We start from the raw sequence: 66677 nt of genomic DNA, 5'->3' as shown, positions 1-66677 counted from the left end.
AGAACTCACCATAATGTAATCAGCCCACATGTCCCGGGCCGACTTCAGGGCCGCTTGTCGCAACTTCATGACGTGCTCGTAGCGGGAGTCCGACCAGTGTTTGGGGCCCTCCTCATCTGGGTAGGCGCTGTGGGAGAGCAGCTGTGATGTAGGGATTGTGGGGCGCCCACCACACCTGGGAGGGGATCACAGGAGGCTCCACAGAGGAAGAGGCCTACGGCGGATCTGAAGGCAGAGCTTGGGGAGACAGGTGCAGGGGTCCAGGGCCACAGAGGCTGCTGGCAAGCTGGGGACCAGGAAAGCTCTGCGCGGCGAGGGAGGTCCTGGGGCCTTCGAGGTGCCTCTGGGCACGGAAGGAACAGGAGAGCCCACGAAGATGACTGGCTACAAACCCACAGGCCGGTGTGGGGGGAGGACATCTGTGATTCCAGCACTCAGGAGACTGAGGCAGGAGGATGGCAAGTCCCAGGCCAGCCTGGGCTACAGTGAGGCAGGCTCATCACGGAGGTAGAAGAGGCTGGGACACCCTGAGGCAGGAACGCAGCAGCAAGTGGCCAGCAGACACAAAGGAATTCCGCCACGGAGGCGTGGCAGGTTTGTGGCCAAGGCTGGACAATGGGGTGAGGGACGGTGGGGACAAAGGTCTGCCGGAGGATCGCAGTCTGCTGGTGACGCCCGGGGTGGGGGCAGGCGCGCGTGCTGGCTCTTAGCTTGGGCTTGGGTACCCCGGTGAGGGCTGGAGGCTCACCTCGGTTCCTCGGCCGGTCGCCACTCCACGGAGTGGTACAGGCCCTTCACGGCCACCAGCCACTCTCGAAGTATGGCCGAGGTGTTGTCCGAGTTATGGTCGGTGGCCACCCTGTGAACACGAGGGGAGCATGGGTCAGAGCGGCTGGGGAAACAAAGGCAAGACGCAACAACAGGATGGCACTGGGGGCTTCCCATGCTGGCCCGGTCCCCACCAGCTACAAAGCCCTGGATGAGCACCCTCCGGCTCAGTGCCTACTGCCCGGCACAGCTCACTGCTACAGATGAATGAAGTCTGCTAATCTGGAAAGCCCTGTCACAAAGAAAAACTGTGTAAAAGGAAACTGAGTCAGGATGTCAAGTTCCCGGGCCAGGGTCTCTGTGTGTGAAGAGTCCATTTCTCCCCACAGCCTTCAGGTCCCTTCCTCCATTCCCGGGTCACACAGGAGTCTGACTGGGGCTGGGAACCTGTTAAGTTCATTGATTTTATCTCAGCGTGGAAGGCCGGCCCGAGCCTGGGGCGCCTGATCTGGAAGCTGCTGCTGGCCTTGCACAGTGCGCTGGAAGGGTCTGGAAGCAACAGCCTGGCCCGTTCTGAGGGAGTCTGGGGTCCTGTAGGGTCGCAGCTCGCTGCGAAGGCTCAGAATCTGTCGCAAGGGGGCAGTAACTCCGGGTCCCAAGCTGCAATGGGGACGGAACCCGGTACTTCGGGTACACAGCCGAGTTCCCTGGGTGCATAACCCAAGTAAGTCCCCAGGTGGAAAACCAAGTCCCTCGGGTGCATCAACAAGAGTCTCGGCAGGGCAGAGCCGAGTCCGCCAAGTGCATAACCGCGTCCCTCGGGTGCAAAACCGGGTCCCCCGGGGGCACAGCCTAATCCCCCGAGTGCACAGCCGAGGCCCCGCGCACGCAGCCCAGGTCCGCCGCTCACCACAACGCCGTGCGCTCCCGTGGGTGGCGCAGCCGCTCCAGGGCGCCCAGCGTGGCCGGCAGCGCGGGCGCCGCGTTCCGCGCCAGCAGCGCGATGAGCACGCGCGGCGCCTGCAGCGGGGACTCGGGGCTCCAGCGCTCCTCGGGGAAGTAGCCGTCCGCGCCGCCCAGCAGCAGCGGCAGCAGCAGCGGCGGCAGCAGCGGCAGCAGCGGCCGCAGCGCGCGGGACCCGCCGGGGAACGCCGCCATGGCGCCACGCGTCGCCTTTAAGCCGCTTTTCTGCCGGCGGACCAGGGCCGCTCCTTAAAGGGGTCTGGGGGAGGGGCTACCCAAGTCCCTCCCTCGACGCGCTCCTTAAAGGGAAGGGGCGCTGCGGCCGTCCTGTGAGTCGTCGGGAGGGGCAGCGACGAGGCCTCTCCTTTAAACGTTAACTCCGCTTTCCCGCCGACCGCCCCGTGCCCCCTCGCATGACGTCACCTTGTAGGCTGGTTCCCGAGCCCCGCCCCCAGCTCACACCTTAAAGGCGCAGAGCCGCCCTGTGACCGCGCCCTGGGAGTGTCGCTTGTCGTGCGCCCTCCACATTGACTCTGCGCTTCAACACAGAGGCGCCTAGTTAGAACCACGACAGCCTCGGTTTCCTCGGTTGCTACATGGTTGTTTCCGAATTACATATTAAGGGGCCAGCGAAAGGGCTCAGTGGGTAAAAGCGCTTTCTGCCTCGCGCCCTGAGCTCTGGAAGGAGCCAACCAACCCCAAAACTGTTGCCCTCTGACCTCCGGAGAGTGCCGCGGCTTGTGTGTTCCCCCGTTTACGAATGTTTTGCCCACGTGTGTGTCTGTACACCATGTGCATGCATGGAGGTCAGAAGAGGGCGTCAGGTCGCTTAGAATTGGAGTCACAGCTGCTGCGAACCCCATGTGGGGCTGGGAATCGAACTCTGGCCCCTGGAAGAGCAGCAAGTGGTCTTAACTGACGATGTCTCCAGCTCCCTAAATGTATTTTGTCCCTTTTAATTTTATTCATTTGTGTGTCGGGGAGGGGATGTGGAAGTCAGGACGGTGTCTGTGTCTGTCTATGTGTGTGTCTGTGTATGTGTGTGTCTGTGTGTCTGTCTATGTGTGTGTCTGTGTATGTGTGTGTCTGTGTGTCTGTGTATGTGTGTGTCTGTGTATGTGTGTGTGTGTCTGTGTGTGTGTGTCTGTGTGTGTGTGTCTGTGTGTGTGTGTCTGTGTGTGTGTCTGTGTGTGTGTGTGTCTGTGTGTGTGTCTGTGTGTGAGTGTCTGTGTGTGTGTGTGTCTGTGTGTGAGTGTGTCTGTGTGTGAGTGTGTCTGTGTGTGAGTGTGTCTGTGTGTGTGTCTGTCTGTCTGTGTCTGTGTGTGTGTGTGTCTGTGTGTGTGTGTGTCTGTGTGTGTGTCTGTGTGTCTGTGTGTGTGTGTCTGTGTGTGTGTGTGTCTGTGTGTCTGTCTGTCTGTCTATGTGTGTGTGTGGGGGGGGGGGTTCTTTTCATTCCTTCCACCAAGTGAGTCCAAGAGACAAACAAAGGGTCAGGCTCAGCGCCTTTACCGGCTGAACCATCTCACCAGCCCATTTTTTCTGGTGTTTGAAACAGCCTCACACTTACTCTAACGTCACAGTGACGCTTGTGTGTCAGCCTCCTGTGTTTGGGGGTGACAGGCGACTCTGGTCCCTAGCCTCCCCAGGAGCTGCTGAATTTGAAGGTCCTGGGATCAACCAGCTGCCTCCAAGTCCAGCCCCTCCCTCGATGGCATTCTGTGAAATGAGTGACTTCAGAGGCCTCCACAGGACGTGCGGTTGGAGCCAGAACCCAGAGGCTCCTGTTGGTTGAATAGGTTCTCTGGAGACACTGCCCATTTTTCCACAGAAACCCTTACAGGGTTTTTGTTTGTTTGTTTGTTTTTCAAGACAGGGTTTCTCTGTGTAGCTCTGGCTGTCCTGGATCTCACTCTGTAGCCCAGGCTGGCCTCGAACTCCCGGAGATCCCCCTGCCTCTGCCTCCCAAGTGCTGGGATTAGAGGCGTGCACCACCACTGACCAGTTCTTGCAAGTTTTTTTTTTTTTTCTTTTAACCCACATCCTAATGAGGAATATTCTCATTAATCGTGTTAACATCATTTCTAAAGAGTAATCAGCCAGTGATGGCCAAGCTGTCTCTCTGGTCAAGGCATCCTCAGTTGCACAGACAGGTCCAGGGAAGCCCGGGCTACATAAGACTCCATTTAAAATAAATAAACAAACACACAAAACAATTAACTTTTCACCAGGCGTGGGGTTACACACCTAAAATCCCAACATTTGGGAAGCCGAGGCAGGAGGACCTCTGGGAGCTTGAGGCCAGCCCTGGTTACAGCATTTCCAGACCTATTATCAAAGAAACGCATGATACATGTTGGGGTATTTCTGGGAAAAGCACTCGTTCTAAGGGGATGGCAGGACAGGCTAACTTGCTCGATGCTGGATGTTATGAAATCTCATACCACGGAAGGGAACCAGCAGGGTCGCTTCCTCTGGGAAGGACTTGGCGCTGGTAGCCAACAGCTGCTCTCAAAGGTGTCTCCGCATCCGCCCTGATTCCAGAATTAGCTTTTGCGTTCCGAGCTTGGGTCTCGGTGAACGTCTGCAGCAGCCAGAAGAGATGCAAGATGAGTAAGTGAAATTTAAAAACTAAACGTCCGGTGCTGAGGCCGGGGATTGGCACAGCTGGACTTTGTGGGTCTCAGGTTTCCTCGGGCCCAGAAGAGAGCGGCAGGCAGGGAAAACCCCCTGGAAACCGCCCAGAAGCAGCTGGGGAGGCGGTGACCCGGGAGGGGGAAGAAGGGAGGTCACAGCCGTGCTGGCCCGGAAGCCAGGACCGCGGATCCCGCGGGCTGGGCGGAGGGCGGGGCTTCGCCGCGCGGCTGGCCAATCAAGCACCCGGCTCTTGGCATTTTAAAGCTCAATTTATTCATCCAAACAGTTAGAAATCAAATGATGGTAAAAGTGAAAAAGAGAGGTGCTGGAGAGATGGCTCAGAGGTTAAGAGAGCACCGGCTGCTCTTCCAGAGGTCCCGAGTTCAATTCCCAGCACCCACATGGTGGCTCACAACCATCTGTAATGAGATCTGTCGCCCTCTTTCCTATACATAATAAATAAATCTTAAGAAAAAAAAAGTGAAAATGAGGACCAGCGAGGTGGCTTCGCGGGTAAAGATGCTCGCCGCCAAACTTGGTGCCCCGGGTTTGATCCTTAAGACCCACTTGATGGAAAGAGAAAACCTCACTTCTGAAAGTTGTCCTCTGGCCACCACGTGCCCACTCACGTGCGCGCGCGCGTGCGCGCGCACACTCACACACACACACACACACACACACACACACCAAAATTTCAAAGAAACTTTTAAAATTGTACGGGTTTTTAAAGTAAAAAGTAATGAAAAGTGAAATTAATGGGATACATGTGTCAAATCAACAGATGGATTTTTTATTTTTATTATACAATGTCTTATTATGGTAGCCCAGGCTAGCTCAGAACTTGAGTGTACAAATTCTAGCAGGAACATACAATCTATGATGCTTTGTTGGATGTGCCACAGTTGAAAGGCCAGAAGCATTTCACACACTTGGGTCTTTATCCATTGTCCACCAGGATGGGCATGGGTGAAGACCAGCTCTGGAATGTTCTTGGAAACAAAGATGGGTGGAGGGGCCTCAGCTCCCTCGTCTGCGGAAATGATAACTGTCACCTGAATGTCCCATGTCCCAAGCCAGGGGTCACGCCTGGGGGATGGACAGCCAAGGAGGCCGGAGCAGGGATAAGGCCCACAAAGCCAGAGGAACTGATATGCCATGTGGGAGAGCACACTGCAGAGCCCTGTGGAAACCAGCCTGCCTCTCCACACCCGAGATTCCACGGGATTTCACCCATAAGGCTGTGTGTGCAGGTTCACCCCGTATATGTGGCAGGTGGAGGGACACTCAAGTTCCTTGTATAAAAATATCTGACCGTACAAGGGCCTTTCTATTACTCCCTTTATGTGACTTCATGTGAATACAAGGCTGTGGAAACTAAAGAGTGTCTCAGTCAGCCACGGCTGTGTAACAAGTGAGCCCAGGTCACCTTGCCTCACAGTGCCTTTGCTGACCACCACCATTTCCCCTCCCAGTGTTGATAACAGGAAATAACTGACAAGACCCCTCCCCCCACTGTGTCTGGGTGGCAGGAACTGAGACACAAGCCTGCTACATCTCTGCCCATGTGTGCTGTGGAATAATCTTTCTGTACACTGTGTGAATATATGTCACTGTGATTGGTTTAATAAACAAGCTGAACAGTCAACAGCTAAACAGAATGAAGTTAGGCAGGAGAATGATGGGATGAGGAAGGGCAGAGTCAGAGGAGGCGCCAGCCAGATGCAGAGGGAGCAAGGGATGAACTGCCATGCTAATAAAGGTACCGACACATGGCAGAGTATAAATAAGGAAAATGTAGGCACTAGTTAGTAACAAGCCTGAGCTATTGGCCGAGCATTTACGATTAATATAAGTCTCTTGTGTGGTGATTTGGAAGTGGCTCCTAGGACCAAAAACTCTGCCAAAAACAAACACACATACGTGTCAGAGCCAATGGCTTCTCCACCTGTTCACCACATCTTTGGCCAGCCTGGCCACTTCAGGAGATGAAGTTCATTCTGTTCCATCCACTCTACCCTTGCCACATTCCTACACATCCTATGGGCCCCCATGGCACATTCCTTGCCATGGCCTAGAACCTGTGAGCTACTCACTTGCTCCTTCCTGGTTCACAGGGATACCGAGCAGCCAGCTGGAGAGCACACTCTGTCACTGGCACCAAGACTCTTTTTCAACTCTAGAACAAGAGAGAGCACCCGGCCCATCTGAGGAAGGCCAGCTGTAGCCTCCCCAATCCTCTTTCCATGCTTCACCAATGCAGACATTACTAATCAATGGCAGGTGGAATTCCCCTGAGGGTGTACACAAGCTCTGGGGTCCGAAGCTCATCCAGGTCCCCATTTCTGGACTTAGTTTGCAGCCATTAAAAACTTCTACTCTCAGAAGTAGACAGCTCAGCAGTGGAGAGCACAGTCTGCTCTTCTAGGGGACCCGGGTTTCGGTTCCCAGCACCCACGTGGCAGCTCATACCATCTGTGACTCCAGTTCCAGGGGAACTGATGCCCTTACAGACAGACATGCAGGCAAAACACCAATGCACATAAAACAAAATTAAATCACTAAAAAAACCTCTATTCTCCTGGCCATGTGGGTTCAGGCACCCAGGATGCTGAGGCAGGAGGATTGCTTGGATGGCGAGCCTGCATCACTATCTCAGCTCCATTTTTCTTGTTTGGCCCACACACCAAGGACACAGTCCCACTCTGCTCCTGGGACGGCATCGTCTCTGGGTCTCCACCACCCATCTAGCCTCCTGAGACCCTCTGCACTCTGCTGTCTTCAAAGGCTTTGTGAGCGTCCAGGAGCTCCTGAGTGGACTGCAGACCAGCTCTCCGGCACCAGAGACAGCTGCCTCTCTCTCCTCTTCCCAAGAACCCCACTCCAGTGCCCCCTTCAGGGAGCCCCATCCCTGTCCACTTAGGACCCCCCCCCCCCCCCCGTTCTGTGCGCGCGTCCGCAGGAAATGACAGGGACTGAGCAAGGCTCCACTGAGCCACAGCTGGGGAGCTCACCTCTGTCGATCCTCTGCAGAAGGAGGCCCTGGATGACGTCCCTGCAGACACCCTCGGTGGTCAGAACCTGGCAGCCCATGGCCAGGATGTCCCCATCCACCTCAGGCTGTTCCTAGGACCACAGTGAGGAGCTTGGCTGGATGCAGGGCCCGTGTGCTCCCCCAGCCCTGGCCAGATCTGCGGGGGTGCTCTAGCTTCCCCGTCTGTAACAGGGACTTGCTCACCCATGGTCCCACATGCCATAGCATGGGTTACAGTGTCAGAAATGGACTAAGGCCACACAGCCATCCCACCTCCCAAGTGTCTCAGCTGGGACCTAGCCACAGCTGCTTCCTCTGAAGAGTCCTGTTAGCATCTAGTCACCCTCAGGCAGCTGGAAGGCTGCGACCTCCCCATCCGTACCCTTCCTCTGTTTCTTCCCTCAGCTGACGCCTCTCTGGCCCAGTCCTGCCCCAGGACCTTTGCACAGGCGGTTCTCCCCTATAAACCCAGACCCATGGAGCCCGCGCAGGCTCAGCACCGCTGGGGTGGAACTCTGGGAGTGTGTGTGGTCAGCAGGCATTAGGGATGAGCCAATGCACAGGGCACTGTGGAAGCCCAGAGGAGCCCCCACCCAGCCTGGGCGCAGAGGTGGGGTCTTGGGCTCCAGTGGCTTCAGGCAAGAGTGGGCACACTGTCCCCTCCAGACGGATGTCTCAGGTGTCCACTCACCGAGTCAGAGCTCACCCCAAGCTGGCTCCACACAAAGGGCCAGAGGATTCCCAGCAGCCAGTCCCGGGTGAACCTCCACCGAGCGGTCTCGCTGTCTGAGGTGAACTTCTGCAGGGGACACAGCCAGCCTGTAAACGGCCCCCAGCACTTTGGGGCTCAGGTCCCTCCCCAACCTCACCTTCAGCACAAGACCCCTGACTTTCTCCAGCTGCTCAGCTGCCTGGCCGCAGTCCAGAGCCGACGTCAGACACTGGTCAGCCAGTTCTAAGAAGGTGGTGACGGCGGCCGCCATGAGCTGTGAAGGAGACGCCTGGATGACCCCGCACCCCAGGATGACCCCACACCCCAGGATGACCCCACACCCCAGGTGACCCCACACCCCAGGACCTCCGCTCTGGCTCCAGTCTGAGGAAAGATGTCCAGTCTCCCTGGGGAGGACTCCTGTGCAGCGTACAAACTGAGCATGTATGCTGAGCACCAACCTCTTCCCCTCAGGCTGTTCCTCCTTCACGCCTGCGTCCACGGCAGGGCCCTATCCCTGCCTTCAAAACATGCTGTGGAATAATCTTTTTGTACACTGTGAAGTTTTGTCACCCAGATTGGTTTAATAAAAAACTGACTGGCCGGTAGCTAGGCAGGATTTTTGAGGCAGAGAGAATGTTGGGAAGAAGAAGGGTGGAGTCTGAAGGCCATGAGGAGACTAGAGAGAAGCAAGATGAATGTGCTGTGTTGAAAGAAAGTACCGCCATGTGGCAGAGGGTAGATAAGAAACATGGGTTAATTTAAAATGTAAGAGCTAGCTAGTAACCAGCCTGAGCTATCGACCGAGCATCTATAATTAATAATAAGTCTCTGGGTGGTTATTCGGGACACAGAGAAACTCTGCCCGTAAAAACATGTCTTTCTTCTTGTTTTAGACAGGCGGGGCCTCACACTGTCCTCAAACTCACTGTGAGGCTGAGTTCGACCCTGGCACCCTGGTCTTCCTGCCTCAGCCTCCCAAGTGCTGGGCCAGGCCTGCACGCCACACCTCCATCTGGACCAGGGCTTCCCGCCTCCTCCACTCTTGCCTTTACAGACAGAACTCCTAACAGCAGACAGAGCGGTCCACACCTGAGTGCGGCCATGCCCCTGCCCTTGCTCACACACCTCTGAGGCTCCCACTGCCCTCCACAGACTCATCCTCTCTCCAGGCTCTGCCTGCCTACCAGCTGGACTCATTCCTTGCCCATAAATGCTCCCTCCCTCCCTCTGCTAGGGGCCCCAATGCATCCTTCTCATTCACTCTTCTCACCTGTTGTGCAAGATCTTGGGCCCCAAACACCAGGCTCCGCATCCCCAGGAAGCCAAATGGTTCTGCCAGCTGGGCCAGGTGGCTGCGGTTTCTCTCTGCCTCCCGATAGCAGGCCTGCATCAGCTCCGGGTCCCAAGGGATCTCCCCAAATTCATAAACCTGTGTACATATGAACAGCAGTCGGACGAGGAAACACCATTGGCTTATGATGCAGACGGCCAAGGCGGACGTGCCACTGACGGCCCCCATGCTAACCTCCCTGCGGAGCCGAGTGCCCGAAGGGTTCTTGCGCAGGTGGTGAGACAGCCGGTCCATGCCCCGGATGAGGAGAGTCCGAACGGTTTGGAGCGTGGCTTCCACCGGGCTCAGCAGCGAAAGGGTAAGCTGGGGCAGTTGAGGATCCACCATGCTGCACAGGCATGCCTCCAGGGGGTCCCGGATCTCGGCTGAGGGGATATGTGGACCTGGATTTTCCTCCACCAGGCACTCAGTGGATGCACAGGAGCAGGGACCTCAGCCTGGCCAGCCGGGTACCCATTTTACAGATGAGGAAACTGAGACTAGGAGCAGTGAGACCTGGCGCAAGGGCACAGGCCGAGGAAGCAGAAGCTGATTCAAACCCGGGTCTTAATAACTGGGCTGCAGAGCAGACCCTGCAAGGCCACCGCCACCTCGTGTCTCCTACCTGGCCACGACTTAACTGGCCAGGGTCTCTCCAGGCTCCAGGCCACGCCCTCTCGCACCATCCCCTTCTCAGGCTGTCTCCAAGCTGGGCTCCAGACTCCCACTCTAATCCTCTCCAGCTAACGCCTATTCCCCAGGCCCCGCCCCGCCCCGGTTAGGCCCCGCCTTCCACCCGCGAGGCCCCGCCCCCTCAGGCAAATACCATGCATCCCGCTAGCCCCGCCCTGACCCCGCCTCCAGTCCCCCCTCCCCGGCTAGCAGGCCCAGCTCCCGAGCTCGACGCCCACTCCCGGCTGGCACCGCCCCTACGTTCCCTGACCCCGCCCCCCAGCCCCCTGCGGCGTTCCTGCCCAGGCCCCGCCCCTCGCTCTGGGGCCCCGCCTTCGCTCTCCCGGACCCACCCTCGTTCCTCGCTCCACCTCTCGCCCTCCCACACCTCTCACCGGGGCCCCGCGCCTTACCCGGTCTCGCTCACCTTCCAGTTTCTGCGCGCACTGGGCCCGCTGCTGCATAATCTGCTCGAACTCTGCGCGCACTGTCCTCTCCAGCTTCGCCAGCAGCGCGTCTTTTTCGGGCTGGAATGCGCGCAGCCCTGCGGATACCCGGGCCAGGACGGTCGCGTGCACAGCGTCGAGGAACTGCAGCGTCGAGGGTGGTGTGGGCGAAGGCGTGGGGCTCGGGGCGGCTCCCTTCCCTCCCTTTCGCTCGCCTCGTCCCCCCCGCCGCGTCCGGCTCCGCACCTCGGCGCAGGCCCGGGCCCGGGCGCGCCCCGCACCGCGCAGGCCCCGCAGCGTCTGTGCACGCAGCGCCGGCAACAGTTCCCGCATCAGCTCGGCGCTCAGCACCTGCAGGGGAGGCGTGAGAGTGTAGTGCGTGGCGGGTGGCGGAACCTGCCCGGGCCTGCGGGACACCGGGACACCGCTCACCTCCGCATCGGAGCCCAGTGTCGCGTCGTCGCCACCGGCAAAGCCCCGGCGTCGTCGAAAGAGCTGCACGGCGTCCAGGAAGGCGCAGGCCGCGGGCACCCGGCTGCGCTGCAGGACTGAGGGTGCCGTCAACCACGCGCTATGCCCCGGCCCTCCCCAGGGAGCCCCACACCTACGCCCATCGCCCTCCCGCTCCCCACCTGCGCCCCACCCTGGGACGCACCGGTGGCTCTCAGCCGGATGGCACCCTGCAGGCCGAGCCTCCAGGCACGCTGCGCTCCTCGCGTGCCCGCACAGAAGCAAAGGTGAGCCCGGAAAGGGTGCACGAGGAAGAGCGGGAAGCTCACCGGCTCCTCCAGCACTCTCAGCGGCTCCTCCTGAGCGAGGTCTCCTGAAAGCAGGACAGCGGCCTGAAAGCTGGTGTAACTTCCGGACCAGCCTGGGCTTCAGAGCAAAAACTCTCAGAGATTAAACACAGCCGGAGCCCTAGTACTACGTGGGTCCGGCGAGATGAACTCTGCATCGTTTTGGAGCAAGTGAACAGCGACAGAGTGTGAGAAACTCGAAGCCCAGGACCCCAGCTGGCCTGTGCACCCTGGCCAGGCTTGCACACTGTTTCCCACCATGTCTGTCTCCCTGCATGCTTTCTGACACTGGGTTTATGGTTTTTTTTTTATTATTTTGAACCATCTGTATGTTTATGCATCTGTATGTAGGTGCCTGAGGTAAGAGGCATCGGATGCCCTGGAGCCGGAGTTCTAGGCAGTTGTGAGCAGCCGGATGTGGGTGCTGGGAATCGAACTCTGATCCACTGAGCCATTTTCCAGCCCTAATTTTTATTGTATTGTTTTGTTACTTTATTTGTTTGTTTGTTTGTTCTCCAAGACAAGGTTTCTGTGTAGCCCTGGCTGTCCGAAACATATTCTGTAGTCCACACTGGCCCCAAACCCAGAGATCTGCCTGCCTCTGCCTCCAGGTGCTGGGAGGAAAGGTGTGCATTGCTTTTGTTTTGTTCTTCAGACTCCTTGCTATTTGGGTTTTGCTCCATTGGCTTTACTGATGTCCTCCCAGGGACGGTGGGTACTTCATTTCCTTCCCAAAGCAAGAGTACTCAAGGATCGATACCGTCCTCCAAGGGACAGCTGAGTCACTGTGGGTGGGAAGTTTATCTACTGGTAATAGATAAAGGAGGATCCAGTCAGCTTCACCAAGAGCACAGGCAGGGTGGGATGGCCACCGGGCTCGGAGGAAGCGACACTAAAGGGACGCAGGGATCCTTACCAGAGGAACTCGGGCAGAGGTCATCCAAAAGGCAGAGGTATTCACGCTGGGAGGTGAGCAGCGTGTACCCGGTCAGGGCTGTGGAGCCCAGGGGACGGCCCCCAGACTCATACTCCTGTGACCAACCAAAGACATGAGGCCAAACTGAGGTTGCCGAGCACAGGAGGCCATCGGCAAGCTTCCCAATCACTCCTCCACACCTCTGTCGGCCGTCTACAGCTCAGGACCGTGTCTGGTATTGGCCAGAACTCTGCCCTGAGCCACGCCCCCAGCCCCTCACTGGGGATCCTAGGCGGGGCTCCACCCTGACCACGCCCCCAGCCCCTCACTGGGGATTCTAGGCGGGGGCTCCACCCTGACCACGCCCCCAGCCCCTCACTGGGGATCCTAGGCGGGGCTCCACCCTGACCACGCCCCCAGCCCCTCACTGGGGATTCTAGGCGGGGGCTCCACCACTGACCACGCCCCCAGCCCCTCACTGGGGATTCTAGGCGGGGCTCCACCCCTGACCACGCCCCCAGCCCCTCACTGGGGATCCTAGGCGGGGCTCCACCCCTGACCACGCCCCCAGCCCCTCACTGGGGATTCTAGGCGGGGCTCCACCCCTGACCACGCCCCCAGCCCCTCACTGGGGATTCTAGGCGGGGCTCCACCCCTGAGCCACGCCCCCAGCCCCACACTGGGGATTCTAGGCGGGGCTCCACCCTGACCACGCCCCCAGCCCCTCACTGGGGATTCTAGGCAGCAGCTCTGGTCATCCACCCACCTCCTTTTGGCTGAACCATTCCAGACGTCCATCCCCACGCAGGACACAGAAGGTGGGTTGCCACTGTGGTGGGTGGCCCCACAGCAGGGTCAAGGGTCCTTGGTGCTCCCGGACTCGAGGCAGCTTCTGCAAGGGGATGCCTGCTGTTGTCGGGTCTAGAACAGGTTTTAGGGTCCCCTGAACTCTGCCCGAGTCTCAGTTGCTACCAAAAGCAGGGACGCAGATTTTTTTAAAAAAACATTTAATTGATTGATGGGGCAGGATCGAATTGTGGTAGCCTGGGTAGGCCACCAACTGCCGGGTCCCAGGGACCCTCCTTCCTCAGTTGCTCAGGTAGTCCGTAGGGAGCCTGGGCTACAGAGACCCAAAGGAAAACCAGTGTCACATGGTTTGATCACACGTACCCACCATACGCCCAAGGCTCAAAGGCAGCAGCTGCCACCCAGAGCCTGCCAGCCTGGCACCGGGAAGGCTGAGGCAGGAGGGTCAGGAATTCAAGGCCAGCCTCAGCTGCACTGCCAGGCTGGCCCAGCTACGTGAGACTCTGTCTCAAATAAAACAAAGCAAAATTGTAGCAGGTATGGGGGATGCCTGCGTGGGACAAGGAGAGTCCCCAGATGTGACCTCTGCCCACAGAGCTTCCCCTCGGCAGGGAGGGAGCGAGTGAAGAACCCCGGGTCCCAGCCCCCTGTGTGGTGTGGCCCTCGGGTGGCTCGCTCCACCTCGCTGGTCCTGAGTTAGTCCAGGACTGTCCCCCCGGGTAGGGGCGGATGGAGGCCATGGGAGCCGATTCGCGGCTACATCTCCAGGCTGTTTGACCTCACTAACAAACCCTGAGCAGGGTCAGAGGGCAAGGGGGCAGGAAACAAACACAGGCACTCGGTCCTCTCAAGGCGTGCTTCCCGGGGCTGCCCTGCAGGCAGAAGCTGACCCCATCTACCCCTTTGCCAACCTCGGGGCCTTTACGCACGCTGTGCCCCCGCAGGGACACACTTCCCCGGCCTCTGCCTGCCTCCACCCCCGAGCGTCCTGGTCCACCTGTGCGGGGAAGGCCCTGGGGCCCGCACATCCTCCATGTCCTCAGTCGCGTGTCAGCACCGCTGAGAACGTGGAGGGGGGTCGCTCCGCTGGGTCCCCGGGCCACGCACCTTGGTGTGGGACAGCTGGCGTCCGCCCGTCTCCCGGGGCTCTAGCTCCCTGGAGATCTGCCTCAGCACGGCTGCTGCCAGCTGCCTGCGGTAACAGGGCAAGAAGGCCCTCAGCAGGCCGTCCACTTGACCTGTGGGGGAGAAGGGGCCAGCACTGTGGCCAGGGGACCGGCCTGCCTTCTCGGGCCGAGCCGGCCAGCCGGATGAGCCCCGGCAGAGGCGAGGGACCCTGCCTCCATGTCTAAGAGGGCAGCCAATGGTAATCGCTGGCCTACACACGCACACAAAGGTCTTTTCATCCAAGTATATTGTCGCACCTCGGGAGAGTGAGGCCCAGAGAGGGGGACTCACTCACCCGATGGCACACAGCAAATCCAGGGAGCAGTCAACCCTGAGACTTGGAGAGATGGTTTGGAGCACATGCAGGGCTTTGCATGGGCTGTTCCCCTTCCCAATGCTGTCCCCACGCTCACTGCCAACCAGACACCCTCTTCCAGCCTGGCCTGCCCACCTCCCCTTGGGGGAGAGTCACCAAGTCCAGCCCCACTCTCCCAGGCCCAGCACAGGACAGACAGTGCAGGGAGCCTCAGCCCCAGGGTCCATGCAGCCACCCAGGCAGGAGGACCACCTGGGGTCAGGTGGGGACCCCACCCCTTCCATCAGGGCCCTTGAGTCCCCTAACAAAAAATGCCACATTTCACTTTTCATTTTGTTTTGAGACAGGGCCACATGTAGCCCAGGCTATCCTGGAACTCACTCTGTAGTCCAGGCTGGCCTCTAATTCAGGGGTCTGTCTGTCTCTTGAGTGGGGTGACAGGTGTGACATGCTCAGCTCCTTGAGTTTCATTTGAATCTGGAATCTTCCAAAGCCAAGCAGTGGTGGCGCAGGCCTTTAATCCCAGTCAGCGGGAGGCAGAGGCAGGCGGATCTCTGAGTTCGAGGTCAGCCTGGGCTACAGAGTGAGTTTCAGGCCAGCCAGGGCTACACAGAGAAACCCTGTCTCAAAACATTACACAAAAAATCTGGGACCTCCAAGCCAAGCCCACTCCTGGCAGCACAAGAGAATTACAGAGAACTACAGATCGGGTGCTGGGGGCCCAGGCCAGTGTGGCCTCCTGGGCAGCACGACCTGACGCCTGACCCCCGACCCCTGACCCCTCTGCTCACCCCTCAGCTGCTGCTGCTGCCGTTTGTCCAAAGGGCTGGAGGGCCGCACCCCCATCCTGTCACTGTGCAGAGCCGTCCTGGCCACCTCTGCTCAGGGTGCTGGGTGGCAGGCAAGTGGCCCAGGTTCCAGGAGGGCGCTGCCCCGCTGGGTCAACCCTCTACCCCCCCCCCGTCTGCACCTGCCTCCCCCCGTCCCCTGGGGGCATCCCGGACCAAGACTGGGGTTTCTGTGGGGGACAGTGGGGGCCGCCCCAGGGGAGACCAAGGCAGTGTGGGAAAACAATGTCCTGGGACAGGTGGGTGGCACATCTCTGCCATGCCCGCACTCAGAAAGCAGAGGCAGGGGTCACGAGTTTAGGAGGCCAGCCTGGGCTACGTGAACTCCTGTCTCAACAGAAGGAGCAGATAGCTGACTGAAGAAATGGATGGCCTGGGCCGTGGGCACACAACCCCCCACGCGCCCGTGAGCGAAGATGCGCCCTCAAGCAGTCTCCTTCTGCCTTCCCTCCCCAGGCTGGAGCATCAGCAGCGCCCTGCAGCACCAGGCGGATCCCAGGCGCAGTGGCCCCTTGAGGCCGGGCACAGGCGCCTGACTGACGTGCCCCATGCGGAAGTGCTCACACGGGGTCCTCACTGCCCCTGGCTGCTGGAAGTCCCCGGCAGGGCGGCTGCTTCCCACTGTGTCCTCACTGGCTCGTGTCCCTGCCTGTCCCACTTCCTCATTGTCGCAGCCCAAGGGTCCTCGGGGACCAGACACCAGAAGCAACTTCCCACCTGCGGTTCCGGACCCCACCCTTCCGTGCCACGCTGGCTCAGGGAGGTTTCAATTCCCACTCGCGCCGGGCTCGTGTGACCTTCCTGGGGATGCCCCTGACTCCCACACTGCGCCGGGCCCGCCACCCTCTCCCACCAGGTCCACTTCGTGCTCCAAGGCAGCGGCTGCTCGAGCTCTAGCCACTGCGCCCACATTTCAGCCTCTGCAAGAGGAGGTGGGGGAGCAAACCGTCTAAGGGAACACCCGAGAGTCACCTCGGACACTTCTGCCATCGTTATGCGACCCAAGGCATCATCAGGGGAAGCTCACCGGAGTTCGCCTTGCTCAAGCCTGAGCAGGCACGCAGGGAGCCGGAGGGGCAGAGCGCAGGGAGCCTGAGGTGCCAGGTGAGCCCTGGCATGTTCCCAGCGGCAGGGATGCGGCCACACGGCCGGAACACAGCAGCTACACGGTACCCGAGCCGGTTCTGGGACCTGGGGGCTCACATCGCCCCCCCAGTGCGCAGTCCGCGGCCCCCGAGCTCGCCGCCCGGCCCACCCTCGGCCACCAAGAACCACAGTGCCAGAGTTCCAGAACGCTCCGTTTAATCCCCAGTGGGTCCCTCCGCGGCCCGAGGCCCGCCCCGATGCCCGCCCGGCCGCTACAGCGTGGAGTGCTTCTCGAAGGGCACCGACAGCAGCCGCGCGGCCGCCTCGTCCAGGAACCAGCAGAGGGCGCCCGTGCGCGGCTGCACCATGGCGGCGGGCAGCGCGCCGTCCTTGTCCTCCAGGATGCGCTGTGGAGACCGGACACCCGCCTCAGATCCCGCGCCCTCAGACCCGGCCGGGACCCGGGATCTGCTCGGACCGGGGCAGGCGCCCGTGGGGTCCTGCTGTGCGCTCTGCCCCGCACACCACGGGCTCTAAAGCTCCCTGGTTGGAGCAGGCGGACCCATGCGGCCCAGGCTGGCCTTGAACTTGGTCCTCCCAGTGTGGGGACAGAGGTGGTGCCGGGAGAGCTCAGGCTGTCGGAACTCCAGCCCGGTAACACGCCCCTTACCCACTAAGCCATCTTGCCTTTAAAAAAATGACAAACTTGTTTTCTTTATTTCTAGTGTGTGTGTGTGTTCCCGGCATGTGTCTGTGGACGGCGTGCATGCCTCGTGCCCACAGAGGCCGGAGGACGGCGTCTGAACCCTGGGACTGGAGCTACAGATGGCTGTGGCCTACCACGGTGGTGCTGGGTCGAACCTGGATCCTCTGGAAGGCCAGCGGCACTCAGACAGTTAGTGAGCCGCATCTGCAGCCCAGCCTTATTATTATTTTTCCTTTCAGTGTGTGAGGTGTCCCGCTCCATCACCTGCACCCTGTCCCTTGACACAGGGTCTCTAACTAAGTCTGGAACCAGGCCAGCGGCCATCAACCCAGCAATCCTGTCCTGACAAGGGGTGAGAGACACATGGCCACACCCAACACTCACTCGGGGCCGGTGATCTCTGCACTTTCCTCACTTCCCCAACCCATGACCACCATCTGACCTTCCGTGACCACCGTCTGACCTTCCGTGACCACCGTCTGACCTTCCATGACCACCCACCCGTGACCACCCACCCGTCTGACCTTCCGTGACCACCCACCCGTGACCACCGTCTGACCTTCCGTGACCACCCACCCGTCTGACCACCCACCCGTGACCACCCACCCGTCTGACCACCCACCCGTGACCACCCACCCGTGACCACCCACCCGTGACCACCCTGCCGCCTGTCACCTTCAGCACAGCTGCCTTGCCTTCCCCCGTGGCCACGAAGATGACGCTCTGGGCTGCATTCAGCACGGGGAGTGTCAGGGTCACTCTCTGCGGTGGTGGCTTTGGGGAGTCACTGATGGGAGCCACAATCCTCTCCTGCTCCTGGAAGAAGGCCAGGTGGACGGGCCACGCTGTGGGTGTTGTTTCTGCGGCAGGGGACGGACGCGCCCCTGCCGGGCCCCACCGAGCGCCACGTGTACAGGTTTCCTGACCATCTGGTGGGCTTTTGAGACAGGCTCTCCATCTGTGACCGAGGGGCCCTCAACCTCCCTCGCCCTCTGCGCCCTTCCCAAGAGCTGGGACACAGGCATTCGCCACCAAGCCCGAGGGATCCGAGGCTGGGCAGGGCTGGGCTGGGAGGGCGTGGGCACCAGACGCCCAGGAGATGGACACAGGCGAAGACGGGTCCCCGTGCGCACCTGCAGGAGGGGGTGACCAGGGAAGAGCGAGCAGGTGTGGCCATCGGGGCCCACTCCCAGGATCAGCAGGTCGAACACAGGCACAGCATCTCCTTGGAAGGCCTGATGGGGAGGGTGGGGGGTCAGAGGTCACACAGAGAGAGGCTGGAGCCAGGTCTCCATGTCCGGGTTCCTCAGCCTTAGTGAAGAGCACGCCCATCATGTTCTCTATACAACATGGTGGCCACCCCAGCACCGGGCAGCTTCGGCATGGGATGCAGTCTGCAGTAGTTTCTGAGGCTAAGTGTCACCCTCAGGCCGGCCTGAGCTTGGACAGGTCTCCTGCCGCAATCTCCCAGGTGCCGGGGCCGCAGGCACGCTACCACACCAGACTGATCCAGTCTGGGGGCTCGGTTTCCCCCGCAGTGACCTTGGGTCTGAAGATGAGTGTCCCTGAGATGTGAGGCCCCAGCCTGGGCCTCTCTCTGCAAAAGGCCACCCCCTCAGAGTGACAGCCTGCGTCCCCAAGTCTTCCGCAGCTTCTCTGCCAGTTCCCACTGGCTCAGTTCCGCTGGGACCCACCTGGCTCAGTTTCCTGGCATAATCCTCTGCGGCGTCCTCCACGGGCAGGGCAGGGTCGATGGTGAGGACCTGGCTGTCTGGGATGGGCAGCTTTGAGAGCAGGTGCGTCTGTGGAGGGGGAAGGGACAGGTCATCGAGTCATGTGACCGTGTAAGCAGAGGCCCGGCACAGCTCTGTCCAAACAGGAACTTGCCTAACGCCAGGAGCCCTGTGTCGCTCAGACGGGCTCTGCCCTGTGGCCTGACTCCTCAGGCTGCCCTTCTTCCAGAGCCAGATCTGCCTGGGGCTCCCACCTTAGGGACCCAGGCTGGCTGCGTCCAGCGTGCAGCTGGCCCCTGGTGGCCCTGGGAAGAGGGTACTCGTTGAATTCCAGGCCCTTTGATCTGCTCCGAGACCTGGGCAGCCAGCTGGCCTGTGTCTCCATGTCCCGCCTAGTGGAGCAGGTACAAGCTTGGAGCAAACGGCAAAGCGTAAGGCGCCGGTGCCCTGGGCGGGGATAGCGGGGCCGCTGCGCCCGTCAGCGCTCAGGACGCTGCGGACCCTGCCTGGGGAACAGATGAGCACAAGGCTCCAGCACAAGGCCGCGGGAAGGTGTGTGAGCCAGGAAGGCAGAGCTGGGCTTGTTTCAGCCCACTGGGGCCCTAAGACACCTACGGCTCGGGTGTCAGGCCACCTAGGGGACCCCTAACATCACATCCTCAACAGACTCCACCTGGTGGCAAAATCCGGCCTCCCTGGGTCACCTGGGTCGAAGACAGAGCTTTAACTGTGTCCCTGAGAGGGGCCTAGTTATCGATCCTTGCTTTATTTCTCTTAGGTGGGTAGCATGGGCATGGTCTCAGGTGGCACTGACTGGCCTCCGACTGGGTAGCTGGTGGTGACCTTGAACTCATGACCCTCCATCCTCCAGCTCCTCGGTGATGACAAGTATGCTCCACCTGGTTTACAGGGTGCTCGAATGGAACCCCGGACCTTGTGCATTCTAGGCACTCGCTCTACCACCTGAGCTACAATCGCCAGCCGAGGTACAAGCACTACACCAACTTTGTGCTAGTACCCACGCTTGAGTGCAGTTTGGGGGGCAGGCACCCCATTCACAGTGGTGCGGTTTCAAAACTGAGGTCCCTAGATGAGGGCCACGGGGACCTCCTGAATCTTTGGGCCTCGGTTTCCCCACCTTGAGGCGAGTGTGGTGGTCCCTGCCTCGGGGTCCATGTCACGGGGCCGGCCTCCCCAAGGGGGCCGTGGCAGACACCCGGGGGTGCTCTGAGCTCAGTCCTCCATGCCTCAGTTTCCCTGTGTGTGAAGCAGGGCGCTCCGGACCCAATGGGGCGGCTCGTGATGGAGGTGAGGGATGGGGGCCGACACACCCCGGGGCGGGCCGAGCCCACCAACAGCCATGGCCCTCGGGGCCTGGCGGCCGGGCCGTGGCCTCAGGAAGACGCGGTTCCTGCTCGGGCCAGGCCTGGTGGACGTCGCTGCACCTTCGGCGAGACCCAGGCGGCCCGGGGCCCCCGCGCGCGCGCGCGCGCGCGCAGGCGTGGACGCAGCTCCTGGGCGTTCCCGCGGCGGCCGGGCCGGCTCGGCGTGGCCCGCGGCGGCCGCCGTAGCCGGCTGCACGCGCCCCCGCAGCGCTCACCCGGTAGAGGCCGTACGTGCTCTCGGCGTGCTCGAAGGGCACGAGACGCTCGTCGCAGAAGCCGAGCGTCCAGCGCGCCAGGCTGGCGGGCCCGGCGGGGGCGGCGGCGGCGGGCAGGTCTCGGGCCAGCATGGAGACCAGGCTGCCGCCCGACAGGCCGAGCGCGAAGCGGCCACGGCTCCCCTCCAGGCAGCTCGCAGCCCGCTGCGCCACCAGCTGCGCCAGCGACGCGCCCAGCTCCTGCGGGCTGGAGAAGACCGAGATGAGACCCGGCGCGGGTGCGGCCATGGCTGCGGCGGGGAGGCGGCGGCGCGCCCGGCGGACGCCAGTGCGCCTGCGCCGTCGCGTCGGGCCCGAGCGCTGGACGCGTGCGCAGTGGCGCAGGTGACGCCTCGCCGAGGCCGGGCGGGTTGTTCCCGGAACCCCGTGCACGCTGTGCTCCAGGGTGGTGGGCGGGGAGTCCACGGTGCTTCCTGGTGCGGGGCGCACCTTGGTGGCACAGATCGTCCTTCCTGAGGGTGCAGCGGTTGTCTGCGGAGCCGGACGCACAGAGTGAGCCAACTACAGCACCATCAAGTCCGTAAGCCGAGCGCGCTGGGCCACACTCTCGCCTGCACTCGGGTGGCAAGGGCTGGAGGCTGAGTTTGAGACCAGGTTGGGCTAAGGAGTGGGGCGCTGTCACATATACCCATGACACCCCCGTGCCTGCACGACTCTCCCTGCATTCGCCTGTCCCGGCCAGACTCTGCGTTTCCCGTTAGCCGAGCAGGTGCTGTGGTTTGTGAGGCCCTCAGCCCACCGCTGTCTGCGGCAGAAGAGAAAACTCCGCGGGACAACCGCTGCGCGACAGTTGAACATCCTGTTGCTTTTGGATGTGAAACTGCCCCCACGCGTGCGCGTGAACAGGTGGCTGTAAGGCTCCCAGCTGCCCCGTCTATTTTGGGAGAATACCGAAACCTTTGGGACTTAAGATCGTCGACCCAAATAGATCAGCCAGTGTGGGCCTTGGAGGTGACAGCTGCGTCCGCCATGAAGACCCACATAGCCCCCCTCTGGTTCCTCCCCCTTAACTTCCCCCTCTATTTTTGCTTAATTTATTTTTTATGTGTGCACGGGTGTTTCGCCTCTGTAGCACGCGCTTGCGTGGTGCCTGAAGAGGCCAGGAGAGGGCGCGGGATACCCTAGGACTGAGTTAGCAGACTTGTGTTCCTCAGTATGGGTGGTGGGAAGCTAACTCTCCTCCAGAAGCCCACCGAGTCATAGCAGCCAGATGAGTGACTGATACTGTGAGCCTGACCCTGCTGAACTCGGGAAAGCTCCAAAAGCCAAGCACTTAGTCACTTGTGCTGGGACTCAGTCCTGGGCCTTGTGTGTGCTGAGCCCAGGCTGAGCCACTTGGCCGTACCCCAGCCCCAAACCCACGAGAGGAGAATTCCCGCAGAGTTACACCCGGCCTGGCTCCAGAGTGCCGCACCTAGCCTGAACTCATCTTCTGTTTCTCTTGTTGCCCTCCATGCGAATCTTGTCTGAGAGTTTCCCAAGGGCACAAAGCCTCTGCAAAGCTTGTTTGGAAAAATCAGCAAACTGTGACAGTCCTTGATCTGGCATTGTCCCTTTGGAGACCCCGTCAGGTTGTTCTGAGGCTATGACAATCAACTGGAAGGCGTCTGAGTCCCCCAGTGAAAGGCTAGAGACATCCCAAAGGTGTGTGTGCTGTGCCTTCTTCCCAGGGACCCGTGAGAACCCACGCCCACACACCACCCACAGCTTTCTAAGCGCCACTGTGAGGCCGTAAGTGGCGAGTTACACTCCGCGGAACATTGCACGTAAATGCTTTGGTTTTGGTTTTCTGAGACAAGGTTTCTGTGTGGCCCAGTTTAACACGAATCCCAAATTGTCTTATAATAAAAACCCAGAGTCAGATATTGGGGTCAATGCTGAAAGATCAGAGGAAACAAGCCACGGCCACTTCTCACCTCGCCAGCTCCTCAGCCGATCCTCCAACTGAATGCCTCTGAGTCCTCAGCCCAAAAGAAGCTCTCTAGTTCCTGTCTCCTCACGCCTTACATGCCTTTCTCCGCCCGGCCATTTCACTTCTTATCCCCACCTTCCTAGTGCTGGGATTAAAGTCATGTGTGCTTCCCAAACACTGGTGTTAAAGGTGTGTACACCACCGTCTGACTCTGTTTCTCCCCTAAACTGGATCAATCTCAGGTGGCCCAGTGTGTCCTTGAACTCACAGAAATCCAGCTCTCTGCCTCCCAAGTGCTAGGATTAAAGGTGTGTGCCACCACTACCTGGCCTCTATGTTTAATCCAGTGGCTTGTTCTGTCCTCTATTCAGGCAAATTTAATTTTTTAGCAAGTAAAACAAAAATATCACCACAGCCCTGGCTGTCCTAGAACTCCCTATATAGACTGGCCTCCAACTCACAGAGTCCACCTGCCTCTGCCTCCCAAGTGCTAGGACTAAAGCCATGAATTCCACTCCTGGCTTGTGAGTACATTTTAAGACTATTTAGGTCAGGTGTGGTGGTACACACCTCTAATCCCAGCACTGAGGAAGCAGAGGCTGTTGGGTCTCTGAGTTTGAGGCTAGCCTGGTCTACATAGCGAGTTCCAGGCCAGCCAAGGCTACATAATGAGACCCTGCCTCCTGATGGGAGTTGAGGGGGTTTTAGAATGTTCAAGGTGACCCAGTAAGTAAAGGCACTCCAGAGCCTGATGGCCTGAGTTCAGTTATTCACAGAAATGAAATAAATGAAACAAATTTCAGTACCTACATTTACTTTCAAGCTGCATGTGTAAGGCATGAATGACATCAATTGACTGGGCAGGAGTTTGTACCAATATTCTGAAATTTTTGAAATCCCCAATCTAAAGTGTTTTTGGTCCCATAGATTCTGGAGAAGAAGAAAAATCTCCCAGCAGCATATCATGGTGACATCGTGTGATACCCATGTTACAGCATAAAAAATTATAAAATGAACCCTATCTTCCAGCATCACCATAGTGCCTGTGAAGCCAACTCACTGAGAGGCTGAGGCAGGAGAATTGCCTAGCAGTTCAACATCAGCCTAGATGAATACCCAAGCATGGCTCAGAAGTAAGGTGAGGGGGCTTGAGCCCCGCCTAGAATCCCCCAGGGATGGCCTGTGAAGCATGACCCTGATTAGTCGTAATAATAAAAACCCAGAGTCAGGCATTAGGGTGAAAGCTGGACGACCAGAGAAGCTAAGCAGCAGCCACTAGAGATCTCTTACTTCTAGGAAATCTCAGACCAAATGGGGGGCAGGGATCCTATCTCTACGAAACCTCAGATTGAATGGGTGGGATCCTGTCTCCTCCTGAGTGCTGTGATCAAAGTCTTGTGCCAACCAAGTGCTGGGATCAAAGGCAGGAGCCGTCACTGCCTGCCTGTTTCTCTTTTAAACTGGTTCAATCTTGTGTGGCCTTGAACTCCTGATTTTCCTGCTTCCTCCTCCCAAGTGCTGGGATAAAAGTGTGTGCCACCACTGCCTGGCCTCGATGGCTAACTAGTAGTTTAGCTCCACCCTCTGATCTCCAGGCAAGTTTTATTTGTCAGAACACAAACAAAATATCATATAACAGGCCTGGGAGCGTAGCTTAGCCAGAGTACTGCTGTGTGATAACACGCCCCAAGGTTCCGTCCTGGGAGACATAAAAGCCGAGGGGGAAGGAGAGACGAGATAGCAAGCCCAAGAAGCCATAGCGTAAGTAACGTGGACAGCTACGGCTGTCCCCTTCATGAGAGTTAATGATGGACACCACTCTGGGGTAGGAAGAGCAATTAGCATTTTTATTTATTTAAAATTGAGGCTTCAAAAAATAATTGGTGTTCATGTTTTCTTCTGGCTGCTTTGAAGTGGGATGTTACTGTGCGGCCAGGGTTGACCTGGGACTCAGCATCCCAGTGCCTCAGTCTCCCAGGGGCTGTGGCGACAGGTGTCTGCTCCCAGCTGGCTAGCCCTTTTTATTTTGTTTGTTTTCTTTTGAGAAAGCATCTCCCTGTGCAGCCTGGCTGGCTGGAACTGGCTGTTCCTTCTAGAACACAGGTCCAAACAGTGTCATGCATCGAGATAACAAACTCATCCTGGGGCCTGGTGTCAACTCACGGCTGCCTTGTCAGGTGTTGAGTGGGGACAGCACACATCCCAGGGCTGGGGTCATTGTCAGCAGGACACTTTGCCTGCATGCCAGGCCCGCCACCACTTGGGGACTTGTTGGTACCCACAGGCAGATGCATCATCCTGCCCTGGGGCACCAAAGTCCAGGCAGGGACTAGGGCATCCTTGAAGGCTGGAGGGAAGCAAGCTGAAGCCTGCTGGGTGCCCCTGCCTGGAGCTCCCTGGGTCTGTAGAGGCTGGCCTGGAGGCCAGGGTCCTGTTGCTGTCATGGCTTCCTCTAATTCACAAAGTTTAACTCACAAAGCCTTGAATACTGTTAAGCAAAGGCAAAAATAAAAGAAGGTAGAGACGGTGTCTTCCAGATGCCTCAGCCAGTAAACACGCTCTTCACTAAGCCTGACCACCTAAGTTCCATCCTCAGGAGCCACACGGGGGAAGGAGAGAATATTGTCCCTGACCTCCACATGGGCTCTGTAACACACACACACACACACACACACACACACACACACACACACACACACACAGAAAAGTCAGTCCCATTACAGTGTTTAAAGATGGGGCATCTGGGAACTAATTAAAATGTGGTAATGGTATTTGGACTTCCAATCTCTAAAACTAAGCTACATAAACCTTTGCTTTTTGTACAATTCCAGCCAAAGAACCAGGCCATCAAGGTCGTGATGCTCTTTTTTGTTTTGTTTTGAGTCAGGGTCTCTCTGCATAACAGCCCTGGCTGGCCTCGAACTCAAAGACCCACCAGCCTCTGCCTTTAGACTGCTGGGATTAATAGCATGCACCACCACGCCCTGCTTGTTATAACTTTCCAGGGACAGGATTGTGTTTGCTGGTTTTGTCAACTTGACACAAGCCACAGTCATTTGTGTGTGTGTGTGTGTTAATTGAGAAATTGCCCCCAGAGATTGGAAAGACTATGAAGCATTTTCTTGATGGATAATTGATGGGACAGCTCACTGTGGGAGGTGCCACCCCCTGGGCAGGTGGTCTTGGAGATTCTATAAGAAAGCAGGCTCGTGGCCAGCTCAGAGAGTACACACTATGGGGAGCAAGCCTGTAAGCAGCACCCTCCATGGCCTCTGCATCAGCTCCTCCTCCAAGTGCGTGCTCCGTTTAAGATCCTGCCATGGTAGCAGTTAACTCTGCAGCTCACACACGATTGAGCCTGTATGATAAGGAGTATTCAAAGACAGGTAATGCCTGGGGGCGCTCACCAACCTAAGACAGAGCGCCTGTGTGGTCTGGGCAGGCGTCTCCATGACGGGTAAGGTGACCTGCTGACGTCCCACGCAACTCAAGTCAGAAGCTCATTTACTAGTAAAAGGGGGACCTGTAGGTCCCTGGCCCCCGTTTTGGGTAACTGTTGCCTTGCTTGCCGACCTTGACCTTGATATCCTCCCTATGCTAATTCCCTACCAGGTTCCACCTTCCTGAATGCTTAAGGGAAGTTCCTTGTCTGTGTATCCTGAATAATGGGCATTAACAGCTTAGATGCAAGATTGTAAAACATCAGTAGCCAACTTCTGCCCTCCGGGGTCCTCCCATTGTGCTGTAAGCCTGTATTTAAGACCTCCTCCCTCCTTCAATAAACAGCATTCGGCATTAAAATAATAATAAAAAGATCCTGCCATGGATCCCTCAATGGACTGTGATGCAGGATGTGTTTCCGCCCCAAGCTGCTTTCCTGTTTCATCACAGTAGCCCTAACTAGGACCAAGACCGTGGTGTCCTGTTGCAGCTTGCTCAGGTGTGACCTGCAGAAATTCTGCCCTAGGCCTCAAGACGACCAGAGACCCTGCTGTGCTCTGGCAAGTGTCAAGGCTCAGCACGTTTATTTCTTAACACCAACAAGGAAAGCACGTTGTGTGTGGAGGGCTGCGGCAGCCTGTGGATGCTGTGCCGTTCACACCCTTCATGGGGCTGGGCCCCTGAAGATGAGGAGGGCAGATGCCGGACTTGGTGACCGACCCAGTGGGGAGCATGGGAGCCCGGAGCGTCACAAGCCTCAGGGTCTGGGCTAGGGAAGTGCTTCCAGGACGTCCCCAGGGGGCACCACAGCAGCCTTCTCGGGTCCCTCCAGCTGTGCTATGAGACACCCAAGCTTTGCTAGGGTCAGGGTCCCGAGAGGGGGTGCCTGGTGACCCAACAGGCACGTGGGTGAGGCCACCATTAGCCACGTCCAAGTGGTCAATCAATTCCGGAAGCGTCCAGGATATGAGGGGAAAGTGGGGGCCCAGGGGCAACAGTGCATGGATGTCATTGGTCTGGCACTGCAGGGCAGTGCCCTCCAACAGGCAGGGCGGTAGGATGGCGGGTTTGAGGCCGGCCTGGCCTCTACAGTGAGACACTGTCTCAAAACAAAAATACAAAACTTCCAGTTGACTGGGGGTCGGTGGGGACTGCTGATGTCACCCAGCTAACATCAGAGTGGCTACAGACCCTCAGCAGGGAGGGCAGCCGAGGACAGGTTGCTAAGGCACAGTGGTGATGGAGGTGGGCGCCACAGCCCGGACCCCTGGACACTGGACCCAGTGCAGGGCCCAGCAGCCAAGCTGTGTTTGTGGGGCTCCTGGAGGGTCGGGAGAGAAGAGATGGAGAGAAAGAGAAAGGCAGAGCAGGATGGATGCACAGTGAGATGTAGGAGGGAGACACCTGGCCCTCAGGCTCCAGTTTCTCACGCCCACCAGTGCTGCTGGCCAGGTGGCCAGGCAGGGAGGCACCTGAGCAGGGTCGTCAGGTGCCCAGGGCTCAGGAGTCCAGGCCCATCCCACGCGCCAGGTTCATCAGAGCGAGAAGTCCCCGGCACAGATGCGGGCGTGGACTGCCTCGTCCAGGGGCAGGTAGCGGCCCTGTTTCATGTCCAGGAAGAAGAGCTGGTCTGAGGTCTGGCGTGGGTCGAAGCCTTCACGTTGCAGCCGGGTCTTCTGGATCTTGAAGGTGCCTGGCGGGGAGGAGAGGAGAGGTGGGTACCCAGAAGCAGCTCTGCACAGGGCTCCCTTCGGCGGCGGCAGACACTCTCCCTGACCGCTGCCCGCTGGACACCGCCACGGCTTCCCACCCTCCACTTCTGAGACAGGAAGAGCATGTCAGCTCAGGCAAGAGGCAGGCCTGGCGTGAACCCAGCTGTGCTTGCTAATGAAGTCTGGTCCAGACCCCTGGAGACCCACGCTTCACACTGTTGTGTCAGAGCTGAAGTCCCCCAAAGTCCAAGCTGGCCTCAAACTCAAGGTGATCACCCAGCCTCAGCCTCCTGAGCACTGGAGTATGTGAAGGAGCAACCGCCCATCTGAAAACAGATTATCTTGTCTACTAAGAAATGGCGACCTCAGGGCTGGGACTCAGTTCTCCCAGTCTGACAGCTCGGCCGGAGGGCGCTTGCCTAGCAGGGAGAAGCCCCGAGCTCTATCCCAGCACCACACAATGCTTGTGGTGAGAGCACACATCCGCCATCCTAGAACCTGAGAGGCTGAGGTCAGAGAACAGCAAGTTTTTGGTTTTGTTTGTTTGTTTGTTTTGGTTTTCCAAGACAGGGTTTCTCTGTGTAGCTTTGGTGCCTGTCCTGGATCTCACTGTGTAGACCAGGCTGGCCTCGAACTCACAGAGATCCGCCTGCCTCTGCCTCCCGCGTGCTGGGATTAAAGGCGTGCGCCACCACCCGGTGAGAACAGCAAGTTTAAGAACAGCCTGGGCTGTCTCAAAAATGATTTAAGAACCCGGCATGTGGTCAGTGGTGGAGCATGCGTGGGCCCTGGGTTTAATGCTCAGCACCGCAGACAAAGCGTAGACGAAGAAGAAGAAGTACTGTCCAGCTGGTACAGAGGGGCAAAAGACGAGACAATTCACAGACAAAGAACCCAAGATGTGGGGCCCCACATCCCCCTCCGGCTTCCTCACAATACGAAGTTGAAACAAGGATCCCAGCTGAGGTCCCTTGATGGGCGTGGGATGACCAGACAGCAGGTAAATCCATCGAGAAAACAAGAAACGCCCAGGCTCGTGGCTGTGGACCTCCGTTCACACGGGGGACAGGGAATCTAAATTAGGACAGAGTCAATGGCTCCCAGGCAGGGGCTGTACCTGTGGTGTCCATCTGGGGCAGAAGACGCAGGAAGATGGGCCGGGCGTAGGAGGCCAGAACCTTCTGCAATTCCTGGTACATGGAGTTAGGGTCCAGCTGGCCGTGGGGATCCGCAATGGCAGCCATGCCGGCTCTGCCCTCCACTCCTGCAGGGGGAGGCTCGGCTGAGGACACCGGTGGCCACCCCACAAAGTCCTGGTCTCTACTCTGTGACCTCCCAACTGGGACAACATCGGTCCTGGCAATGCCCACTTCATAAAGGGCCGTTTCTCTCCTTCCGACCCTAAGCGCCCCAACTGCGGCTCAACGTTGGGAACGTGACCGGACTCCCGGTCCAGTGCCCCGCCCGGTCAGCATCTGCTTCTCCAGGCCGTGTGTGACCCGGGGGTACTACACCCGCAGGCCCCTCCTGGGAGGGCTCCTGCACCCCACAACCACTTGTGTCCCCAGCTTGCCTGGCACGGCCACCCCGTACACGGCCACGTCCGTCTGGCCCAGCAGGCGGCTCAGCACGGCTTCCACCTCCGTGGTGGACACATTCTCCCCGCGCCAGCGGAAGGTGTCCCCGCTGCGGTCGCGGAAATACATGTAGCCCAGCTCGTCCATCACCAGCACATCACCTAAAGGGGAGAGGGGCAGGTGGGACCGGGCGTCACGGCCAGCCAGGCAGCCCGGCCACCGGCCCCGCACCTGAGAGGTAGGCGCTGTCGCCCTTGCGGAACACGCTGTGCGCGATCTTCTTGCTGGTGGCGCTGTCGCTCACGTAGCCATCGAAGCGTCGCAGAGGGTCCTGCTGGTTGATCTGACCCACGAGGAGTCCGGGCTCCCCTGGAAGGGGCGATCAGGCTGAGTGGGGGTGGAGCCGGGGGACCCGGGCTCCCGGGGCACCGGGCGGGGCCCACGCTCACCAGGCTGGCACGGGATGCAGAGGCCCTGGGCGTCCCTGAGCGGCTCCATCGTGTCCTCGTTCACCTTGACCAGGCGGATGGGGTACACGTGCGTGAGGATGCGGCTGTTGAAGCCGCAGGAGCCGACCTGGTGGAGACGGCGGTGAGCGGCGGCGCTGCAGCCCACGCCCCGGCCGCCCCGAGGCCCGCGGAGGCCCCGGCGCCCGCCCGCACCCCGGCGCGAACCTTGCCGTCCATGTTGGCGATGCTGCAGTTGCACTCGGTGGCGCCGTAGAACTCGCCGATCTGCCGCACGCCGAAGCGCTGCGTGAACTCCTCCCAGATGGCGGGCCGCAGCCCGTTACCCACGGCCAGGCGCACGCGGTGCCGCCGCTCCGCGTCACGGACCGGCTGCCTCAGCAGGTAGCGGCAGATCTCCCCGATGTACTGCACTACCTGCGGGAGGGCGCGGGGACGCCCCGTCAGAAGCGGGCCGGGGGGCGGGGCTCGGGGCGGTGGGCGGTGCGGGCGGCCGCTCCTGTCCCCAGGCGGTCCCCTGGTCCTTCGCCAGGCCCCGGAGCTGGGGGGGGGGGGCGCACAAAGCCCACTCACTGCCTCACAGACTGAGGGTGTCACCTCCAACTCCCGGGTGCCTCACATTCTTTTAATCCCTTCCCTCCGTTTTTTTTTTCTTTCCTCTACATAAGGTCTTACTATGTAGACCAGGTTAGCCTTGAAGTCACAGAGATCGGCCTGTTTGTTCTGTTTTGCAGGGATTGAAGGGCTGCACCACCAGCCCAGGGCTTGTTCGTTTGTTTAATCCTGTAATTCCCCGCTTGGGTGGCCTTTTGAATGGCTGCATGCGCCATTTTACAGATGGACAAACTGAGGCCGACAATAACAAGGAGTCACAGTGCTGGTAAGCCGCTGAGTTCGACGTGAAGCCTGCCCAGGCACCTGGACACGGCTGGCATGCGGCAGTCACCCACTCAGATTTAGCAACCATGCTGGCCCAGAGCCTCTTTCCATCTTCCGCAAGGAACCCAAGTTTTTCCTCCCGCCCTCCGTGCCCCGCCCTCCCCCCCCCACGTCAGGGGCCGCACGGATCCGCCGAAGCACTTTTGTCACAGGCGGCCACCGAGCTCGTGGTGGGCTCGGGCCTGCGGGGCTGATGAGCGCAGCCGGCCGTGGCCAGCTCGGCGACAGCCGGGTACTCGGGGGCCTCACACCAGGGAGGGAGCCGCCCCCCGCCATCCCGACAGTGACAGGGCTGTCACCTCCGTGCGGGAGGCACAGGCGGCGCCGGCCAATGAGAGTCGGCACGGAGGACCCCCAGGGTGCAGGGGCAGCACAGCGTGTGCCAGCCGAGCATCCACCACCCCGTGTGGTTTTCGAGACAGTGTCTTGTGTAGCCCAGGCTATCCAAGAGCTCCTGATGCCCCGCCTCAGTCTTCCAAAGGCTCGGACGGCAGGGGTGTGGCCTCCAGTCTGGGGTCACGGGTTTTAGCTCCCTGGAGCTCTCACTGGAAGGCTGGAAAGGGGACCCCTCCCCCAGGTGACAGGGGCAGGGTCCCCTCCTGTCCCCAAGGAAAATGGAGGGCTGTGTCCATGCTACCAGAACTAAAGGGGTTCACAGCCTTGGCTACACAGCACGTCCCAGGCTGGCAAGTACATGAGTCTGTCTCCAAGAAGGAGGGAAATGTGTGTGAGAGACAGACAGACAGACAGACAGAGGGAGAGGAGGGGCGTGGGGCAGGCGGAGAGGGAGCCCCACCCCCACCCCCCGCTGAAGCGCTGGCTGCAGCGTGTCCATGGGGTGAGCTGTCCTTTTCTGAGCGCTGTCCTTGAGGAGGCCTGGGCTCCAGCTCACTAAAGCCCCCACGCCCAGGGCTGCCCGCCACAGCCACGCCTGTCACCCAGCACTCGGGAGGCCCAGGCGGGAGGACAGAGTCAGGCCGTCCTGACTGCCAAGCAGGAGCCCGGCCAGGCGCAGACAAACCCCATGGTCAGGGTTGGCACAGCCCTGAGGCCGCTCTGCGTCACTGCGTTACCCCTCACCCCTGTCCTCACCCCTGTCCTCACCCCTGTCCTCACCCCTCTGTCCTCACCCCTGTCCTCACCCCTCTGTCCTCACCCCTGTCCTCACCCCTGTCCTCACCCCTGTCCTCACCCCTGTCCTCACCTCTGTCCTCACCCCTCTGTCCTCACCTCTGTCCTCACCCCTGTCCTCACCCCTGTCCTCACCTCTGTCCTCACCCCTGTCCTCACCCCTGTCCTCACCCCTGTCCTCACCCCTGTCCTCACCCTGTCCTCACCCCTGTCCTCACCCTCTGTCCTCACCCCTGTCCTCACCCCTGTCCTCACCCTCTGTCCTCACCCCTGTCCTCACCCCTCTGTCCTCACCCCTGTCCTCACCTCTCTGTCCTCACCCCCTGTCCTCCCCCCTGTCCTCACCCCTGTCCTCACCTCTGTCCTCACCCCTGTCCTCACCCTGTCCTCACCTCTGTCCTCACCCCTGTCCTCACCTGTCCTCACCCCTGTCCTCACCCCTGTCCTCACCTCTGTCCTCACCCCTGTCCTCACCCCTCTGTCCTCACCCCTGTCCTCACCCCTCTGTCCTCACCCCTCTGTCCTCACCCCTGTCCTCACCTCTGTCCTCACCCCTGTCCTCACCTCTGTCCTCACCCCTGTCCTCACCCCTGTCCTCACCCCTGTCCTCACCCCTCTGTCCTCACCCCTGTCCTCACCCTGTCCTCACCTCTGTCCTCACCCTGTCCTCACCCCTCCCTCCCCCCTCTGTCCTCACCCCCCCCCCCCTGTCCTCACCCTGTCCTCACCCCTGTCCTCACCCCCTGTCCTCACCCCCCCCCCCCCCCCCCCCCCCCCCCCCCCCCCCCCCCCCCCCCCCCCCCCCCCCCCCCCCCCCGTCCTCACCCCTGTCCTCACCCCTGTCCTCACCTCTGTCCTCACCCCTGTCCTCACCCCTGTCCTCACCTCTGTCCTCCCCCCGCTATCCCTCACCCTCCCCTCTGCCCCACAGGGTTTTCACTGACACACAACCTGACAGAGATGGCTTTGAAGGATCTGCAGGGTAAGCCGTCCCCGAAACCAGGTAAGAGCGCCGACCAAGGGACCCTGGCGTGCCCACCACAGGCGGCCTGACGACGCAGGCCCCACATGCTGTGGCGTGGTCAGCGGCGGCGGGCAGAGGCCAGCCTGGTCTGCAGAGTGAGTTCTAGGACAGCAGGGACAGACACAGAGAGACCCTGCCTCGACAACAAACAAGAAAGGTGAGATGAGGTCGATGCCGACATCACACCAGCCCCGCGTGAACAAAACCAAGAGCAGAGAAGCAACCGTGCCAGGCTGGGGTGGCCTCTCCGCCCACACCCTGGGTTCCAGAGTAGAGAGGAAGAAAACCAAAAAGGGAGCCAGCATGCCTTCCCAGAGCTAAGGGACCCTGCAGTGTGCAAACTAGCGGCGTGAAGTCCACCAGGTACTGGGAGGCGGGAGGTGGGGTCTGCGGACAGGAATGGAATGTTCTGGAACTGGACGGAGGTAGGGTTGTGGAGCTTGTGGTTTGCCACTGAACTGTTGAGTCCTGACATGGAGCCAGCAGCAGCCGCAGCAGCAGCAGGGCACTGGGGGCTGCTGGAGATGGAACCCAGGCAGGGCCTCGAACATGGGCTGGGCTGTGTGCTGACCACCACCCAGCTCCAGGACCCTCTGGCTTTTTCTCGGCTCACGGATTAGTAGTTTTCCCCAAGATGGGTGCAAAGCCCTACAGTGCCTGTGGAGTACAGGCCTCCAGTGTGCCGTGCAGGGCTGTGTGAACCGACGTCCTGTGAGGCACTGGCCCTGCCTGTCAACTGCTAGTGTCCCCAGAACCTGGACACATCCAGTTCGTTCTCTTCCCAGCCAGCAGCCTGCACCCACCTCGGCCGGAGAAGAGCAGGGGCTTAATTCTGCCGGTTCCCTGTCTCAAGGATCAGGGAAGGAGCCCAGGACCTGGTGTGAAGGGTCTGGGGTGTGGTGTGAAGGGTCAGGGTGTGGTGTGAAGGGTCTGGGTCCGGTGTGAAGGGTCTGGGTGTGGTGTGAAGGGTCTGGGTGTGGTGTGAAGGGTCTGGGTGTGGTGTGAAGGAGCTCAGGGTGTGGTGTGAAGGGTCTGGGTGTGGTATGAAGGGTCTGGGTGTGGTGTGAAGGGTCTGGGTGTGTGTGAAGGGTCTGGGTGTGTGTGAAGGGGCTGTGTGTGTGTGGTGTGAAGGAGCTCCGGGTGTGGTGTGAAGGGGCTCAGGGTGTGGTGTGAAGGGTCTGGGTGTGGTGTGAAGGGTCTGGGTGTGGTGTGAAGGGTCTGGGTGTGGTGTGAAGGGTCTGGGTGTGGTGTGAAGGGGCTCAGGGTGTGGTGTGAAGGGTCTGGGTGTGGTGTGAAGGGTCTGGGTGTGGTGTGAAGGGTCTGGGTGTGGTGTGAAGGGTCTGGGTGTGGTGTGAAGGGTCTGGGTGTGGTGTGAAGGGTCTGGGTGTGGTGTGAAGGGTCTGGGTGTGGTGTGAAGGGGCTGTGTGTATAGTGTGTGATCCCAGCACTGCGTTAGTGCCCTGCCTGAGCTCAGCCCCCTCACCTAGGTTCCCCCTGTCCCACCAGGAGGGACCCAGCTCTGTGCAGGCACCACCTGGAGAAAATCAGATAACCTGGCTCCGTGCCAGCTGCATTACAGCCTCGGTCTCCCCGACTTTAAAACAGGTGCCCTGTCTTTGGTGACGCGGTAGGAGACTACGAAGATGGCTCCCCTTCCTCTCCTGGACAGACTCCACCACCAGGCGGGAGAAGCCGTCCCTGCGCAGGTGGAACACGCCTGTCTGGAATTGGGGTGGCCTTGCAGGAGGGGTGGGGGCTGAGCACAAGGGACAGGATTTGGGCAGAGGGGACCTGGGATGGGTGTGGCACATCAGGGCCAGAGGAGTGGCAAGGCCTGGCCGGAAGGATGCGCCTTGGTTGGCTGAGTGTGTGAGGCCTAAGTGAGAGGCAGGGCCAAGCCAACTGAGTGCAACTGGCTAAGCAAGCAGAGAACTAGCACTGGCGGGCGCCTGAGCAGGGCGGGGTCTGAGCACAGATGAGCACCGTAAGGTGGAGCCGGAGCAGGAGGGGCGGGGCCGGAGCAGGAGGGGCGGGGCCGGAGCAGGAGGGGCGGGGCCGGAGCAGGAGGGGCGGGGCGGGGCCGGGCCGGAGCAGGAGGGGCGGGCCGGAGCAGGAGGGGCGGGGCCTGCAGGGGGAGGGACCCACCGTGCAGTTGTACTTGACACAGTCGTCCCAGAAGCGGCTGGCCGAGAACTTCTTCCGCAGCACCACAGTCAGCCCGTAGATGACGCACTGCCCCACGCCCATGATGTTCCCTGGAGGACGGGTGGCGGTGAGGGTCCCCGAGGGTTCACCCGCGCCCCTGGGTGCCCGCCCGCCCGCGCGCCCGCGCACCTGCCGAGTGGTAGAGCGGCAGGCAGTCGTAGAGCACGTCTGCGGGCCGCATGCTGTAGGAGTGGTGGCCGAAGGCTGCGATGCGGTAGTACCTGGAGGAGAGGCGGTCACTGGCGGAGTCTACGGGGCCCCTCTGGGGAGGCTGTCTGAGGGTACAGCACACGGAACGGCACCCACCGAGACTTAAAGGACCACGGTGGGCAGAGGCAGAGGTGGGGCCAGAGAGGACGGAGCCATGACATGACCCGTGAGGGCCAAGGCAGAACCGTCACGGGATTTAGGATATAAAACCAGCACACGGGAGGCCGAGGCAGGGGCATCTCTGTGAGTTAGCAGCCAGCCTGGGCTACAGAGCGAGTTTGAGGACAGCCAGGGATACACAGAGAAACCCTGTCTCCAAAAACAAACAAATAGGGTGCAGGGCCAGGGTGTGGGGGAGGGACGGGAGCCGCGGGAGCTGAGCAGGGGAGGGTGGGGCTCAGTCAGAGGGCCCAGGGCCCTGCTCACCTGCTGTGCACCACAATGGCCGCCTTGGGAAGCCCTGTGGTTCCCGAAGTGTAGATGTAAAACAGCCGATCTGCAGGAGAAGCAGGTGTTGGGCACCGGGAGAGCTGAGGACCGAGGGGAGAGATGGCAGAGGCCCCTTCACTTACCATCCATGCCCTTGCCTGGGGCTTGTGCCGGGGGTGTGGTGGGCGCCTCGGCCAGAATGGGGTCCAGGAGCTGCGTGTCCGGCAGGACGCTCTCGGGTCCCAGGTCTCCCAAGCAGAACTTGAGGAGGCTCTTCCCCAGCTGCTCGCTCACCTCCGCCACCGCTGTGGCGACAGAGGCTCAGGGTCACCGTTACCAAGCACCCCTGGCTAGCATCTCCCTAGCCCTGCGGTCCCCAGGTCGCCACCCCCTGGTGTGCACCGGCCTCACCTGCCGCCATCTCCCCACCATAAATGAGGGCCTTGGCAGCTGATGTGCCCAGGCAGAAAGCCAGGGGCTCCCTCCTCAGGTTGACGTTGAGCAGCGCTGCCACCACACCAGCCTTGGCCAGGCCCAGCCATAACCCCACGAACTCAGGGCGGCCCTCCAGGAACACGGCCACCACATCGCCTGGGGCGAAGCCCAGCTGGCAGAACAGGTTGGCCACCGCATTGGAGTAGGTGTCCAGCTGTGCAAAGGTCCAGCACACACCGCTGCCCGCGTCCACCAGCGCCAGGCGCTCCGGCTGTCGCTGGGCCACTGCCTGGAAGATGCGCGGGATCGTGTCTCCTGCGCGCCTGTGTCGCCGCAGCTCCAGCCGCACACGAATCAGAACTGAGAGGCCGCTGCACAGAAGGGGACCAGGGTCACTGCCCAGAGCCGCCTCGAGCCTCGGTTCCCCAATCAGGGGCCCAGGACAGCTGGGGGTCCAGTACGCTTAGTCCTTTAACGGCTGACATCTCAGGGTAGAGGGATCAGCCTACCCAGGAAACTATGCATCCCCAAAGCCAGTGTGACTACCACATGAGTGTTGGTCACCGTGCAGTCTTCCCCGATGGCCTAGTGACCAGAGCATCAGGTGTCAGATTCTTTGTTGTCTGTAATGCTGCAGTGGAACCCAGGCTTGTTCAGCAAGCAATCTACCACCACGCCCCCAGCTCCTCACAGGGGATTCTAGACGGGGCTCCACCCTGAGCCACGCCCCCAGCTCCTCACAGGGGATTCTAGACGGGGCTCCACCCTGACCACGCCCCCAGCCCCTCATTGGGGACTCTAGGCGGGGCTCCACCCCTGACCACGCCCCCAGCCCCTCACTGGGGGATTCTAGACAGGGGCTCCACCCTGACCACGCCCCCAGCTCCTCACAGGGGATTCTAGACGGGGCTCCACCCTGAGCCACGCCCCCAGCCCCTCACTGGGGATTCTAGGCAGGGCTCCACCCTGACCACGCCCCCAGCCCCTCACTGGGGATTCTAGGCTCCACCCCTGAGCCACACCCCCAGCCCCTCACTGGGGATTCTAGGCGGGGCTCCACCCCTGACCACGCCCCCAGCCCCTCACTGGGGATTCTAGGCGGGGCTCCACCCTGACCACGCCCCCAGCCCCTCACTGGGGATTCTAGGCGGGGCTCCACCCTGAGCCACGCCCCCAGCCCCTCACTGGGGATTCTAGGCGGGACTCCACCCCTGACCACGCCCCCAGCCCCTCACTGGGGATTCTAGGCGGGGCTCCACCCTGACCACGCCCCCAGCCCCTCATTGGGGATTCTAGGCGGGGCTCCACCCTGAGTCACGCCCCCAGTCCTCTTTTTACTTTGGAGTCAGTCTGGCTGACTGCCCTCTAGCCTGGGGCCTGCACCCCTCTGGAGCACCTTGATTGACAGACCTGGCTATCAGGAAGGTCTCCCATGCATCCTCGTTCCTCTCTCTGGAGACTCTCTTGAGTTTCCTACCCCGTCACCACGGGACACAGAGATGGTGACCACAGGCCAGTCAAGAGGAGACACCAAACATGCAGGGCCTTGGACTCCCACTTGATACCTCCTTCGTAGCCCAGGCTAGCCTTGAATTCATGGCAACCCTGCCTCAGGCTACAGAACCACACCAGCTTCTTTCACTCATCCACGCATCCTGCTCTCACCCTTCAGGTCCTCCCCCACCTGCCCATCACCCCCTTAGGCTGCCAGCTGAAGCAGTGCTGTTCTGAGGACAGAGCAGTCACCACATCCCTCCAGGTCACAGACCTCTGCGAGGTGATCCCACAGTGATGAGCACTGGGAAGAACTGAATGCGATGGGGGGTGACGGGTAAAAATGAGGGCTCTTAACAGTGGGCTGGGTGGGGGGCGGTGGCCTCTGCACAGCTGGTGCAGAGGCCCTAAGGTGCGTGCCACCACGCCCAGTTATGTGGCTAGAGTCGGAAGCCAGGACACGCGGTCAGTCCCCCACCCACCAAGGCCAGCCCTCAGCCCTCCACTTCTCCCCAGGTGTCTACACCTCCTACGTGCTGGGTGGGACTCGAGGGGACAGAGAAAAATGCCCTGTGCCACCCCATCCCAACCGTGCCCGTCAGTCGCTGCAGACGACAGGGCTCCCTGAACACGCAGCACCCTCCCCAGGTCCTCTGCTCAGGCCACACCAGCCATGCTCTCGCTCAGGTCTTGGTTCAGCTGTGCCGTGCCCCAACACTCCAGGGCCCCAGAGGCACTGCCTGCCTTGGCATCTCTGCCCTGGCACCCAGGACCTCCCGAGCCCTGGGCTGCATGCTCACTTCTCGTCCTGTCCCTGTCTGTCCCCTGGAGAGACGGGAGGAGGCAGGCATGGTGGCAGTCTAGTCTTTTGTCATCCTAGCACCCAGGGGTCTGAGGCAGGGGGATGGAGTGTGAAGTCAGCCAGGGCCACAGAGAGGGATTCTGTCTCAAAGCTTTAAGAGCACGGGGCTGGGTTTCCTCAGTGGTTAGAGTACTGGCCGCACCGGAACCTGCCTTTAATTCCAGCACCCACACACGGCCCCCACATCTGGAGCTCCAGTCCCTGCCCCCCCAACGCCTCTTCTGCCTTCTGCAGGCACCAGGCATGCACATGGGACACACACACAGGCAAAACATCTGTGCAAGTAAAAAATACCTAAAAACTAAGAAATATTAAGTAAAAATTAAAAATAAACAAAGAGGAGGCGAGGGTGGGGAAGCGAAAAGAAGCCAGGAGAGATCTGAGGAGATGACCTGAGGCTCAAGGCCCAGCTCTCCTGGTTCAGCATCTGCCACAAATGATCCCAGAGGGATGGGAGTACCCAGGGCCTGGGCTGGGGGTCAGCCAGGGGTCCTGCAGCCCTCGGGGACAGCTGCTGTTCCCAAGCACAGCCACATGTATCGGGAATATTATTTGAAGGTGTGTTGCATTCTTTTATGTTGCCTTTGTTTAACTCTGTGAAGCTGAGTTACTGTGTCTAAAACACCTGATGGTCTAGTAAAGAGCTGAATGGCCAACAGCAAGGCAGGAGAAAGAACAGGCAGGGCTGGCAGGCAGGGAGAAGATATAGAAGGGGAAATCTGGGAGGAGGGAGAAGAAGGAGCAAGAGAAGGAAGAGGACATCAGGGGCCAGGCACCCAGCTACACAGCCAACGACAGAGTAGGAAATAATGGAAGGTATATAGAAATGGAGAAAGGCAAAAGCTAGATGGGATAATTTAAGTAAAGGTGGCAAGAAACAAGCCAAGTTAAGGCCAGACATTTATAATTAAGAATAAGCCTCAAGCCGGGCGTGGTGGCGCACGCCTTTAATCCCAGCACTTGGGAGGCAGAGGCAGGCGGATCTCTGTGAGTTCGAGGCCAGCCTGGGCTACCAAGTGAGTTCCAGGAAAGGCGCAAAGCTACACAGAGAAACCCTGTCTCGAAAAAACCAAAAAAAAAAAAAAAAAAAAAAAAAAAAAAAGAATAAGCCTCTATGGGTGATTTATTTGGGAGCTGGGTCTTGGGCCCCTCAAAAGAGCAAAACCAAACAACACCACACATGTGCCCAGGGTGGGGACGGGTCGTCAGTGCTCCAGACAGGCATGAGGTTATGCTGAAGACTCTGGAGTGGGACTTAGAGGTGCGGCAGGAGGGGCTGGGCCCTGAGAAGGTGAAGGTCTCCACTAAGGGAGCTGCTATCATTAAAGCGGGAGGTCATGAACTCAAAGCCAGACTGGGTTATGCAGTGATTGTGAGGCTAGCCTGGGCTACAGGACAGAGGGTCTCCTCCAAAATCTTGCTTCAAAATGTTAATAGAATATTTTGGTGGGCGGTGGTGGCACACACCTTTAATTCCAGCACTTGGGAGGCAGAGGCAGGCGAATCTCTGTGAGTTCAAGGCCAGCCTGGTCTAGAGAGTGAGATCCAGGACGGCACCAAAATGACACAGAGAAACCCTGTCTCAAAAAACCAAAAAAAAAAAAAGTTAATATAATGTTTAAAAAGCTTTAAATTAAGAAAAATAAACCAGACAGTGTCTCACTGTGTAGCCCAGGCTGTCATAGAACTTGCTAGATAGACCAGGCTGGCCTCAAACCTTCTCTTGAATGGCCAGATTAAAGGTGTGCAAACTGTCCTCCGACTTCCACACATGCACATGTGCGCTCACAGGGGAACACACACACATTAATGTAAAACAGCCAATGCTTTTTCTGATCTGACTCATCAGGACATACTCCACCCTTGTCATTCAGAGGCCACCTGATGGGACACACACGAACACACCTCTGTGAGCCCAGGATCATCATTCCTGGGTGCTTGCAAAGCGAAGAGAACTTTAAGCTTTCGTTTTTTAAAGTTACACTAATGTATTCATTCATTCATTCACTGTGTGTGTGAAGATCAGAGGACAACTTGTGGGAGCCGGTTCTCTCCCCCCACCTTGAGGGTCCTGGGGATTGAACTCAGGTCATCAGGTTTGAGGGCAAGCCCCTTGAGCTAGTCATCTACCTCTTCTACCCAGAAGAGAAACTGGAGTCACCTGTGCGTGTGCGTGTGCATGTGCGTGTGCGCGCGTGTGTGTCCCCGCCTGAGGTTAAATAGCCCGCCACCTTTCAGCTCCTGCTCAGCACTGTGCACCAGGGTTCCTGTTCGCCGTGAGGGCTTCGTCTGTTACAGCTGTGGGTTCCTGGACGGTGACCATGTGCTGGAAAGCAGCCCCAGACACCTTATCTTTGAGGATGCTGTGGTGTTTCTGCCGACAGACAAGCTGCCAAACGGTGGCTGCCTGGGAGCTGGGCTCACCATGGCCCGGTCAATCATAATGTGTCATAAATCAGGCGAGTACAAAGAGAAACACAAGGTATGCACTGATTGGCTGATGGAAAAAAGGACCCAAGCTTGGTAGATGGTGCTCATCTGCCATCCCCCCACCCAAGGGCAGGGGCGGAGGTTCTAGACCACCTCAACTACACAGCAAGACCCTGCCTCAAAATGAAATTGGGGGCTGGGGGACAGCTCAGGGGTACCCAGCACCTACATGGTGGCTCACAACCATCTGTAATTCAAGTTCCAAGAGATCTGATGCTCTCTTCTGGCCTCTGTGGACACTAGAAATGTACATGGTGCATTAGTGTGTGTGTGTGTGTGTGTGTGTGATAGATAGATAGAGAGAGAGAGAGAGAGAAACACCCATACTTAAACAATAAAATAATAAAAAATTTAATAATTTTAAAAATTGGCTTTCCATGCTCATCCTGTGGTTAAAGCCTGACAGTCTGGGGCTCAGGGCTCTATCTCCTGGGGTGTCAGTGGAGGCAGATTCCTCAACATGCGTTCCTGGGGTGATCCCTGGAACCATGGCCAAGGACGAGAATGAACAGAGAGCAGTGAACACAGCTCCGTTAATAAACAGAGTAACTAAGAAAGCCAAATACCACAGCAAAAAATTAAATGGGGTGGCCTCAGTAGATGTCTGGCCCCAGCGCTTACAAAGCGTTTATTAAACACCTAGTATATACCAAGCTCTGTCTATATCCACACCACAGGGCTCACACACACACTGGGATTCGATGGAGAAGCTGACAGCTCAGAGAGGTACGTTATCACAGATGAGGTCACACAGCAAGTGAAGGACAGACGAGTCAGAACTGAACAAGACCCTCCACGGGCCTTCCACAGTGCAGATGCTGATGCCGCACTCCGCTGGCGCTCAATGCGTGCACCTCACGGAAAGCATGCTGCCTAAGGGTCTAAATGAGAGAAGTGGACCACCCGACGTCCACAGTCAGATCCTGTGTCCACCTCCAACCACGAGCATGCACGCACGCCTTCACCTACTGATAACCACCCGGCTGAGCCTCGAGTTCCACTAAGTGCCCTAGGCCCATGAAGATGGTGGGTGTGTCAGCTGAGGACACGGGCTAGGGCGGCAGGAAGCTATTCTTGAATGTTGCAAATGGGAACCAGGCCACAGCTGGTGGGTCTGCCAGGCAGAGGCAGGCCAGGTTCCAGCAGCACTGTGGGCCTGTCAGGGCCCTTCCCTCCAGCTTGCCTCTCCCACCAGCGGGCCCACGCCGGCAGGCCGGGATCCGGTGTTTTGTCCCCACCACATGCCCCGGCACCCAGGTTGGCAGCTGCCCAAGCCACCCCCACACTGAGCACAAAGACGCCTCTGTCCAGCCTGGCCCTTCCCAGGGCCTCTCCCGGCCTCAGCTTCTTTTATCCGGAGCCCCAGGACTCAGGCAGCAGAAAAGCAGTCCCTTGGGAGACCCTGGCAGGGCTTGGCAGGTGCTCCTGGGCAGCAGGTGAACTGGGCACAGCTGGACGGCAATGTCCAGACTGGAAGGCCAAGGCAAGGGGATGGGGAGTTCAAGGCCAACCTGGGTCCCAGTAAGTCTCAGCTTCAAAAACATCAAAACAAAGACAAAGAGGGCTGGAGAGATGGTTCAGCGATTGGGAGCACCGGCTGCTCTTCCAGAGGACCCGGGTTCAATTCCCAGCACCCACATGGCAGCTCACAACTGTCTGTAACTCCAGTTCTAGAGGATCCAATATCCTCACACAGACATACATACAGGCAAAACACTGATACTCATAAGATAAATAAAATCTTTAAAAAAACCACAAACAATAACAACAAAAGAGAACAGATCATTCTAAAAGCAAAGGCCACTCCCAGTGGCCAGCCAGGTCTGGAGTCACCTGCCCATGACCGCCTGTGTGACACTGGTGCACTGTACACCCACACTCTGCTCATTAACAATGAAATACCAGCGTCATTGCCATGTGTGCGCTTGAGGACCTGCTTGCATATATGCGCATATGTGGGAGCAGGAGCTGCAGAGGCCAGAGGATGGAGCGATGGCTGGAACTGAAGGGACAGGCCGCAAGCCAGACTCGGGTCTTCTGACGTGCTTGAGCACTGAGCCGTCTCTCCGGGGCCACTCACTCAGTTCTGAGATAACCACCTGCCTGTCACCTACCACTCCAGAGGCTGAGGCAGCAGCATCTTGAGTCCCGCGGCAGTGTGGGCAAGAAAGACAGACGGTGTGTGTGTGTGTGTGTGTGTGTGTGTGTGTGTGTGCGTGCGTGCGTGTGTGTGTGTGCAGGTGTGTGTGTGTGTGTGTGTGTGTGTGTGTGTGTAGGGAGAAAGAGAGAAAAGGGGGAAGAAAGAAGAAACGTGGGAAGCTGGATTCCATAAGAACTCGTCTCACAAAGTACAACAATGACTAGCCTGGGCTAATGGGCAGCGCTCGCTCAGCATACACAGCAGCATCCAGATGTGGTGGCACAAGCCTGTCACCCCAGCACTGGGGAGATACAGGCAGAGGATCAGGAGTTCAAGGCCAGCCTGGGCTACACGAGAGCCCATCTCCAAAAACACAGCCCTGAGTGTCCCCACTCATGTGCCCACTGCCGCCTTCACAGTGTCTTCTCTGTCCCCATACTACTTGCTTCAAATGCAGTTTCTTCACTACTTTGAGAGAAGAAAAACAGAAACAGAGTCCAGGAGGCAGAGACCAGGCGAGAACCACTGTGTGGAGAAGAGAAGGGCTCAGAGCCAGTCAGCTCGTGAGGCCCCATTCCACCATAAACCTGCTTCCGCACACAATACTCAGTCTGCCCCCCGAAGGAGGCCCATGAAGGTACTCAGACGGCTCCCCACGGGTTGACCTGAGACTTGGAATCCTAGTAACACTGAGGTTACTGCAGAACAAACCCCAGCTGCCCTCAACAAAGCCCCGAGAGACATCCCAGAAGCCTCCAGGTTCCTTGCACTCGTGACTCCCCAGAAACCTCACCTCCACAGACCCCCTGGTACATCAGCGACAGTCCCCCAGACCCAGAACAACACCCCAAAGTTCCACACAGGGGCCAACACTCTTTAGAGACCCCTTAGTCCTTTGGACTCCCCAAGACCTTCCTTTACCCCAGACCTGCTCATTCCAAGAATCTGGACAGTGGGTCACCCCTAGAGGCCTCTCACAGTCTCCACCGCGCCCCCGGGACCCCCAGCTCTCTCAGCATCTACCAATTACCCAGTCTCTAACGGTGGCCACCTAACATCCTAACAGCCCGCCAAGTCCTAATCATGTACTCTGCTCGGTTCGACTCTGTCTCCCGCTGGACCCCGCAAAGCCGGGCCGGGCAATCTGTCACTCCACCCCCAGGCCCCGCCCCAGCCTATAAAGCAACCCCAGGCCATACCGGGACCCTCTCACCACCCTGCAAGACATCGGCTCGCCCGAGCCCATGCATCCACGACCCCACTTTCAACCCCGTCTACTTACAAGAGGTCCCGCCTCGCCGTCTTGCAGACGATGCGCAGGAAGCGCCAGCCGCCGCCGCCCACGTACACACCGAACGCCGCTGCCGCGCTCCAGGTCCACGGGAGCCCCAGCAGCCAGAGCAGCGCCAGCGAGGCCATCGAGGCCGTTCCCGCTCCGGGAGCCCGCATCCTGCGGAGCAGACAGCTGAGGCCGCGGACCCCGCCCCAGCCTAGTCCCGGCCCCGGCCCGGCCGCATCGCAGACCCTGGCTACTCGGGGTCTCGGGATGTTGCCTGAACCAAAACCCGTTCACTAAGAACCTGGCCCCGCCCCCAGCGCGGCCCCGCCCCCAGCGCGTCCTTTGCGGCCCGCCCCCGGCGCGTCCCTTGCGGCCCCGCCCCCGGTGCAGCCCCGCCCCCGGTGCAGCCCCGCCCCCAGCGCGGCCCTTGCGGCCCCGCCCCCAGAGCTTCCCCGAGCGCGTCCCTTGCGGCCCCGCCCCCGGTGCAGCCCCGCCCCCAGCGCGTCCCTTGCGGCCCCGCCCCCAGCGCGTCCCTTGCGGCCCCGCCCCCAGCGCGGCCCCGCCCCCAGTGCCGCGGGCCAGGCTCCAGGGCGGCCTAAACCCAGCCCGTTGGCTCAATCCGCCCCGCCTCAAGGTCTGGGATTGGCCACATCACTGTCAATCATTGCCCTCCGGCCCTCCCCCAAGCCCAGAACTTCTACCTCAATGACAGACCCCGCCCCACGCCTTGACCGTGTGGCTGCACCCGCCCCGGGCCGCCAAGCTCCACCCTTAAGCTGCCGCCCCCAAACCTGGGTCTCCGTCCTACCCTTTGCAGCCAGTGGTCCAGGCCACGCCCCCACGTCGCCCCATCCCCCTCCTGTGCCCCTAAATTCACAAGCTGTCCTTGCGCTTAGCCCGCCTCAGAGCCTGGGTGTTCCTTCAGCCGCCTAGGTAACCTGACAAACGCCCCCAGCGGAGGCCTCTATTTCCGCCCACAAGTGCGAGCCTCAAACCAGAGCCCGGCAACCTGACCGAGGCCCCTCCTCCAGACCGGGCCTGTGGCTCCGCCCCCAGCGCGCACGCGCGCACTCCGCCCCATGCCCCTTCTGCCGCTGAGGCCTACGGCCCCGCCCTCGGCCAGGCCCCGCCCAAGCACGCAGGCACGCCCACTCTGACCCAGGCCCCGCCCCAGCTGAGGCCTACGGCCCCGTCCACAGGCGCGAACGCACCCGCCCTCGGCCAGGCCTCGCCCTCGGCCAGGCCCCGCCCAAGCACGCAGGCACGCCCACTGTGACCCAGGCCCCGCCCCAGCTGAGGCCTACGGCCCCGCCCACAGGCGCGAACGCACCCGCCCTTCGGCCAGGCCCCGCCCAAGCACGCAGGCACGCCCACTCCGACCCAGGCCCCGCCCCACCTGAGGCCCGCGGCCCCGCCCACAGGCGCGGCCCCGCCCACAGCCCCTAGCCTACTGACATTCGCGACCCAGATTCTACCTGGGCCTTTGGCGCCGCCTCCAGGCCTCGTCAGGCACGGCTCCCCGGAAGACCCGGCCAGTGCGACCCACCCAGCGCGCCTAGCTCCGCCCCGAGCCCCTCTTCCCCGCCGCCTAACGCTCCCAGCCCCTCAGCCTGCTCGGCACAGGCCGACCCCCTTCCGGAGGCCTGGACCATAGAGAGGATGCGCGGGCCAGAGAGCCTGTGACCAACGAGACTCGCAAGCTAGAGCGGCCCGGGCAGGCGGCCTTCCAGTCTCCATGGCAACCAAGTACGGGGTGGGTGGGTGGGAGGAGTGGGGGGGGGCAGCTCCTGGTCCCAGCGTGCGGTGAAAACACGCAGGTGCTGAGGGCGGTGCCATGGCTCCAGGGGGCGTGTCTGCGGCGCGCGTACCCCGGAGCCTGCTGGAGCCGGCTTGTCCCAGCTCCAAGCCTCCAGGCTGCTCCGCATTCCAGGCTCCCAGGGAGTCGAAACTCACACCCGGGGGCTGCAGAGGCCTCAGTCTTGCAGATAAGGATCCCGCACACCTCAGTTCTGCCACCTCCCAGGATCCCAGGGAAGTGTCAAGCACGCGTCAGGTCCCCGGCCGTCCTTGACAAGCCCTTCTTGTACCTCGGGACCCCCCAGGAAAGCCTGTTGCACCCCATGATGCCTCCCCAGGGGCAGAGCTCCCTCGAGCCTGCTTGCACCCGAGTCCTAACGCCCATCCAGAGGCGCCCCTACCCCTAGTCTGCTGCTGGGGCGCCCCCACCCTGCTGTCAGGCTGACCTGCTCAGGCTTGCAGACCCCCGGGCCTCGCTGCTCCCTCGCAGGTTCTCACCGAAGCGAGCGCAGGAGGCCTGGACAGGGAGCTTCTGGGTCCAGCCCTCGGCAGAGTCCTGGGCGCTTCTCACTGCACAGCGGCCCTGCGTGCCCGGCCCTGTCCCTCCCTCCCGGCCACCCTCCCACGCCCCCTGCCCACCCTGCGGGCTTACTTGTTTTCTGCCCTGCTTGGCCGACCTTCCCACAGCTCTCCTTGGGAGGAAGCCAGCCGGGGCCGGCTTCCAGAGCCACTGAAGGCCAAGGCTGGGCAGGCGCGGCCCCACCTCCGCCCGCAGCTGCCATTGGTCTCGGGGGTGGGTGGGTGGGATGGGGGGCTGCTGAAGATCCCGAGCACCGGGCCAGACAGCCAGGGGTCCACTTTGACAGGTCTCTAGAGCTGCCGTCTCTCCCTCTTTTGAGATCACCCCATTTTACAGGTGAAGACACCGAGTGCTGCAGCAGGCCCCCCAGCGTGAGTCTGGGGTTCAGCGCTGCCGCCTGCTCTCCCTTCCCGTGGCCTCCTCCTGTTTCCATATTCCTGGAACATCTCCTGTGCCCTGTGCCCCACTTCCTCCTCTCGCCAGCCCGCGCCTCCCCCTCCCGTCCCCTTCCCCTCCCCTCCTCTCCCAGTGTACAGAGCCTGAGTGTGAGCACCGGCTCCTGACCACTCACCCGATCCTCCGCGCCTGCTCCCCAGGCTTCAGTCCTAAAATCTGGAAGGTTGATAGCAGGCTAGCCAGGACTTCCCTTTGACCCTTGGGACCCACATCGTGGAAGAAACTCCCAAAACACTAAATAAAACAAATAAACAAGAAAGAATAAATACAAATAAAGGCGGGTGTCTTGCCTCTAATCCCGGTGTTAGTGAGTGAGGAAGGAGACTTTGGCGGGTGAGAAAGCCCCGATTGGAGGAGCTCGTCTGTAGCATGCTTGCTTAGCGCACAGGAAGCCCTGGCTTCCATGCCCAGTTCCCTCGCCCTGTAAACAAGGTGGGCGAGCGCTCAGGAAGTCCAAGGCACCCTTGGCTACTTAAGGAGCTGGAGAATCCAGTAGGCTAGACACCCGGGGAAGGAAGGACAGTGATGGGACACCTGTAAAGCCCGCGGTGTTGGTAACAGCTGGAGCTGACACATCTTCAGAGTGTCCTTTCTGATGGTTTCCGCTCGAAACTGAAGAAGGCAAGCTGAGCGTGCCAGGAGCTTCCGGTCTTTTTGCTTTAATCTTTGACTTCCGGCTAGGCCCACCCCGCCCCAAACATTTCTATCCTTCTTCTTTCTCTCTCTCTCTCTTTCTTTCTCTTTCTTTCTTTCTTTCTTTCTTTCTTTCTTTCTTTCTTTCTTTCTTTCTTTTTCTTTCTTTCTTCCTTCCTTCCTTCCTCTCTCTCTCTCTCTCTCTCTCTCTCTTTCTTTCTTTCTCTCTTTCTTTTTTCGGTTTTTTGAGACAGGCTTTCTCTGTGTAGCTTTGGAGCCTGTCCTGGATCTTGCTCTGTAGACCAGGCTGGCCTGCCCTCCCAAGTGCTGTGATTAAAGGCGTGCACCACCACCGCCCGGCCTATCTTTTCTTTTTAAACTACCATCTTCATCTGAACATGTGCAGGGCTGAAGAGAGGACTCAGCAGGCAAAGGCGCTTGCCACCAAGCCTAATGACCTGAGTTTGATCCCCAGGGCGTGGTGGACGTAGAGACCGCCGGTTGCACGTCGTCGTCCTCTTCTCCATAAGTGCACTGTGGCATATGGAACTGCTACCGTAATAAGTGCTTAAAAAACAACTAAACGTGCTCGGAGTGGGCTCCTGCGTAAACCCCCGGGTTCTGAGGACTTGGCCTTGGGAATGACTCCTGCGGCCCCCCTTCCTGCGGCACTTTTGTCCGACCACCTGCACCTTCTCTGTCCTTATTTTGTCTTTGAAGACACCAGGAGGATCAGCAGGAGGATCAGGGTCAACCTTGACTACATATTAAATCTGAGGACAGCCTGGGCTATAAGAAACCCTTTCTCAAAAATAACAACAAAGGGTTCTTTGAGTTGTGCAGGAGCATGTCCGAGCCCAGAGCAGACTGCAGCTGCCTGGGTGACACACTCACCTTGGAGAGGTTGATCTGGATTTTGATGGTTAAGGGGAGTGCTGGAACACTGAGTTTCCAGATGTACTCTGGGTGATGAGAGAGGACAGAAAAGGGAGGAGCCTACAGTATTTATTTTGTTTTTACCAAAAATTCTTGCCTAGAAATGAATTGCTGAAGTTCTGCCAAGCATATCCCTTCATTACTGGAGTTTATTGCTTTACTGTGCTGCAGGCGATGGAAGCCAGACCCTGAGCCACGCCCCCAGCCCCTCAGTGGGGATTCTAGGCGGGGCTTCACCCTGACCACGCCCCCAGCCCTCACTGGGGATTCTAGGCGGGGCTCCACCCCTGACCACGCCCCCAGCCCCTCACTGGGGATTCTAGGCGGGGCTCCACCCTGACCACGCCCCCAGCCCCTCACTGGGGATTCTAGGCGGGGCTCCACCCCTGAGCCCCCAGCCCCTCTCATTTTTTGTCATATATCCCAGGGTATGCTGGAACTTGCAGTGATCCCCCTGCCTCAATGCTGGGCTCACAGGCTTTCTGTTTTGTTAACGCCTCACAAGCAGCTTGGCTCTGTGGAAGTCCTCAAGACCTCCCTGCCGCCTCAAACCAATGCTGGCCCTGTGGAGGTCGACCTACAGGAGGATTAGCGGTTAATCTGGCTTCTGGGGTTCCTATTCCTGGGGCTCGGGGAGCCCAGTGCGCAGGCTCCGGGCCACAGCAGATCCCTCTCCTGGGTCCCCACACACTGCTGCCATGGCCTCCCTCTTCTCTGGCCGCATCTTGATCAGGAACAACAGTGACCAGGATGAGGTGGAGACCGAGGCCGAGTTGAGCCGCCGGCTGGAGAATCGCCTGGTGCTGCTGTTCTTCGGCGCCGGGGCCTGTCCCCAGTGCCAGGCCTTTGCCCCGGTCCTCAAAGACTTCTTCGTGCGGCTCACCGATGAGTTCTACGTGGTGCGGGCAGCACAGCTGGCCCTGATCTACGTGTCCCAGGACCCCACGGAGGAGCAGCAAGAGCTGTTCCTCAGGGACATGCCTGAGAAGTGGCTGTTCCTGCCTTTCCATGATGACCTGAGGAGGTGAGGCCCCAGGGAAGGCCAGGGAGGGCTTCCTGGAGAAGGCGTCTCCGTGGAAGGTAAACCAGCGTTTGCTGTCCGGTACCGGAAGCTAGCGCAGAGAGAGGGGTCTCTCCGTCTCCATCACAACCCACTGAAGGGGACGGGGAAACACATGGTGGCTGCTAGAGGGAGTCACAGGAGCCTGCCACCCCAGTACTTGGAGATGAGGCAGGAGGATTGCTATAAGTTCAAGGCCAGCTCTAAAACAAGAGGTGGGTACTGTAGCTCAGTCACTGGACTGCTTGTCCGGCATCTGTGAAGCCATAGTTCCATTCTGAGCATTGCAGAAATCGGATGTGGGGGTGCACACTGCAGTCTCCACAGGAGGACGGTGGAGGCAGGACTAGCAGGGGTTTGAGGCTAGCCTGGACTATGTAGGGTGACCCTGTCCCCAAACCAACAAACCCACCAGAAACATAAGAATAAGAGAGTCACCCTCCCCGGGAGCTGGACACAAGGAGGCGTGGCTCGGGAGAGGGTCTCCCACTGGGCACCACGGTGTCTTGGAAAGGACAAGCGTTCAGGAGAACTGAGTCACCTTCACCAGGGAGGGTGGGGGCCATGGGAGGCAGAAGAGCCAGGAGACAGAAGGAGCCACACTTTTTTCTCTTTTGATTTTGGTTTTTGGTTTTTCGAGACAGGGTTTCTGTGTAGCCCTGACTGTCCTGGATCTCTCTCTGTAGCCCAGGCTGGCCTGAGCTCAGAGATCCGCCTGCCTCGGCCTCCACCAGGCAAGGAGTCACACTGTACGCCAGTGGCCGATTCAGGACTTTAAAGGTTGTGTCTGACTTAGAACTTCCAGTGTCCCGTTTAAGGAGAGATACTGTGTGACAGGGTCTCAAGTAGACCAGGCTGGCTTCCAACAGGCTGTGTAGCCAAGGCTGGCCCTGAACTCCTCCTAATCGTACAGTCTGTGTCTCCCAAGTGCTGAGATGAGTCATCACACCAGGCACGTGTGTGTGTACACGTGTGTGTGTGCACACGTGTGTGTGCGTGTGTGTACGTGTGTGTCCGTGTGTGTACGTGTGTGTACGTGTGTGCGTGCGTGTGTCCGTGTGTGTACACACGTGTGTGTACGTGTGTGTACGCGTGTGTGTACACGTGTGTGTGTACACGTGTGTGTGTACGTGTGTGTGCCCGCACACGTGCCTGTCCTCACGCACGTGTGTTGTGTACAGGCACTGCCAGTGTGGGGTGAAGGCTGCCGTCGGTCACTCCGGCGTGTTCGAGTCAGGCTCCCCATGCACCCTGAGCTCACAGACAGGGCCAGTCTAGCAGTCAGCAATCTCCAGGGCCCCTGGGCGACCACACTTACCCTGCTTTTCGCCTGCTGGGACCAGAACTCAAGTCCTTATCCTTGGACAGCAAGTCCTTGACCCTCTGAGCCACCTCGTAACTTCTCTTGGTGTTCTGACTTGGAACTCACAGCAATCCCCCTGCCTCAGCTCCCGAAATTCTGGGTGACAAGCATGCATCACCACACCCCGCTTCTCATGTGTACGACCAGAGGCTGTGAGTTTCAGCCCAGTTCTGAGAGAGACTCATGGTAGTGACATCTGGCCACCGTCCCCTCTCCTGGAGCCCCGCCTTCCACGGCCCTGGCGGAGCTGCCTCGGGGCTGCTATGTGGGCTGAGCTGGGGGAGGTGAGCTGTGGAGTCTGTGACGAGCAGCTGACTGCCTGACCTTTCACCCATTTCACCGACGTTCTTGCACAAGTTCAAGGGTCTGGTCATGAGGCCCCATCCACATGTCATGATGACGACTGGGACACCCGCTCACTGCCCCGTGCTGCCAAGTTGGTTCTCCCCCCTCCCCGCCCCATGAGCAGCATCTGTCCCCAGGGAAGAAATACGAGCTCTGGTATCCGAGAGGAACCTGCTATCTGGGGCAAAGTTCGCTCACCCAGACCTCCCATGCAGGCCTCCCATCCCAGCACTCGGGAGGCTGAGGGGTTTAAGGCCCGCCTTGCTCCATAGAGAGACCCTGGGGCCGACAAAAAACAGGCTGGAGAGAAGCTCAGAGGTCAAGGGCACCTGCTGCTCACGCAGAGGACCTGGTCAGCTCCCAGCGCCCACACGGAAGCTCAGCTTCTGTAACTCCAGGTCTGGGGCTCTGGCGCCCTCTCCTGGTGGCTGTGGGCACCACACACAGGTGGTGCACAGGCGTGCTTGGCGGCAAACACTCGGACGCAGGACAACAGAGCGAGCGGAAAGCTGGGTTTCGGTGGGCAGAGTCTCGAACAGCAGGCTTGAACCCAGCCACCCACAGGAACCATCATCCCAACAGGCAGGAGGATCAGGAGTGCAGCCACTTTTTGGTCTGCTTGGTTTTGTTTTTGAGACAGGATTTCCCTGTGTACCCCTGGCTGTCCTGGAACTCACAGAGATCCACCTGTCTCTGCCTCCCGCTGACTGAGATTAAAGGAGTGTGCGTAACTGCTCAGCAAGTCACCCTTGTCTATATAAACATGAGGCCAGCTTGGGCCTCAAGAACAAAACAAAAAACCAACAACAAAAACTAACCAAGAACCATGGATGAGAACCTCAGCTGAAAGCCGGGCAGTGGCGGCGCACACCTTTAATCCCAGCACTCTGGAGGCAGAGGCAGGTGGATCTCTGAGTTGGAGGCCAGCCTGGTCTGCAGAGCAATTTCTAGGACAGCCAAGGCTACACAGAGAAACTGTTCAATAGACCAAAACAAAAAACAAACAAACAAAAAACCTCGGCTAAGATGTGTGTGGTGGCGCTTGCCTTTAATCCCCACAGGCTGATTTCTGTGAGATCTCAGTCTGCATGGAGAGTTCAAGGCAGAGTTTCATAATGAGAATTCATGCCGGCCTTCCTCCGTGAATGTGGAGCTCACAGGGGGTGGATTCTGGCCTTGCTGGGAGTGGGGTGCAGGGTCTCCTGGAGATTCTTACAGCTTCTTGGTGGCTTCAGAACTGACATCCCTGCCCCTGTCCATTCAGGGTCTCTGTGAGATGCCAGCTGTGCCTGTCAGGGTCTCACCCCAGGGCCTTTGCACATACTCTGTCATTGTCCGGAACAAACGCTTCCCCCTGTCTTCCCTCCCTCCCTCCACCCGTAAGATCTCAGTTCAAATGTCACTCCCAGGAGAGGCCCAGCTTGATGTTATCTGATAGCCTTTCACAGTATGCATTCATTCATTCAACACACATTTCCGGAACATTTCTCAGCTGTTTGAAATCCCTGCCCCCGGGGCCTCCTTCTTCCCAGCGACAGCAGACCAGCACATACAGACAGCAGGTGGACACTGAATGTGGGGATGGCCAGGGAGAGGGAAGGTGTGAGGAGCGGTGCAAAAGCCCTGGGGAGCCAGCGGGGCCTGGGGCGGCCCCGGCGGCCCTCGGGGGCAGCGCGCGCGCGCGCGCGCGCATCGGGAGCTGCGGGGTGTCAAGGGCGGGCTGACGCGCGCTCCCCGCAGGGACCTCGGGCGCCAGTTCTCCGTGCGGCGTCTGCCGGCCGTCGTGGTGCTCAAGCCGGGTGGCGACGTGCTGACGAGCGACGCGACGGACGAGATCCAGCGCCTGGGGCCCGCCTGCTTCGCCAACTGGCAGGAGGCGGCCGAGCTGCTGGACCGCAGCTTCCTGCAGCCCGAGGACCTGGACGAGCCCGCAAGGCGCAGCATCACCGAGCCTCTGCGCCGCCGCAAGTACCGCGTGGACCGGGAGGCGGGCCGGGGCCGCGGCCGCAGCAGCCACGACTCTGGTGACCCCCAGGGGATGCAGGTGCAAGGGCAGAGCTCTGGGGGCCCCCAGGGGAACCCCGCTGCAGGGGCGGGGCTCTGGTGACCCCCATGGGTACCTGGGTGTAGGGGCGGGCTAGAGGCGGGGCTATGATAACCCCCGAAGACCCCGGGTGCAGGGGCGGGGCTCCGATTAGCCTTGTCCTCCTGCATGCTCAGGACGTTCCCTAGACAGCGGTGCAGACTGGCCTTGAACTCACCATTCTTCTGCCTCAGCCTAAGGAGTAGCTGGAGCAGCAGCCAAAGACAGACAAGTTCCCTCTTCCAGGTCACCCCTAGCCCTTGAAAGAATGTAGGGATCCCCACGAAGAGGTCCTGGGCACGGTACCCGGGACTTAGTGCACGCCAAGCAAGCTTTATAACCATAGAGCCCCAGCCTCAAATACCCTGTTCAAAACAAACAAAAACCACTCCTGCAGCCAGGGTTTGTGGCGCAGGCCGGTCGTTCAGTGCTCTGGACGCAGGCGCAGGGCCGGTGCTCAATGGCACTTGCTGTGAAGACCGACAACCCGAGTCCAGTGCCCAGAACCCACATGGTGGAAGGGAGGACGGACTCCGCAAGTTGCTGACCTCTGCACGCTCATGGTAACACGTGCACACCCTCCCCCCACACACAGAACAAAAATACTATTTTAAGTCTTGTGCAAAACAACAACCCATAAACAAGAAAACAGAGGTGTGCAGAAGAGGATCCGGAGCTCAAGGCCGTTTTTGGTTATGTCGAGGGCTCTAGGTCGGCCTGGGCTACCAAGCCGCAGACGAGGAAGCCCGGGTCTTGCGCCGCTCCTCGGGACAGGCACCTCCCTCTGCAGAAGCGCCTGAGACCTGCAGGCCGATGGCTTAGCCTTGCCTACCGCGCCCTCTGGCGGCCCGAAGGGGACGGTGCGCGCAAATGAGACGTCCAGCGCGCCCACGGGGCTGGCGGCCTGGCTTTCTGGGGCAAGAATCTGACAAGATAAAGGAAGAAGGCTACGAACCGGAGGAGTCGTGACCCCGCAAGCAGTCCATCCGCCTCTGTTCTCAACTTGGAGTAGTGGGGGAAACTGAGGCTCAAGACTGAATAAGGATGCCTGCTGGCCACCAAGCCTGACTGCCTGGATTCGATCCTGGGTACCCACGTGGGGCAAGGAAAGGGCCTACTCCTACAAGCTGTCCTTAAATTACTGTGATTATGATTTTGTTTTTCAAGACAGGGTTTCTCTGTGTAGCCCTGGCTATCCTGGAACTCACTGGTCTCGAATTCTAGGGCTAGGATTAAAGGCATGCACCGTCACAACCTGGCTGGAATGCTAAAATACTAATTAAAAAAGAAAATTAGGGGCTGGAGAGACGGCTCAGAGGTTAAGAGCTGCTTGCTCTTCCTGAGTCCTGAGTTCAATTCCCAGCAACCACATGGTGGTTCACAACCATCTATAGAGAGATCTGGTGCCCTCTTCTGGCGTGCAGGAATACATACACTATATACATAAATAAATAAATAAATAAATAAATAAATGAATAAATAAATAAATAAATTTTTTTTAAAAAAAATCAGAAACCTTCATTTACCCTTTATGGGAATGTGAAAATTGTACAGTTGCCATGGGAACCTGTTTTGTAGTTCCAGGAACAGTAAAATGGAGTTAGCATCTGAATCAGCAATTCGGCTCCTAGAACTCACTACTGGAGGCAGGGGCTCCCATACTTGCCTATGCCTGTTTGGAACATTGTGATTGACACTTGCCGAAAATGTCCATCAACAGAACAACTCATGTGGGGTGTCCAGAGTGGAGTATTGCTCAGCCATGAACAGGAATAAGGCACCAGAACAGGTTACAACACTGGTATGGAGTGACGGCAGCCAGACCCAAAAGGCGTCACCTGGCAGATGTCCCAAGCAGGGAAAACCACGAGGGGCGCTGAGCAGGCAGGGGCTGCCTGCCCACCGAGGAGAGTGGGGAGTGACTGATGGGAAGGGCTCTCTTAAAGAGAGGGAATGTTCCCGAACTAGGCAGAGGTGGGGTTGCATTGTAAATGTGCTATAGACCACTGAATAAAAAAATCGGCACTTGTATGAGAGTTTCATCTCAATTCATTAAAAGTAGCCAATTGAGTAGCCAGGTGGTGGAGGCTCACATCCCAGCACTCAGGAGGCAGAGGCAGGCGGATCAGTTCGAGGCCAGCCTGGTCTACAGATCTTTCCAGGACAGGCAGGGCTACACAGAGAAACCTTGTTTCGAAAAACAGAATAAATAAAAACAAACCAAACCGTGGAAGGGAGCTGAGGAGAGTCCTTGCTTTGCAAACAGGAGGACATGAGTCCCAGTCCTCAGCACCCACAAAAACAGCTGGCATGGTAGACAGTCCACCAGACAGCTGCCGCACTCCTTACCCACCTGCACCACACACACAGACCCCCCAGGCTCACACGGCACACTCACACACCGGAGCCTGACGTACACATACCTACCACACAGCTACATCCAAGCACTCTTTGATTTTATTAAGATTTATTTATGTATTTATTTTGAGACAGGGTTTCTATGTGTAACAGCCCTGGCTGACTTGGAACTCACTCTCAGACCAGGCTGGCCTTGAACTCACAGAGATCCACCTGCCTCTGCCTCACGAGTGCTAGGGTTAAAGGTGCACGCTATCACCACCTGGCCTAATTTTTATTATATGTTTGGGGCGGCATATGTTCATCTGAGAGAGTGTGAGACCAGAGGCCGGAAGAAGGTGTGGGATCCCCCGGCTGTCTGACCCGCATGCCGGGAGCAGAATGAGCCACTGTTAACCGCTGAGCCAGCTGCTCTCCAGTTCCTCTGTGGACTTTTAAAGACAGTGTCTTCTAGGTCAGGCTGTCTTCTGAGTGCCTCCAGTGCCCCGCCTACGCCTCTGAATTGCAATGAAGACAGGTCTGTGTCAGTGTGCCCAGTTTATTCAAACATATACACATTTAATGTAGGAGGGAGACGGCTCACTGCCTGCTCTTGGAGATGGAGGTTCAGTTCCCAGCATCCATGTGGTGGTTCACAATCATCCGCAAACCACGCCCCGTCTTGGCCTCCACAGCTACCTGGCACGCACAGCATACACGGACATACATGTAGGCAAGACATTCATACACATAAAATAAATAAATCTTAACTTTTTTTTTTTTAGTAAACTAAGTGCCAGAAGCCCGGCGCTCAGGACGACGGGGAGGCACCTGTCTGCATCTGCAGAGGTCCAGCTTCCAACCCCGGGCACCCCGTGGGTCCCCCATCCCCATCCTCGGGCTCTGTGCGCGCCCGGTCAGCTCCATCTCCTGCCGTCTCTTCATCGCCCTTCCACAAGCTTTCTTCTTTTGAGACAGGGTCTCTCCATGTAGCCTGTCCTAGAACTAGCTGCGCAGACCTGGCCTACCCCTGCCTTCTGGGCCCTCCCCACTTCCCCACCCCTCAAGCCCGCCCATTAGGGTGGGGCGACCCGGATGGCCCCGCCCATGGCCCCGCCCCTGCGCTCCCTCTCCCAAACACATGCATTTCCAGGCACCGCCCCACTGTGCTCCCCGCCCACCTGGTCACCTCGTCGCCCCAGCACCCGGGAGTCCTAGCTCCGCCTCGCGAGACCCCCTTTTCCGGTCCCTTTCCCCGGGGGCCCCACTCGGGACCGCACCCGTGGAAGACCCGTCCCTTCAGATCCTGCTGTTGGGGCGTCCCTGAGCCCCATCCTCTTAAGCCACGCCCCGGTGGCCCCGCCTTAGCCGCGCCACGCCCCTCTGTAACAGGCCCCGCCCCTCTGCCGCAGGCCCTGGCTCTCCCGCCGCGCCCCTCCGTCCCCCCTCCGTCCCCCCTCCTCCTCCTCCGCACACCCGGGGGCGGCGCCCGCGGCCCGAGCAGAGCAGAAAACACTTTCTCCCAAGTTGTCGCGCAGCACTCGGGGCCCCTGTCCAGAGGCCCGTGGCGCCCCACCCCACCCCAGCCGCCTCCCCTCCCCGCGCCTTCTCTTCAACCCAGGCCCGCACCATGGGCCGCTCGTACGGAGGCCGGGTGCTGGCCGCGATGACCCTGCTGGGCATCCCAGCCGCCGTGCTGGTCGCGCTGGCCGCGCAGCTGCTGTTCCAGCTCCAGGCGGGGCGCGCGGAGCTGCGGGGGGTGCGCACCGACGTGCTGCACCCTGAGCTGGACCCCGACGCGGGGCTCCCCGAAGCTGCGGCTGGGGCGTTGCTGCCGCTGGCGACTGCGCTGGCCGCGCTGGCGCAGGTCCTCGGGCTCAGCTGCCTGCTGCTCGCCGCGCTCTGCGGTCACCTGGGCGCCGAGCTGGCGCGCGGCCCGGGGCCGGCCAGGTAGGACGCCAGCGCCTCTCCCTGCAGAGGGGGAAACTGAGGCTCCGAGAGCGCGCCGGTGCCCGCCCCCGACCTCCTCCCCTCGCTGGTGCTTGGGGTGCATCCCGGGGGCACATGCCAATCATCGGAGCCGCACCCCAGCCCCGCGGCAGGGTCCAGGAAGGACAGGACTGTCGGGGTGAATCAGCTGCAAGCCGCAGCCCGGCCGGGGTCCCTCAGGCCCGAGTCCGGGCTGCGGGTGTAGATGGCTCCAGCCGGAGCACTGGGGATGGGGATGGGAATGCCGTGAGGCGCTCCTTGTCCCACCCGCGTCCCGCGTGGAGTCTCCCACAGCACCTGACGCTGGTGCAACCGCGTAGATTGAAGCGGATGGGTGGGTGCGGGGATGCACGGGCGGCCGGTGCACGCGGTGGTGATGAGGGGGTGAGCGGATGGTTAGGCAGGTCGGCGGGGGAGGGGGGGTCTCTAGACTTTGGCCTGGTGTCACTGCCCCTCTTCCTGTCGCCCTCCTTCAGGTCGGACTGGTTTCTGTACGACTGCCGCCTCCTCAGGCACTCGGCGCTTGGCCTGTTCTGCTGTGGGGTCTCCGTCTACTTAGCAGGTGTGTGGGGGCAGAGGACCGGGGGCGGGGTGCACACAGGTCTCTGGGGCCAGTCAGCCTGAGATCAGGCAGCTGCTCCAACACTTTCTCTTGGATATGTTCTGTGCCTCAGTTTCCCCATCAATCAAGAGTGAGGCGTGTCCCTGATGCTTAGAACGGACAGAGGATTCTCCGTTACTACTCATTATTTATTGGTTATTACTATTTATCACGTAGGCCAGATTGTCCTGGAGGTTGCTCTGTAGCAAGGCTGGCCTTGAACTTCTGATCTTGCTCTCACCTCCCAAGCCTTGGGAGGACAGGTGTATGTGGAGTCTCTGTGTGCAGTGCCCACAGAGGTCAGAGGCCAGAGAGCCCTGGAGCTGCAGCTTTAGGGGGTTCTGAACTAGAGGGTTCTGGGAACTAATCCCAGGTCCTCTGCAAGAGCAGCCAGTGCTCTTAACCTCCGGGCCACCTCCCAGCCCCAGCCCTTGCTGATTTTTCTTTTTACTTGTTTTTTAGACAGTCTCCCATAGCCCAGGCTAGTTTCAAATTCTCTGTGTAGCCAAGGATGACCGCGCCGTTTTTAGGGCTGCTCACTGCTAGCACAGTCCCCAGGACCCACACTTGCAGAGAATCTGCCCCTGACCTTCACGTGCACACACACTGTGAACAGATACAGTAAAAACGCAAGAGTAAATAGTAAAGTCCCATCTGCATTCTTGTGGGCTGTGATCTTCGGGGTGTCCTCCACCCCAGTGTTGATGGGCGTTCTGTCTGCTTGTCTGTCTGTGCACCTTGCTGGAGACCTGAGCACAGAACTGGAGTCCCGGTGCTCGGGAACCAAACCCAGGTCCTCTCTACCACAGAGCCGTGTGTCTAGTCATGTTTGCTACTTGACTGGGTTTCTTTGTTTGGGGGATGGGGTCTTACCATATCGCCCTGGCTGTCCTGGAACTCACTCTGTAGCCCAGGCTGGCCTCAAACTCACAGAGATCCGCCTGCCTCTGCCTCTGAGTGTGGGATTAAAGGCGTGCGCCACCACGCCTGCCGGTTTCCTTATCTGGAGATGGCGGTGATGGTGATGAGGCTTGGATAGACCACCTACCCGCTCTGGTCCAGGCTTTGTTGCTGTTACTGTGTTTGAGGGATCTCCCCACAGGGCTTGGAGAGCAAATGTTTGTTGAGTGAGTAAGTGAGCCATTCCTTCCTCAGCACTGGCCATTTACACCCTGCTGCTCTTCGAGATCGAGGCGGGTGCAGCAGCCGCGTCCATCCTGGGCTCAGGTGCCCTGGTCCTGGTGGCGGTAATGACTCACACCCTGCTCCGGGCTGTTCGGGCCACTCGCCGGGGTCTCCACGAGCTGTCCCCACCCTCCTTGGAAGATGAGCCAGCCCGACCTTCAGAAGACTCCAAAGTTGGCTGCAGGGCTCAGCCCCAGCAGGGTACCCATTGCCAGACCCTCTATGCCCCATCCCGGGAACCTGGGGATCCCCCTGGGCCCATGGCCACTGGCATCACATCCACAGTCCTGGGGAAAGCCAGTGATCACAGTCTGTCTGCTTCTCCCCGGCACCAGACACGATTGGCTGGCACGGGCCGCTGGGAGGGGGTCACTCACGAGATGCGTAGCATGCTGGGCCACAGGCCACTGGACATGGGGAAGGACGCCACGCTGGTGTGAGCTGGGAGTCAGGGGCAAGATGATAAAATGGTGACATCACAGAGACAGGTCCAGCTCAGCTACTGTAGCCATTGACCTTCTTCCCTCTGAGTCTGTGGAATCCTTGACGAATGTCAAAGTTGCCTCATGACCCCAAACAGCTGCCAGCGCTCCAGCCTTTACCTCTTACTTGCTAAGAGGGATAACAAAGGCCAGGGATGGGTAGGTCTTCTAAAGGCCTTTGAGACCTGGGGACCTTTTGTCTGCACGTCACTGGGCAGACATCGACAAACAACCAGACCTTTATACAGGGAGGTCTGTGGAATGTAAACAAATGAGGTTCTTTTATAGAGGGGAGGGACTGGGCTTCGGTTCTGACTCTCAGTGGTTCTCTATCCATTCTACAGATGAGGAAATGGAGGCCTCAGTAGGGGCTGGGACTCACCAGGGTTCCCATTTCTGAGCATCAGAGCCTGGACTTGCACCCAGGTCCTGTGACCCCGCTCCCATGTTCCTGGAAGAAGGCTCCAGTCCCAGACCTGCACTCCCCGACACTCCCTGGGAGCTGTGGACATTTGAAATTTGCGTGTGTGGGGCTCAGAGCAGCCCAAGGCCACGAGCGAGCGTTCAGGGATGGCTGGAGTCTCCCTGTGGGCCCTAGGCTGAGTGGGTTTCGTCGCTGTGCCTCAGTTTCTTTATCTGTGACGTGGAGACGGGGGTGGGGGGGACGCAGGAAGCTGCACACGGGAGGCCCTCAGTACATAGTAGCCATGTGTCTTCCTTGTCTTCTCGCTGTAACAAAGTATCTGACAAAAGCCACCTAAGGAGGAAGAGGCCTTGTTCCCGCCAGAGCTCCGGGTCTAACCCCCACTCCGGTTCCTTCCGGTTCCATTCGGTGTCTCAGTCACGCTGCGTCTGCCGTGATGAAACACCAGACAAGCCCCAGTCAAGACGCAGAGAGATGACCGCTGCCTCGGGGTCGTTAGTCCGTGGGCTGCTGCCCCTTAGGAGGGCCCTCCTGCCTCAGCTAACAGCCTGGAGACGGCCACCCTCGCCTGCCCGGAGGCTGGGCTCCAGGGTGGATCTGGATCTGCTCGGGTTGTCAGTGCTAGCCCGGGTGTGGAAGCAGGAGACGGACCGAAAGAAGCCCACGTCCACAGAGGTCTCCACCCCTTTCCAGACGGCACAGCCCCAGGAATGAACTCGAGGGTGGCTTGCTCTGCTTGGTTGCTTTTGTTTTTTAAGACAGGGTCTCATGTAGCCCAGGCTGTCCTGGAATGCTCTGTGTAGCCAGCGACGGCCCTGGACTGCACCCTAGCCCCTCACCGGCTTCTCCCTCCTCTGGTCCCTTCTCTTCTTGAGCCCCGGAATTCTCCGAGGCTGTCGGGAGTCTCTGAGAGAGCTGCTGAAGGACGAAGCTGAGACCCGCCCTCCCTGTGGACACCACCCTGGGAGCAGAGCTGGGACCCGAGACGGCTTGGCTCAGTCATCTTGGGACTGTCCAGGCCAGGCGGGAGCCAAGCAGGCGGGTGGAGACACCTGATCCAGGTGTGGCAGGACATGGCTCCCTCCTCCAACAGCCATGGCTGGAACTTGGCTTTTAACGATTTTAATTTCTGTTTGCTTCAGTCTTTCAGCTCTCTCTCTATTTTTTGTTGTTTTGTTTTTGGACAAGGTCTTACGTAGCCCAGGCTGGACTGGAGCTGGTTATGTAGTGAAGATAACTGAGATTCTGATCCTCTGCCCCTGAGTGCCTGGGCGCCACCTCGCATGGCTGAGTCACCCTCGGTGACTTTCTGAGGGAGAGTCCAGCTGGGTGGCCTGGTGAGGCAGGAGAACTCGGGCCAGTTCGAGCCCAACTTTGGCAACACAGTGAGACCCTGACTGAACAGAGGAACAAAGTAGTCCATGATGGCCAAGCAAGGTAGTGCAGCTTTGTTATCCCAGCCCTGTGGGGGCTGGAGCAGGGGGATTACCATGTGTTCAAAACCAGACTGGGCAGTGGGGCTATCCTCCCAGCCCACAAGAGGATGAGGCAGGAGGAGGGATCAGGACAAGGTTCCACTTGAGTACATAATAAGTTTGAGACTAGCCTGGGCTACATGAGACTCTAACAAACAGAAAAAACAAACAAAGAACAACAACAACAAAAAAAAAACCAAACCAAAAAAAAAAAAAAAACACCAAAAAATAAAAACGATGTCGCTCCTCTGGCCACATGAGGTGGGGAATGGGGCGTCTTATTGCTGAGATGGGGAACGAGGCATGGAGAGGTTAAACCATCGCTCAGGGTCACCGGTAAAAGCACAGTGGAGTTTCTGGCTTGGAGGGGTGCAGGAGACCCCTGGCTGTAGCCACACAGAGCTGTGCGTCCCAGGCAGGCCCTGTGGGACCCCAGCACGTCCCAGAGACTTTCCCCAGCCACAGGGTTGGATGCTTGGCAAATGCCGCGGTGTGTGATTCAGGGCACACTGGTTCCTTCTGACTCAAGGCCACGCACAGGTCACTGGAGGCCTCTGGTTACAGGCGGGTGCTCTGAAAAGCGATCCCGGGTGGTTTCAGGGCAGCTGGGAAGGTGACCAGCGAGAACAAATGGCTTTTGCTTCCGAGTGAGATCTGGTTTGGTGGCTGGCGCCACGGCAGCCTGGGCGGGACCTGGCAGCCCCGCAGCCGCAGATGGGGTCAGGACGGTCCCCAGATCCCTGTGTCCAGGCTTAGTGGCACCCCTCTGAATCTCCTCATTGACAGACTTCAATGCTTAGCCAGGCTCCTCTGAGATCCTCCTGATCCAGCCTTGACCGGCCTGTGCCGGCTCTGACCTAACTGCTATCCAGCTCTGTCCCCCAGGGCAGCAGCCATCTTCATCAGAGCCGCTGTGAGTGCTCAGGAGACCCCAGGATCCGGCCTGATGGGCAGTGGCAGTCCCTCCTAGGAGAACAGGGAGGGGAGGGGCGCTGGACAGCCCCTGGGAGCCCCCCTCTCCCTCTGTGCTTCTGTCCTAATCCCACATGGCAGGGGTCTCAGGAGGCGCTAGCCCTGCAGTGTGGAAAGTTAACTGAAGGATATAACAGGCCCCAGACCTCAGCACAGCTGACTCCATGATCAAGTGCCATTCAGGCCACGAACCTCAGCACATAGACAGCACCACCTGCTAAAAATGAAAAAAATAAACCTAATCCATCAAAGCCTGTAGTTCTGGCAAATTCTCTAAATGACTAACCTTGCTTTTCGGCTTCTGTCGTCCCCTTCTGTTCTTGCTAACTGAAGTATGTCAACCCAGGACTTGGTTTTGTGCTTAAAAGCTCACCCTGAGAAAGGCTCAGGGCTACACTGGGATTCCGAACACCCAGGGCAGTCACTGGCCAGCTAATAAAGAGTTTCTATCGGCTTGAACCCATTGTAGTGGGTAGCCATTCCAGCTTGGATCTGGAAGTTCCAACCCCCATTGAGACTCTGGCAACTGTCACGCCTATGAGGCGGGGCCAGGGGAGGCGCCTGGAGACCCCAGATCTGGATGGGCCAGCACTCTCTCTGTGCACTCTCTCTGTGCCGGGACGCTAAACGGTGAAGATTGGACTGTGCAGAGCTCCGGAGAACACCGCTGGACTGCGATACACCTTCCCCAGACCCTGCGACCTACCTATCCCTTAATTTGTGAGTTACGCCATTAAATAAATATCATTTTAACTACGTGGAGTGGGCTTAATAATTTCACCAATATCTGGCGCTCACGTGGGGCAAACTCCAAAGGCCTGGGCAGCTCCCGCCCTCTACTCCCTAGCTGGCGGGTACCTAAACCCGCCTGCAAAGTTCAATATAATCAGGGAATGCCTACACAGTTCCATTCCTGAAAAAGGGAGCAGCTAGTCCGATCTCAGTTCCCTAGCTTAGCCCCAGACCAGCGAAAGAGGCAGGAGACTCCCTCGACTCCAGCCAAGATCGCCAGCAGGCCCTGTTTTGGAGCTGTACCACCGCCACCTGCTGGCTAAAACATGCTACTACACGCTCCCAAACCACGAAAGGTAAGCACATTGCTTCAAGTAAAGGTACTTGATAATTTTTTTTTTTTTTTTTTTGGTTTTTCGAGACAGGGTTTCTCTGTGTAGCTTTGCGCCTTTCCTGGAACTCACTTGGTAGCCCAGGCTGGCCTCGAACTCACAGAGATCCACCTGGCTCTGCCTCCCGAGTGCTGGGATTAAAGGCGTGCGCCACCAACGCCCGGCCGGGTACTTGATAATTTTACACCTTAAAATTGACTAACAAATTTTGAGTAATTCTTGTAATATGGCTGACAATATTACCTCACAAGAATTTAAAAACCTTTTTGCCTGTATGATGAATGACATCTTTCTGGAAATATATGACATTCCTAAGGCATATCTGGCCTGTACCATTTTGACATTCATCATAATAATTCACACAGTGTTCAAACACTGGTTTAAGAACAAAGATGAGTCATTATTGGGACTGATACAGGCTTTAAAAGATAGCAATGAAGGCTTACAGAAAAAAGATTCTCTTTCTGGAATCTGCTTTAAAAGATAGCAATGAAGGCTTACAGAAAAAGATTCTTTCTCTGGAATCTGCTAATCAGGATTTACAAAACAGGCTTGTACCCAAAATTGATTTTATTGATAATAAATATGAATATTTAATGGATAGAACACTAACTCTCCAGAGTGAAGTTGTGGCTACTCAGACAGTACATAAGGAAGAAAGATTATCGTTAATTGATAGGATAAGGTCCATGGAATCATGTGTTTCTGAGGAACATAAAAACTTCTATGATTCCATGAGAAATCTGGAGTCCCTTGCAAGAGAGGAGGTTCACTCCCTAGAACAGACCCTAGGTGCTCATTTGCAAGCCCTGGAAGAAACTCTCAGTAAACATGACAAGGGAACTACTAAGCAGAAGGTCAAGACCATAGAGGTTGTAACATCTCCAAATGGCTCTCATACAATGGCTTATCCTGTTATCGTCCATGAGAAGCCAGCAGATGACACACACCGCGAGCCATATATGACATATACATTACAACCAATTTCAACAAGGGACTTTAAAAATATAAAGGAAGCAGTAGTTACATATGGGATACACTCCACATATATAAAACAGATGTTAAATTCGTGGTCTACCTCACATAGAATCATTCCAGATGACTGGCATCAGTTAATTTCAGCTGTTCTAGAATATAGCCAGCAGTTACAGTGGAAAAGCTGGTTGAGAGAAGAGGCAAGAAATTTAGAACAACAAGGTAAACTCAGAGGTTTTGTGATCTCCCAAGATCAAATACTTGGTGAGGGATGTTTCGCTGACAGGAATGTACAAGCCACTTATGATGAGCATACAATATCCCTATGCCGTACAGCAGCTCTAAATGCTTGGGAAAAAATTCCAGAACCTGGAAAACCAACTGAGGTATACACAAAGATATTTCAGGGACCACACGAACCCTTCACTGATTTTTTACAAAGACTGAACACAGCTATAACAACAGCTGTGTCAGACAAAGAATTAAGAAAAGTATTAACTGAGTCCTTGGCGTTCGACAATGCTAATGCAGAATGCAAAAGAATACTTATACCACTAAAGATCAGATCAGCTCCTTTGGAAGAATGGATTCAGTACACTAACGGTGTTCAGTCTCTTAACTACAGTAATGAGGCTTGGATAGGAGAGACAAATCCCAGAGGTGAAAGAAGGTCCCACAGTACCAAATGTTTTAAATGTGGTACACCAGGTCATATAAGTAAAAACTGCACATGGGGTACTCCTAGAAGTAATACTCCTTCTAGGAATAGCCTAAACAGGAGATGCCAACCACCTCCTGGATTATGTAGAAGATGTGGCAAAGGCTGACATTGGACCAGTGAATGCAGATCAAAAATAGATATACAAGGCAACCCTTTACTGGCAGAAAACGCCTCAGGGGGCCTCTTGCAGGCCCCCAAATCAAATGTAGTATGAACATTCCCAGCCACTGTGGAAGAAATTCCTCTCCAGGACAACTGAATAAACCAATGCCTAATGTAAAAACCGATACTGCAATGGATGATAAAACAGCTTTGATAGATAGATCACAGTCTACAAAGAACACTATAAAACAAATATTTTGGCAGACTTCCATAAATGAACAAAGACCAAAGCTTAGAATTCAAATTAATGGCCTGGCTCTGGAGGGCCTGGTAGACACAGGTGCAGATGTGACTATAATTACACCAAAATCATGGCATCTGAATTGGCCTCTTCAAGAGGTAGATGTCCAACTTTTAGGGATTGGCACCCTATCTCAGATAAAACAGAGTTTGAGATGGGTTGAATGCAGAAGGACAGAGAGGAAGGCTGAAGCCATATGTAGCAAATGTAGCAGTAAATCTTTGGGGCCGAGATCTGTGGAATACTCCGATTAAATTTCATACACTTTATTGTATAGGATTCTTTTAGCTATCCTGGGTCTTTTGTTTTTCCATATGAAGTTGAGTATTTTTCTTTCCAAGTCTGTGAAGAATTGTGTTGGGATTTTGAGAACCATCACCCTTTACAATAGCTA

General features: G+C 58.4%; 6 protein-coding genes and 1 long non-coding RNA gene across 15 annotated transcripts in view; 3 read left to right on the top strand and 4 right to left on the bottom strand.

The window, feature by feature from the left end:
- Positions 1 to 2094, bottom strand: part of Colgalt1 (collagen beta(1-O)galactosyltransferase 1) — a 15971-nt gene extending 13877 nt beyond the window's left edge. Inside the window, exons 1-3 of the mRNA XM_028855902.2 lie at positions 1679 to 2094; positions 749 to 859; positions 10 to 127 (exon numbers count right to left, since the gene is read on the bottom strand). Of these exons, the coding sequence (XP_028711735.1) occupies positions 10 to 127; positions 749 to 859; positions 1679 to 1926 (477 nt within the window). The 5' untranslated portion in view covers positions 1927 to 2094. The remainder of the gene's footprint in view (positions 1 to 9; positions 128 to 748; positions 860 to 1678) is intronic.
- Positions 2095 to 5126: 3032 nt separating this feature from the next.
- Niban3 (niban apoptosis regulator 3) lies at positions 5127 to 15496 on the bottom strand. Of its 4 annotated transcripts, none has more exons than XM_028855951.2 (15): positions 15354 to 15493; positions 14187 to 14317; positions 13039 to 13164; positions 12273 to 12387; positions 11215 to 11382; positions 10992 to 11107; positions 10806 to 10910; positions 10541 to 10703; positions 9637 to 9827; positions 9382 to 9540; positions 8266 to 8382; positions 8088 to 8195; positions 7377 to 7488; positions 6459 to 6541; positions 5127 to 5395 (listed from the first exon to the last, which is right to left on the bottom strand). In XM_028855951.2, exons 1-14 carry the CDS (start codon positions 15406 to 15408, stop codon positions 6474 to 6476), a joined length of 1734 nt encoding a protein of 577 aa, XP_028711784.1. In that variant the 5' UTR covers positions 15409 to 15493; the 3' UTR covers positions 5127 to 5395; positions 6459 to 6473. The 4 variants fall into 4 exon arrangements, with proteins under 4 accessions (XP_028711784.1, XP_037067723.1, XP_037067724.1 ...); XM_037211828.1 differs by lacking the exon at positions 5127 to 5395 and adding an exon at positions 6152 to 6262 and having other exon boundaries at positions 15354 to 15494; XM_037211829.1 differs by lacking the exons at positions 5127 to 5395; positions 6459 to 6541 and having other exon boundaries at positions 7396 to 7488; positions 8103 to 8382; positions 15354 to 15496.
- Positions 15497 to 16695: 1199 nt separating this feature from the next.
- On the bottom strand, positions 16696 to 20860 carry Pgls (6-phosphogluconolactonase). 2 transcript variants are annotated; one of them, XM_037211831.1, is made up of 5 exons: positions 20536 to 20860; positions 18897 to 19004; positions 18336 to 18437; positions 17878 to 18012; positions 16696 to 16903 (listed from the first exon to the last, which is right to left on the bottom strand). In XM_037211831.1, the coding sequence occupies exons 1-5, from the start codon at positions 20821 to 20823 to the stop codon at positions 16769 to 16771; spliced, it is 768 nt and encodes a 255-aa protein (XP_037067726.1). In that variant the 5' UTR covers positions 20824 to 20860; the 3' UTR covers positions 16696 to 16768. The 2 variants fall into 2 exon arrangements, with proteins under 2 accessions (XP_037067726.1, XP_028711766.1); XM_028855933.2 differs by having other exon boundaries at positions 17878 to 18018; positions 20536 to 20856.
- A 5643-nt stretch (positions 20861 to 26503) lies between these two features.
- On the bottom strand, positions 26504 to 51335 carry Slc27a1 (solute carrier family 27 member 1). Of its 5 annotated transcripts, none has more exons than XM_037211825.1 (14): positions 51123 to 51335; positions 47291 to 47409; positions 44346 to 44513; positions 36054 to 36448; positions 35786 to 35947; positions 35640 to 35709; positions 35133 to 35224; positions 34944 to 35053; positions 29912 to 30121; positions 29687 to 29813; positions 29469 to 29606; positions 29234 to 29398; positions 28778 to 28924; positions 26504 to 27641 (listed from the first exon to the last, which is right to left on the bottom strand). In XM_037211825.1, the coding sequence occupies exons 3-14, from the start codon at positions 44510 to 44512 to the stop codon at positions 27484 to 27486; spliced, it is 1941 nt and encodes a 646-aa protein (XP_037067720.1). In that variant the 5' UTR covers position 44513; positions 47291 to 47409; positions 51123 to 51335; the 3' UTR covers positions 26504 to 27483. The 5 variants fall into 5 exon arrangements, with proteins under 5 accessions (XP_037067720.1, XP_037067719.1, XP_028711728.1 ...); XM_037211824.1 differs by lacking the exon at positions 51123 to 51335 and adding an exon at positions 47710 to 47818; XM_028855895.2 differs by lacking the exons at positions 47291 to 47409; positions 51123 to 51335 and adding an exon at positions 46792 to 46907.
- Positions 45711 to 47447, top strand: LOC119089237. Its single transcript, XR_005093115.1, has 2 exons — positions 45711 to 46088; positions 47056 to 47447. It is a non-coding gene; the product is annotated as an uncharacterized LOC119089237 (long non-coding RNA).
- Positions 49173 to 54885, top strand: Nxnl1 (nucleoredoxin like 1). Its single transcript, XM_037211826.1, is given in 3 exon segments — positions 49173 to 49768; positions 53253 to 53542; positions 53545 to 54885. Coding segments are annotated over 3 exon segments (714 nt in total). The 5' UTR covers positions 49173 to 49442; the 3' UTR covers positions 53643 to 54885.
- A 2677-nt stretch (positions 54886 to 57562) lies between these two features.
- Tmem221 (transmembrane protein 221) lies at positions 57563 to 60237 on the top strand. Its single transcript, XM_028855957.1, has 3 exons — positions 57563 to 57882; positions 58398 to 58483; positions 59678 to 60237. Exons 1-3 carry the CDS (start codon positions 57563 to 57565, stop codon positions 60145 to 60147), a joined length of 876 nt encoding a protein of 291 aa, XP_028711790.1. The 3' UTR covers positions 60148 to 60237.
- The last annotated feature ends 6440 nt before the right edge of the window (positions 60238 to 66677 follow it).

Source organism: Peromyscus leucopus, chromosome 17 (genome assembly GCF_004664715.2).
Source record: "Peromyscus leucopus breed LL Stock chromosome 17, UCI_PerLeu_2.1, whole genome shotgun sequence".
Classification (NCBI taxonomy): domain Eukaryota; kingdom Metazoa; phylum Chordata; class Mammalia; order Rodentia; family Cricetidae; genus Peromyscus; species Peromyscus leucopus.
This window is presented reverse-complemented; position numbering and strand designations above follow the sequence as displayed.

Coding starts and splice junctions, on each gene's coding strand:
- Slc27a1 (XM_037211824.1), bottom strand. CDS start 47,751: ATGTGTCAGCTCCAGCTGTTACCAACACCGCGGGCTTTACAG. Junction 44,514..47,290: donor GAGCAGGCGCGGAGGATCGG/GTGAGTGGTCAG, acceptor TCTGCTCCGCAG/GATGCGGGCTCCCGGAGCGG. Junction 35,948..36,053: donor TGGTGGGGAGATGGCGGCAG/GTGAGGCCGGTG, acceptor CTGTCGCCACAG/CGGTGGCGGAGGTGAGCGAG.
- Pgls (XM_028855933.2), bottom strand. CDS start 20,823: ATGGCCGCACCCGCGCCGGGTCTCATCTCGGTCTTCTCCAGCCCGCAG. Junction 18,019..18,335: donor CTGGTCACCCCCTCCTGCAG/GTGCGCACGGGG, acceptor GCCTTCTTCCAG/GAGCAGGAGAGGATTGTGGC. Junction 16,904..17,877: donor GCAAGGCAGCTGTGCTGAAG/GTGACAGGCGGC, acceptor CGGTCTCCACAG/CGCATCCTGGAGGACAAGGA.
- Tmem221 (XM_028855957.1), top strand. CDS start 57,563: ATGGGCCGCTCGTACGGAGGCCGGGTGCTGGCCGCGATGACCCTGCTG. Junction 57,883..58,397: donor CGCGGCCCGGGGCCGGCCAG/GTAGGACGCCAG, acceptor GCCCTCCTTCAG/GTCGGACTGGTTTCTGTACG. Junction 58,484..59,677: donor GGTCTCCGTCTACTTAGCAG/GTGTGTGGGGGC, acceptor TTCCTTCCTCAG/CACTGGCCATTTACACCCTG.
- Niban3 (XM_037211828.1), bottom strand. CDS start 15,408: ATGGGGGTGCGGCCCTCCAGCCCTTTGGACAAACGGCAGCAGCAGCAG. Junction 10,704..10,805: donor GGGCCCGGGCCTGCGCCGAG/GTGCGGAGCCGG, acceptor TCGACGCTGCAG/TTCCTCGACGCTGTGCACGC. Junction 8,383..9,381: donor CCCAAGATCTTGCACAACAG/GTGAGAAGAGTG, acceptor TCTCCTTCACAG/CTCATGGCGGCCGCCGTCAC.